The sequence below is a fragment of the Amblyomma americanum genome, chromosome 7 (genome assembly GCF_052857255.1).
Source record: "Amblyomma americanum isolate KBUSLIRL-KWMA chromosome 7, ASM5285725v1, whole genome shotgun sequence".
Taxonomy (NCBI): Eukaryota; Metazoa; Arthropoda; class Arachnida; order Ixodida; family Ixodidae; genus Amblyomma; species Amblyomma americanum.
The window spans coordinates 58,885,403-58,957,331 of NC_135503.1; the positions used below are offsets into that span (position 1 = coordinate 58,885,403).

The 71,929-nt window shown below is 46.1% G+C and overlaps 4 protein-coding genes across 5 annotated transcripts in view; all 4 read left to right on the forward strand.

Annotated features, from left to right (window-relative positions):
* Positions 1-6,260: 6,260 nt before the first annotated feature.
* On the forward strand, positions 6,261-26,002 carry LOC144099192 (uncharacterized). 2 transcript variants are annotated; one of them, XM_077632335.1, is made up of 9 exons: positions 6,261-6,722; positions 8,878-8,973; positions 14,726-15,091; positions 17,062-17,455; positions 17,947-18,196; positions 20,303-20,466; positions 21,321-21,639; positions 23,212-23,426; positions 24,069-26,002. In XM_077632335.1, exons 3-9 carry the CDS (start codon positions 14,991-14,993, stop codon positions 24,546-24,548), a joined length of 1,923 nt encoding a protein of 640 aa, XP_077488461.1. In that variant the 5' UTR covers positions 6,261-6,722; positions 8,878-8,973; positions 14,726-14,990; the 3' UTR covers positions 24,549-26,002. The 2 variants fall into 2 exon arrangements, with proteins under 2 accessions (XP_077488461.1, XP_077488462.1); XM_077632336.1 differs by lacking the exon at positions 17,062-17,455 and having other exon boundaries at positions 6,307-6,722.
* Positions 26,003-33,679: 7,677 nt separating this feature from the next.
* LOC144099194 (uncharacterized) lies at positions 33,680-44,607 on the forward strand. Its single transcript, XM_077632339.1, has 3 exons — positions 33,680-33,816; positions 40,565-40,687; positions 43,404-44,607. The coding sequence occupies exons 1-3, from the start codon at positions 33,811-33,813 to the stop codon at positions 44,319-44,321; spliced, it is 1,047 nt and encodes a 348-aa protein (XP_077488465.1). The 5' UTR covers positions 33,680-33,810; the 3' UTR covers positions 44,322-44,607.
* Positions 44,608-49,437: 4,830 nt separating this feature from the next.
* LOC144099195 (uncharacterized) lies at positions 49,438-53,611 on the forward strand. The gene is made up of 3 exons (XM_077632340.1): positions 49,438-49,567; positions 52,048-52,218; positions 52,768-53,611. The coding sequence occupies exons 1-3, from the start codon at positions 49,562-49,564 to the stop codon at positions 53,266-53,268; spliced, it is 678 nt and encodes a 225-aa protein (XP_077488466.1). The 5' UTR covers positions 49,438-49,561; the 3' UTR covers positions 53,269-53,611.
* A 16,562-nt stretch (positions 53,612-70,173) lies between these two features.
* LOC144099197 (uncharacterized) overlaps positions 70,174-71,929 on the forward strand; it is a 2,279-nt gene continuing 523 nt past the window's right edge. Inside the window, exons 1-3 of the mRNA XM_077632342.1 lie at positions 70,174-70,327; positions 71,175-71,270; positions 71,630-71,929. The exon at positions 71,630-71,929 is cut by the window's right edge and continues 523 nt beyond it. Of these exons, the coding sequence (XP_077488468.1) occupies positions 70,322-70,327; positions 71,175-71,270; positions 71,630-71,929 (402 nt within the window). The 5' untranslated portion in view covers positions 70,174-70,321. The remainder of the gene's footprint in view (positions 70,328-71,174; positions 71,271-71,629) is intronic.

Sequence of the window (71,929 nt, forward strand, 5' to 3'; positions counted from 1 at the left end):
TCGATTTTGATTACAATGAGGACAAAATGCAGAATTGCACTACGTAATTTATAATTACTTAGCAAAGAAAACCGGCAATATGGAGGCGCATTTATTGTCCACGAAATATCAATACACGATGCGGAATCTAAAAAGGTGTACTCGCTCTAATGCTTTAGCAATTTCAAAACCAAAGTTTTTGCGCTCAATAAACCCTTACAATTTATCAGGGTGATGAAGCGAAAGCTTACATGTGAAATGCCAGCACTGTGGATTCCAACTGACAGCTAAACAAGAAATGCTCACGGCAAAAAATATTTCATTTGTGCAACAAACAAAACAGACTGTTTTAACCTTATCATATCTTAAAAGACACTGTGAATATAAAGGAAGCAGTTTGACAGACTAATTATCGAAGCAGGACAGGCAGTACGGAGAAATAATGCATTTAGGAATTTAAGCCTGAAGTACCATGAAACATCTATATAACATGATGGGTCAGAATGTAAAGAAACCATGGCACAGCGAAAGAAAGAACAGTTACATTTTCAAAGAAATGAACACGCAAAAGCCATCTCACAAAAATTTCCGACAAACCACTACACATCCTAAGTACTTGGAGACCATGCAAGCTTGGCATTTTTATTTACGAAGATTGAAGAAAAACAGACTTGAGCTGCTAGTGTGGTAATGAAGCCTTGTATTTACACAAATATCGAAGCAGTGATTAGGGACGCTTGTAGAATGCGAGAAGCTGACAATGAATTAGATCCGGCTAACAGCCAGGGGGATATTTTCCCGCGTACTTACACGCCGTTTAGTGGAAGACATGCTGTAGATTATATTACACGCACCACGAAATAATGTTGGAGCAAACCATGCAATTTAGACCTACAATGTATCCTCAAAAGTTGAAAGGCAGGAGACTGAGTATACGTTAAGGAATATTTAATATGCAAGCGAAAAAAGCTAGAAACACTAATAAAAAACTTCATAAACAACTTCGCACTGAAAAAGTACGCAGGTCCAGAATTTCTGGTAATATGTGCTTGGCGATATCAGCGCATGCGAAAGAAACAAAGAGCGTGTAAATAAATCTAAAGCCCTCCATATTGCGGCGCCTCTCATAGTCCATGTACCGCTTTGGTACATTAGTCCCCACTTACCATACCATACCATACCATACCATACCATACCATACCATACCATACCATACCATACCATACCATACCATACCATACCATCCCATGCCGTTTCTCTCCTGGGATTCAGTAGCGGCACCGCGAGGCGGTTATGCTCTATCCCTGTTAGCCTCATCGTATTGGCCTTCTCTGATTTTTGAACTTGGGTCCAATGATTTGATGTCTGATTCGAAAGTATAACAATTTCTGCTAAACTGTGTCAATTAATTCCAAATGGCGCCTCCGGTTTAGAACATAAAAATTGAGGGTAATCCTAGCTAAGTCACCGAAGGCTTTCATAAATTCTTCACTACAAGGAAATATTTACAGCTGAATGCATCCTTCCTAAACCAAAATCGTGGATGAACATCCACAAAGCAACCACGTCGACAACATCAAGTCACTTAGCTGCGAGGCTATTGAGAAAGTTTCAGAAGCATCACGGGACAAATTGAAGCCAGCGCGCTCGAACACACGCACCTGTGGACACTGTTTATTTCTTGTTGTCGCATACTTAGTAGCACCACTGTATGCAAGGTGTTTTTTTTAAATACCTATACAGATGAGCCGCTCACTGCAACGGTAGTTTGACGTCTATTGCTAATCTAATCAGCCGTCCTTAGTGACGACCAGAACACAAGACGGCAAGTCCCTAGTCACCAGAGCTGACACTGCCAGTCACACTCAACTGCATATACGGAAAGGAGCTTCCTCTAGAAGGACTCTGAAGTTCGGAACTATGGCGTCAGGCTTACGATAAACGCCTGGAATATTGCGTCATGTATCATTTGTAGTACTGACCTGCTATAAGTTTTTTCTAGAGCGAAGGCTCTACTTCATGACCAAAGCTGCAAAAGCCGTTTCATCGCCTAAGCCTGACCTTGAATAAATAAAGAAAATAAAAACTGCTGCGACTGAGTTAGAATCACCGGTGGCGCGAGCAGATCAGCTTCACTGGCCACTGCACGAGAGCAATACGGTAGCGGCGCAGCCCATCACATCCCGTATTAAACTGCAACACTCTCTAGCGTTGTGCATTGCACGTCGTGGTCGTCGTAGATACTTACTACTATCGAAATAACTTTGTCGCCAGACGTGCCGATGACCCAGCAAAACAATACTATGAGCCAATCAGGCTGCTCGGTTTAAGTACGTTACAATCCTACCACTTTTTTTAAACAGACAGTGAAAGGGTGCTTACAGATGATTTCAATGTTAAACGCATTTTTTTATAGACTCAGACTCGGAACTTTACGGACAAATGTTGTATAACACTCTATCTGCCACTTATGTCGCAGGAGGCCCATATTATCGGTCCAAATTTCTTCTACAGCTATAGTGTTTCTCAGTATTACCTAGAGGGACAGTTGGCCCCACAGGTCTTAAATCCTTCTTTTAACTTTCTATCTCCAGCATTTCTTCCCCCTTTATCAACTTATGCCTCACGGCACACTTCTAAAAAAAATCTATGTCAGTTTTTTAAAATGCACTTCATGCACCGCGGGAATGTCAGGAAGACAAAGCTTCTTATTTGGCTTGGCTAGTGCTAGGTAGAAAACGTAGATTCTGCCTCTAAACCAGCAGCTATGCCGCAATGCTCTCGCCTGCGCACACATAAAGTTATTTTACCGGTGCGTTTTTCACTTTTTCAATAAATTGTAGCGCAAGTGCTAGGCTGGTATGGAAACGTTTCTTCACAGCGCCTCTTCGAGGTTTGCCGCGAGAAGAATCGTATTGTTATGGCTAGATCCCAATCCACCGCCGGAGAAGGATGGGTACAAGCTTCCCCCATTTCCCTTGCTTCCCTTGCGGTCACAGCACAGCTAACGCTTAAACATTTGCGTCACATACTTGTAGTCATGCTGTGATTTTTAGTTGCAGGAAATGACAATTTACTGCGTGTGACAGAAGGAAAAGCCGCGTTTGCCTGACGAGGTTTCTGGCCCCGCTGACCGTTAGAGCCCTGAAGCACAGTGCACTTTTTCTTTCATGAAAAAGCTCTTTGCCTTTCTGTTCCTTCTGGCAGATGGTCCACCTACTACGGTGGGCAGCCTCCGAGCTATATATATATATATATATATATATATATATATATATATATATATATATATATATATATATATATATATATATATATATATATATATATATATATATATATATCAGCAAAGAAGGCAAATGAAATGAGGGGCTCGTTTGACAAACATTAAGGAAGCCAACAGTCACCGAGTGTTCATCAGCGCCACCCTCGTCCATAGCGGTGGACGTATGGACGTAGCACGTCCTGTAATACCGCGAGTGTGACGTAGAACGTCCGAGGGCGGAAACTCTGCGAGAGCCCTCTTATGCTACCTATGGCATCAAGATATATATATATATATATATATATATATATATATATATATATATATATATATATATATATATATATATATATATATATATATATATACACCAAAAGCGTTTTCTTGGCAGCTGGTTGATCAATATAAGATTAATCATCACAAATTGCAAAACATAACACGATTAAATTCACGACGTTTCAGCTGGAGGACCAGCCTTTATCAACACTCGAAAAAGGCTGGTCCTCTAGCCTGTAATTTGGACCTGGTTACACCTGCGAGTATGGTTATGACTCAGTTAACAGGAGTTTGCCACCTGCCATGGTAGGCAGGTTGTGAGTATGTCACACGGTCACGTGACCTGAGTGGTCACGTGACCGTGTCCACGCCCGCGCCGACGACGACAACGCCTGACTTTCTGCAGAGCGAGAGCCATGATTGATTTGCATGCATAGAACGACTGTAATAGGCATTTTGTCATGCATCTATTATGCATCATCAATGCCATGCAGACACACGCAACAGACAGAATACCGTTGATATACCACTTTATTCACATAGCAATATCATGAATAACTAACAACCACGATAAACGATGCTAATCAATAACCTCACAGTGCCAGCGCACCTACTTTTCATTTGGCATAATTACTGGAATCGACAGTCATTTTTTTCGGAAGTTGCAGTTGTATTAGAGTGCGCTGCTATATTGGGCATTAGATTTTCAACCCCACAAAAAAAAAAAAAAACCTCTCAGCATGTACCAAGGTTAATTTGATTTCACTTTGTTCTACAATGATCTGTGCAAGGAAATAAAGCTGAGGTTGGCTCTTTGTTGTCTGTACATAAGTCACGTCGATTTCGATGCTGTCTTGCATTAATGGAGTTACACCTATATGCCTTTTTGTTTTGATCACAATCTCTTGAGCTCTTTGCTTAACCAGCATTCCACGTCGTTTTCTAGGCAAACAACACGAAATAACGTTCACGAACGAGCTGCTCTAATGAATGCAGGCGCAAACTGTGTTACAAAATTTTTTAGAACAATGGCCGATCATGTGTGAAAGCAAGGCCGAAACAATGGCCGATCACGTGTGTAACCGATCACGTGTGAAAGCAAACGCTAGATCAAAGAAGTCTTTCTCGCTAAAACAAATCAATCTTAACAGGCATAAAACTCAGGAAATAAAATGAAGGCACCTAAACAAATCTATTGAGCTTTAAAGACGACGTCCGGAACACTTTGCGCCGCCGTTTCAAAGGAAAGGGCGGAGTGTTCGTAAAAAGCTTATTGAGAAAAACATGTGCTACAGAATCTGAAATCTTGAGGGGAGCTATCGGGCACGTCACTTCGCTAGAAACAAGGTAACCGAATAAGCTTGAGACGACAGAACAGTGGTGAAAAGAGCACTTCTTTTCAATCAACAGATGAGCTTTTATTGAATACATTATAAATTGAAGACATTTTATAAATTGAAGACATGTTATGTTTAGCAAAGCATATGTGGAGTAACAACGAATAGCTTAAGCGTGTACTCCCCGAGACGTTGTAATAGAACAAAAAGAAAACAAGACGCCGATCACCATTCTCATTGTCTGTAGACATGGAATCGCGTCCATTGTTCGACTACCACCGTGGAAATAAGATGCACACGTTTTTTTCCAAGTACGCATCCCACCAGTTTTTCATGGTCTTCTTTGTGTACGTCGAAACGGATGTAAGGCGACCTCGACTGCAGTTGATGATGCACGATGCAACTTAGCTTCCCCTCACAATAGTTTATAACTAACTGATGAAATGAATTCTTATGAGTGGCTGCACTTTAAAGGGCCTTGTGACTCCTTGAATGTCATCCGCACGAATAGCCGTCATTAATGTTCACCCTGGCAATAAGTAGTGATGGAGATTATTGTGATTTTCAGTGGAGATAAAATGGCCACGAAAATTCACTCATTTATGTAATGTCGTTCCTGGATTGTGAGCAGTGAAAAAAAAATCCTCAGCAATGCTGAATTTAAGCGAGCTGCGCCGCGGGACAAGTGCCATAGTTCCTCCAGTTCAGTGCTAGTTCACGATGCTTTGACCAATCTATTGCGAGTGCATGAGCTCGTGAGACAGCCGTAACCGGAAGACTTTCGGGTGGTTATATAAGATTGAACTCCCTCCAAAGCACATACTGTTTGTATGCGGCGGTGTTCATTTTAAAAGACTTATTTCTTTACCAGTTCCATCACGCGGTCCAAGAGTAGTATAATAACCACATGATATTTTTTTTTGCAAGCAGCAAGGCTGGAGTCTACTTATCTCTTCGCAAGCAATCCAAACACCGTCAATTCAAGCAATTCCCGCCTTCCTCTCATACACATTCGATAACACGCTCGCAGGCACGCACACGCACGTGCACGCACACACGAGCACGCATGCACCCCCCCCCCCCCCCCACACACACACACAAACGTACTCGATAACAATGTCGCAATGAACTCCCAGAAGTGTTTACCGGCAACCTGTGGGAAAGACCAGATGAAAGCATCGCAGCGGAAGTTTATTCCAAGCGGCGAAGGACTTGAATAGTCGCGTGTCTGCGAAGCGACCGTACGGTGACTAAGCCCGGCCGTTATGTGGCGAACGAAAGGAAAAGTTCTTTCTTCTCTCTCCTCTCAAGAGCGATAGAGAAAAACAGAAGGGGAGAGGCCAATTAAGGAAAGACGTCCCGTAGAGAAATGCAGGCAAGCATACAGCGGCTTGTCTGCCAGCGCTCATCACCGTGTGCGTTGGGGAGAGGGCTGAATTTCGAAGACGAGATTCACTCTTGGGCCGTGTGGCCAGGCGTGTCTTCCTTTTGGCAACCGCGCCAGCATCGTTCGTCCCAGCGATTCACGCACGCAAGCTCGCAGGGCGTGTGCTTTTGGTATTTTATAACGAGCATCTCGCCTAATGAATATCAGCGCCTGTCCGGCCACGCGCGCACAGAGGTTCGGTTATCGATGGCAACAGCAGCTGCCACTCGCCTTTGCGTGATGTCCCGATAATCCCGGCCTTCGCGGGGTGAGCTTTGTGGTGCTACCAACGCGACATTTGAGCGCGTCACTATAAAAAGGTTCGGAGCGAAGGAAACATCCCGTGGGAGAAGTTGCTGCTGATCATCCGAGTGGTTCTCGCGAGTCAAGCCCGGGATCCAAAAGGTGGCGTTTTTGGCTTGAGTGGATAACCATGCAGGCAAGTCGTTTTTTTTTCTTTGCTACTTCCTTTATGCCCACAAAATGGTGCTTTAACTATCGTTGTTTACTGCGAAACAAGCTATCAGCGAAGTAAACCTCAAGGGACAGTGTCTCATTATTAAGACACGTAGTGGTCTTCGTGAAAGTGCATAAGCTGGTACGGTATAGACCGGCCTTCCTTTGATAAGCTTCTCAATCAACCTAAGCAGCGCACGTAACCGGCCCAACATTGGAGATGTATGGGAAAAGGCTGGTCCTACAAAAGATCATAGTGAAAAAATCCATTTCCAATAATGTGCCGATAACCTGCGCTGCTTGGAGATGTTCGATCTTGGTATTATATTGTGCCTCCCCTAGTAATTTTTCCTTCCTTTACAGACGCTTTATGAGTGTAGTGACAAAAAGAATACCACATCCGTTCTCACGTTTATTTATGACAAATGTGCAGAAAAGGGACACCCTAGTTTTGAACCTGATGCTCGGATATTTTACTACATAAAGGAATAAGGGTGTGCTCTCACAAAGTAGAAGACCAGATCATCGAAACAGCTACTGAATTTTCTAAGCACATAGGCTAAGAATGATTGCGAGTGCAGTCGTAAGGCGTTGCGGTGTTCGTACAAAGAAGCACGCGAAAGCGCACTGTCCTCACTTTAACAAAAGGGAAATGGGGCTTAATCAATTATTACCAACTGCTATCGGGCATAAGATTGCTTTCAAATGAGATCGAAGGACACTTTATTTTTTTATTTGCGAGGCCCATTGAGTTCTTTTAAAGGCAGACAATACAGAATTAAAATAACCCGCAAAATTAAGGCGCCTCGTAATCCTCAGTCACCGTCTAAACAGGAGAGCACGTATTTTGAATTTGCGATGAAAGAAGAGGTGTTGAAATAAAAATAAAACCTATTTTCTTTGTAAAGGTGTTGCGTTGCAAGAAAAGGTCGAATTTTTATTGTTTTGTGTAAGACAATTAGGAAGTAAATGATAATTAAGCGCGTTTTTGTAAGCGTTTTTTTTTCTGAGATTTTTGTAAAGTTGTCTTTCAAACATTAAGTGTTAGCACAGTAAAAACACAAGCTGGTGTCGCAAAAAAAAAAATGATAGAAAAAGTATAGAATGATAAAGCCTAATATGATAATATTTGGCTTTTCCAGAAATTTATGGTGACTGTGACTTGTGATATGTAGCTGAAAATGTCGATAAATGCAAAATATTATTTAATAGTACATGAAGTGAATCAGTCTAGCGAGCCTGTCTCCCTCTGCGTAGCCATTTCACGAGCAATAGCGTGCTAAAACATTCTAGGTTACAGGCACGGGAATTTCTTTGGTGTACCCGAGACAACTTTATGCACAGCAACAAGAGCGAATGCGTCTGAGGAAAGGAATTCTTTGTTCGAAAGATGTTGCAGATAAGGCGGTTTTGTTAGGCTTCTTTTCGAAGCTTGACGTACACATTTCATTTTCGAATATTTTCTTTGTTAATAAGTGATCTTTTAAAGTAAACGTTGCTTTATTTACATTTATCTTGATAATTCATACTTTACTGATAAAAGGTACTTCTGAAGAACAAGACTGCTGAGACAATACGCGAAGAAAGTGCCCCTTAAAGTGTACAGCCTGCAACTCGAAATGGAAATACCTTGGTTTCGAATACTAGATTACTAGAGATACAGAGACCAAGAAAGTTGTTTATCAAAATGCAAATATCTACATGTAATTCTGAGTTTTGTGTGCTACCTGCTGCAACTGAGTATCAAGTAGAAGGAGAAATACAAACACTCAAAGTAGACTAGGGAGGCGTAAAGAAAAATATTTAGACAGAAAACGGTTTGGGATCAAAAGGTCAATGCACAGAAGACAGAAACTTACCCCAGAGAAGCGGACAGTCACAACAGAAGCAAATGGCGAAAGAAAGATTAAGTTCAACAGCTCTTTATGCTGCGTAGAAAGCCGGTCATGGCTATGTAAAGTCTACACATGCCCACATAAAGCTGAAGCATAATCACGCAGATGATTCGGGCTTCCGCGGCATTACGGCACTAAGTGCCCTCTTAGAGAATTATCGCTTTTGCGCGTACGTATCCATAAACATTGTGGCATTCGTATTTCCTCGAGCACATGCTGTGAAGGCCTGTATATTGTGTGCAGCTATTACTGGTCCTGTGGGCAGCTGGAGCCGCGACAGCAGCCTTCACGCACGCAGCGCATAGCCCAGGTGGGGCCCAACAGTTCCAGTATCAAGGGGTAAGTTTATTTATTGAATTGATTGATGCCACACATAGAAAGTAAGGCTGCTATTTTTCACGCATTATGGCATAACATATTGTTTTCCAACTTCCTGCTTAAAGCGATTGGTGCTGAATATTGCAGCCAGGACCTAGAAATAATGCATAAGCGCCTTCCTGGTCTTTTTCAGTGGTATATAGTTCTGTTTTTTTTTTTGGGGGGGGGGGGGCGGAGCGCATACACAGGGAAGCATTGTTTGATGTAGGTAAACAGTTTTGCATGGCCATTTGTTTGAAAGGTAGTTGTGACAGTTATGATGTGTGAAGTGGTAGCAAGAAAATAAATCACACGCACCCATAACCAAAACAGGCATGCACTCTTCAGGGCATGGGAATGGTATTGATCTATTCTGATCCGAAAAATACGATAGAAGATACGATACTTGACGAGAACAAAATCTTAATACGTTGGCACCGGCAAAAAAAAAAGAATTGGTAAAACGTTGTCTTGAGCGGAAGCGCTATTTATTTTCCTTCAACAAACTGCTCCGTGCTGCATAAAACATTGCCGCTACAATACTGGATATTTTCTGTTGTGACATCTGTGACGTCGAGAACTTGTGTGTTGCGACACATCATAGAATACCGGTGTCATAAATAATGCCGAGTCCATGAATGGGGTGAATTTATCTTAATATTTAAGGCGACAGATAGCGAAAAAGACGCATGTTGTTAAGTGCCATTGCTAGCAGCTTATTAGTCGCCATAAAACACGTGTTTTCTTCCGCAAGCTTGAGGACTTTATTTACATGGAGTAAATGTAGTTTAAAAGTACTCCTTACACTCACAAGATGCGAGAATGTGCGGAGGAAATGCCGATTTTTATAACGCCTGATTACCACAAAAAATACGCATGTGTTGTGCATACTAAGTAGTTGTCCATGACGTGGAGTGCTAGCCCAGACACCCAGATTATTCACGACTTGGTAACCGTAGAGCTTCAGACAGCTCTGTATGCTTTTGGGGAGGCCTGTACAATGAGGCGTTGTGGCTGACAGCGCATATTCGCGCTCTTGCATGTAAAAAATAAACACGAAATATCGCAATCGTCCAACCAAGAATGTACCTGGAGACTATATCTACCGCTTTCGGCTGAATAAGTGATCTCATGGCGTAATATTTGGCGGGTATCCAAGTATAATAATTTAAGTGGATGTATTTCTGTTATTAAATTAAATCCCACACTCTTCGTTGTCCTGTTATGTCAGACCAACTGTTATGTCAGACCAACTGTTATGTCAGACAAACTCATCTAACAGTTCGTGTTCATAAGCTGCGTTACCACCATTTGTTTCCATGTCTGAAAGGGACTGTTTTCAAACAAGTGCGGCTCTGAAGGCATTCAGCAGTTATTTTCTAATGCCTATGTATAGCTAGATTCTATACTACGCGGTGCGTTACCTCTCCACTTCATAGTGCCACCCCCTTATTTCTTTATCCTGTTTTGCATCCCTCTCCGCCTTTAAAGCTAAAAGAGAGCGCTTTAACAAATGATTGAGAACCTCAGAATTAATGCTCGCCAGTCAAACAGTACTGCTACATAATTATGTACACTCGAGTTAAAGTGCGAAAAATGGCTAATTAATAATGTTACCGACAAATGGCGTCCTGTGAAAACTGAAGAACATCCTGAGAAGTTTTAATCCTAAGTTCGCTTCAAATTACTCAGGCAGTTTTTGGCGGGAACAGAATACAGCAGAAGCTTGCTGATGCAAGCAAGAAAAAAAAAGGACGGAATGCAGGAGCTGGGTAAATGTCACAGCGACAAGGAAACTTGTCTGGTTGCTGCTTTGCGCTGCGATAAGTTTGCAGGCAAAGGGTGGATGCAGCTGGCAAAGGGCAGGGTTAATTGGAGACACATGGTAGAGGTCTTTGCGCTGCAGTGGGTGTAGTAAGGCTGATGATGATGATGAACCATCAGCCTATCAGCGGCGCTTCACTGTGCATGCTCAAAACTTGAGTTAACCTTTTAACACCCAGCGCTGCTCTGTTCAAAAGAAAGAGCTATAATATATAATTTTATTTTCCGTATACGACTACAACTTTTGAGAAAATTAGTCGTCATCTGTTGTAAGACAAAGGTCATTGAACTTCACAGCATAAAAGAAGGGGGGCTGCTCTCACTTCTTTTTGTTAAAAAGAGGCGCTGAATGTTGGCGGTTCACGAGTCGTTGCATGTTAACGGTAAACGTGTGCAACAAGTGATTGTTATACTTTTAGCAGGTCATTGTGCAACCGCAAGTACCTTATTCAGTCAACGTAGAAGAGAACAAAGACGCTCAATACTGCACCGACGTAGCCGTGCAATGGCGGTGAACGGGAGAATAAGGAGAAGAAAGACACTCTCCAGAAGAGAATCCTCACTATGCAGTTCCAAACAAAGCTGATTGCTTTTCTGACACGATATTTATGCTTTCTTTATGTACTCAAAATTATATCGAGATTTTCAGTTGCTTGAACAAGAACGTAAAGCTATGGGCATCAAAGGCTGTTAGTTTCTACTGTAGGCTGTGCAACACCTGCTTCTGATGCTTTTAAAGAGCAAGGCTCTCAGCATACTCGCGCAGAACAAGAACCAAGCCTTAAAACATAAGCACGCTTCTTTCACAGATTGTTTTCTAAAGCAGCACTTAGAATTTGCAGCCTTATAAAGGAAACAGGCGTTTCGACAAAGATACGGCACTATCGCGCACAAAAGAATGTCTGTACCGCAATACCTAACGACATTTTTGACCCCATTTGAAGATGGTTAACGTTTATAGGGGTTTATCGTCCCAAAGCGTCTCAGGCTACGAGAGACGTCGTAGTGGAGGGCTCCGGAAATTTCGGCCACCTGGGATTCTTTAACGTGCTCTGACATCGCACAGTACACGGGCTGTTACGTATTCGACGGCTAGACGCCGAGGGCGGCAGGATGACCGGCCCAAAGAACAGACGACCCACGCAGCGCCAGGAAGACAATGACGTTAATTCATTCGGCGACGCGCTTTTTGAGCGCTAAGCAGCCAATCAGGGAGTGGAAAAAGAAATGGATATATCGTGGCAAGCGGGCAATCTTATCTGTAGATTACAACGGAGAGTGCGACCAGCACCGCGAATGTTACAGGGCCTCTACAATTACGCCTACATCGAAATTCGGCCGCCGCGGCCGGAATCGAGTCAGCAGCTGAGCGCCATATCCATTTAGATATCCATTTATTCATATTAATAGCCATTTAGACGGCATTTTTGGCGAGGGCTAAGCTAACTGCACCTCCAAAGGTTAGCACAGCTTATGAGCACTTACTTTGGGCGGATCCTCTTTAAAACCCCAAGACTGGACTGATTTAATAGCTGTTTTTTACACATCGTACTAAAGGCTATTCTTGGAAGCATTCAAATCGTATCCGCGAGGCTATAGGCGTAATTCTCGGATAATTTCTGTTCGTGAATTGAGCAACAACCGTTTTCCGTCGTGTCTGTAAGGTGTTGTCTGTGTTCGCTTAGTGTGCTTTTATTCATGGTTTTGGTTTCTTTGCGGCTCAGACAACAGCTGCTGGCAAGAACGAAGAATTCTGCACCATCAGAGCTTAGGTGTAGGGCAACTTCCCGCGCGCAGAACTTCTTTGGAGCATAGCCAAGGCACCCAGAGACACACCCTTTGTACTTCGTCGAAGGCTTCATTAGAAGCACGCGTCGAGCTGATCGCATCCCAGAACAACGCAGATTTCTGTTACATGTGATGAAGCAAGCTTCGTCAGATCCTAGAAAGCATCCTGGTTATGAAATTTAATACAGCACAGCTTACTATACAGACAAACTAATAAATGTAACTCTCCGAAAAAAGACATTCTTGGCACCCTTTCTGTGTTGCCTGCACACTGGACACGTTCGTATTCTGAACTATCCTGACGACCTAGAATGGTTTTTAGGACGCAAATTGTGTAATGAACCATTCGCTGGGAATATGAGTGCCCAATAACAGTTTAGTTCCTGCATATATGCACCTTCGACACGAAAAAGTGAATTGTGGGATTATATGTACAGGATCTATACGTAACGCGGCCTATGAGTTGTGGTTAGATTTTTCGCTTCAGAATGAAAAAAAAACGACCACAAAATTCGCCGAATTCAATTTTTGACATTCGGCTTAACCGATAAGGCCGAAATGGTATGCACACTATAGCTGGCTGACTACTAGGCGCGCGTTACATTCAGTACGGAAGCCATGGGCGTGGTGAGAGGGAGGTGTAGATTTGGTGCAGCTGGTGCAGTTGTGAGGCATCGCTCCTCTAGCTTGCCCCGAGGCTCCCCTTCCTCGCAACCTTCTGAAGCGCAGTTCGGTTAATCTGTTCACATTCTCTGGAGGGATTGTGCATAACGCTCACACGCAAAAGAATGCCATATTATTGCTAACGCGGCGGTTCTGAGCACACGCAAGCCACGTGATGCCCCACCATTCGCTCAAGCCAGCGCAACAGCCACACATTGGCAATTCATTCCAGCTTTTAGGTGTAATTTTCCACTTATTTTTTTTTTGTCTTACGGGTCCATTATTGAAATACCCTTACTTTTTTTTAAAGGGCGTTAATAGTTCCCTTTAAGTCAAACAGTTGCATATTTAAGGGGGGGGGGGGGGGGGGGGGGGGAGAGGATGCGTTCTTCCTCGGCAAGTAGTTCTGAGTGGAAAAACACTGAATGTATTGCGCGAATAAGACCTCCACTTCCTCCCCTTCCCCCCCCCCCCCCGCCTTTAGTGTCTTATTAAGCTGTGGCCACTTAGTAAGGTTATTTGTATATTAGTTACTGGCAAATCGACGGCTAGCGCTGGCAAAAAGGCCAGGATGAACTGAATTATTTTTCACCGCACATGAACACCACATATTTCTCCCCCATGCCCCTCCCTGCCCCCCCCCCCCCCCCCCGCAACGACCCCCGCCCCGCAAAAGAAATAGTGATTCATTCGTCGAAAATAACATCAGCCTAAAAAAAAAACGAGAACGGTGTTCTTAAATAAACATTGAAAAAAGTCCGTCCAATTAAAAAAATAAAAAACGAAGGCTCTTATTCCTAGCTCTTACCACTAATCGAGGGCTCCGAAATAATTTAGGCCTCCTGGGTTTCTTTGACGTGCGCTGGTGCCACACAGCACGCGGCCATTTTTGTGTGTAACATTTTAGCTCTTCTCAGAATGCTTAAGTCAAGCTGTATGTGCACTGTGCTATGAGCTGTAACGAAGCGCATTTCTTATTCAACGGACCTCCGCGCAAGAATTATTTCAATAAGCTAAGAAAGGCGGGACTCAGTCCAACTGCCTGTGCTGGAATCTCAAATGCCACCTGCGGTTTTCAGCGAACAAAGCTTTTCATGTAAATGCACTTTTACTGACCAAGGCCAGCGCCAGCGCTTCGGTGCTGCCGCACGCTTCTGTCGACGAAGACTACACGATGGAAAGATATATGCAGTTCAGATGGTTATATTACTTCGCAATTTATCTCAGCACCGCCCCCTTTCCAGCACTATCGGCGTAATATATTCCGCTGGTGGTCCAAGGCTGCTGCTTTACTTTCCATGGTGCCAATCGCTCTCCTTAATTAGGGTTTTCAGAAGCTGCAGTAAAGAATGGATGATCGACATGCTCGTCTACATGTCGAGCATGCTCTAATGCTCAACGGGCTATGCTTTGGGTTCGTGACTATTTGTTTCTTTTACTCATTCCTGTGGTACTGAAGCCCGGCGGCTACACGTTCGGCTACAACCACGCCCACGGCAGTGGCGGCGGTGCTTCGTGGCGCAAGGAGTCTGCAGACGCGGCGGGCAACGTGGTCGGCTCGTACGGCCTCAAGGACGCGGACGGAAGGGTCAGGCTGGTCACGTACACGGCCAACGGAAACGGTTTCCAGGCAAACGTCCAGTCTAACGAACCTGGCCTGCCCCAGTACCCCGGGCTTGGGGCTGGGATTACCCATTGGCCCGTACCTCCTCCAGGACAGGTGCATGGACAACACCCAGGAGGATACGTGGGGATACCAGGATCAGCGCCACATCAGGGACCCTGGAGCGGAGGTTCGCCTCAGGGCACACCGGGGCATGGAGACGTAAGGGTCGCGATGTGGTCGCTTTGTTCCATGACTTGAGTTGGCTGGATGCCAATGCTATGAGGATGTAGAAGAAATGTGATGGCTGTGATATGAAGCGTCATAGCTAAGTGAAACTTAAGAGATGAACTAGATGGGCCAACAGGTCGTGACGCATGACGCATTGGGTGGGCAGAGCAGAAGGCACTGACGCCAGCGCCGATTATCAACTGTAATTATTTTGTTACAGAACTCGCAATATGTACGACAAGATTTCCCTGACAGCAAAAAAAAAAAACCTTAAAGCAAAGCATCAAGGTTATGCTTAACCTGAGCCGTCGAGATTATATCTCTTCTATTGTGAAGACTATACGCATCGGCTTTTCCGAAGCAAGAAGAGCCATATTGGTTTAAGCATGTCTAATACATAGCAGAGGAACGGACTGCGTCCGCATCGCTTCTGTAATCTTGAAAAATAAATGGATTATATATCCAGGTCGCTGAGGATATGAACCAAATCTTGCTGCATGGCTTTTATGGTTTCTATGCTGTGGGTGAAGTCTTGTTTCATATATTGCAAGTGATGTAATAAAATTATTTCATTTGGTAGGCAGCGCTAGTGTCTTCGTAGTTTTGTACACTGTCCCATCTAGGGAGTTGCTAATCTTATGTGATAGTTAAACCTGCTGTCAGACAGACATAGTTCTTTGTTTTATAGTTCCTTACAGAGAAATGGGGTGACATCGCTCAAGTATTCATTTCGAGTTTTGACCTTTTCATATTTTTCTGTTGAGAACCAACTGCTAGGCTTCTGAATAATGCATCGTGCACCTGATGTGTTGATTTTAGGGTTACCACTGCCATACTACAGTGCATCTGGGTTACAGTGCATTGTAGGTTGGATAAAACTATGCTAATCATAGCGGTTAACATGAAACAGGAGAAATAGTTACACGCAATCATTAATATCATATGCCAAAAAATATGAAACATAACTGACAAGAAAAACAAAAGGAAAGCAAGTGATACTGTTTCCCATTTTTTATGCGTGTTGTGAACAACCTTTGAAATATTTACTTTCCTATAATGCGAGGAATCGAAAGCAATAGTATTATCCGCCACCCGACAAATGCCATCATCCCACTCCTGGCTCACCTGAAAAACATAGCCTTACCGGAATAACTAACAATACCCGATATAATTTGGAGAGCAGGAATTGCTCTGCACACCTGACAAGTTTCCAACTCGCCAGCAGGTGTATGAGGGTGTTCTCCTTTACGGCATATTGTCAATTTGGCTGGGATGCTTGGCGATCACTTTAGCCTTGGAGAAAGTTCCCTGAACCCTTTCTGGCACGACTCGCTATTTTTATTGAAAACAAACTTTTAGCCTAAAGTTTATCTCTAAGCCTTATGAAGGCCAGTTTTTTAGGTTTCCAAGGTGAAACAGCAACTTAAATTTATACAGGCATGCACAAAATTTCGTATGAAGTGCTACAGTGGTCCAAATTGTTACACCGAAATGAAAGGATCTGTCAAACAAATACCCCTGGGATCGTGAAATTAGTTATTTTTTCGAATATGATCGTTTCGCTACAAACTGAGCAAAATACAGAATTCATTCTATTTTTGATAGCAAAATCTGTCTGCATTAGAATGGCGGAGGACATGCTAGCGACCTCCCGGATTTCTGAAATGTTGTTACTGCGCTTGCTATACGGCGTAAAGGAATGAAGGCGTGCCATACGACATGAACTCTAAGTTAATTTTAAACAAAAAAATTGCTGCAAGGCTTAGCAAACTCTCAAAAAAAGCTACGAGTTCACTTCTCAGACCATTGCGCACACAGCGGCTAAAATGCTAATAGGTATCGCAGTAAAAATTCGTGGCACAGAAACGGACGTCCCGACATGAACAGATTTTCATTACTAATTGCCGAAGCATTCACAAAAAATTGGTCCCTTCCCGCCAGACTTCCTTGCACTTATGTAGTCGCAGGGTCCCGGCGGCAAGCCGTACAGGTTTTCATATGACGCGAGCGGCACCGGAGGCCCCTTCCAGCAAGAGGCCGGGGATGCACTGGGAAACAAGAGGGGTGTCTACGGTCTGCCCGGTCGAACTGTCAACTACGAGGCCGATGCCCGAGGCTTTCGCGCTAGCGTCCAGTCCAACGAATTGGGAGTCGACGCCTCCCAAAATCCCGCCGATGTGGTTTTCACTGGAAACCCCTCCGCTGGCCCCGCGTCGCATCCCCCCTCCTCCGCCTCCTCCCGGAGGTCCTGATGACGGAAACAATGGACTCGTGCTTCCGCCTCCCTACCCTGGCAGTGCAGGGTCAACTGGCTCCGGTGCTGGAAAAGTCTCAACAGGCTACGGTAGCCAAGATGTGAGTGCTCGTGCATTCGCAACGCGTAACCCGCGCATGCGCGATTCAGGGGGTATTTGCATCAGGCCTTCTTCCTGCAGTGCGCATAACATTTGTGGCTGGCGATAGAAGTTTTGAAGATTATAATTGCTTCTATGGTCATACCAAGGGCGCTGTAAGCTGCTGACATTGAAATATTGTGTACACACTTTTCACAGAGCTTACTTTATGCTGTAGAAGACATTAACCATTATTAAGTTTACCTATTTTATTGATCCATGAGAAGTTCTTCCTTTTAACGATTCCACATGCACTTCATACTTACTGGGATAACCTTGGCCACTGACTCGACACGCTTTCCTGGCGTCCAGTGTTCGTTGCGCAGTTGGCGTTATCGAGCCAAACAAGTAGTGCAGCTACAATTTGCTGCCTGTAGTCCTGTCTTCTTTCCTTTCAGGCGAAGAAATGTTTTGTATATCACAGGACTCATGCTTCTCTCTTGCCGTTCGCAGGGTTCGGGGGCGTACGACTTTGAGTATGGTCAAGACATAGGGCCTTTCCAGAAGGAGTCGGGTGACGCTGCGGGCAATAAAAAAGGCGTGTACGGGCTCAAGGACCCTGATGGCCGGACGCGCACTGTAACGTATGAAGCCGACGACGGAGGCTTCCGAGCTACCGTCCAGTCTAACGAACCAGGCGTGGACGACACACAGGATCCGGAGGACATTGACGTCTCTAAAGCACCAGAGCCAGCTGGAATAGGTACGAATCATTAGTACAATGTATTCAAGGGCAATCGTCGTACAGGAGTAGATTTGTTACGGAGAAATTTATGATTACATTAGGCTTGTAATCTTATACTACAGGGGGTTTAACGCCCCAAAGCGACTCAGGCCATGAGGAACGCTGTAGGGGAGGAATACGGATAATTGTGATTACCACGTGTTCTTTAATGTGCACTGACACCGCCCAGTACACCGGTCTCTATAATTTCGTCTTCTTCGAAATCCTAGCGCCGCGCCCGGTATTGAATCCGCGTCTTTCGGGGGAAGCAGCCAAACACCATAACCAATGCGCTGCCGCGGCGGCCTATTTTTTTAACCTTGCGTTACTCATTATACTATAATATATTATATTATATTACAGCAATTACTCATTTACATATGTGCGCCGCCACGGTGGCTCACTGGTTGTGGCGCTCGGCTGCTGACCCAAAAGACATGAGTTCGATGCCTTCAGCGGCGGTCGAATTTCCATCGAGGCGCGATTCTAGAGACCCGTGTACTATGCGATATCAGTGAACGTTAAAGAACCCCAGGTGGTCGAAATTTCTGGAGCCCTTCACTACGTCGTAACTCATAGCCTGAGTCGCTTTAGGACGTTAAACCCGCATAAACTAAACCAAACCAAAAAAATCATTGCATTTGTAAACTTATGATTGCAGTCACCTGTATGTTAATGAGTAATTGCGCCCCTTAGCGCACACAGAATGGTATTGCTAATAAAAGCATCATGTGACGGGGCGTTCTGAATCTGTATTTGCACAGCCATGTATTTTTGAAAACTGCATTTGGCCGTGCGGTGTGCTTTGAGAAGCCGAAAGTGTCTTATAAATGAGAGAATAGCTCGACCAAAGAGAATGCGCCTGTTAATAAATTTACGACACCCTTTGAAAAAAAATTTTTAAAAATTTGACAAAAAGAACACGAGAGGAGGCATGTAAAAATGAACTCTAGAACACCGTAAACTGTCGCCATCGTTTTAATTATCGCGCTCAATGTACACAATCCCCATTCGAACGTTCCCATCTACAAAGCTGAATAATGTTTACAACAGATGAAAATTTTCTCTGATTAAAGTAATTATAGATAAAAAGTAGACTGCCTATTTATATTTAAAGCAGGGTAAACTATTAATACTCGCCAAATAGAATATGTGCTCAGTATCGCAATGAAGAGCGCCAGACAGCTGAAATAAATCCAAAGCCTTCCACTGAGGCCGTACCATACCATACCATACGATACCGTACCGTACCGTATCATATCATACCGTACCATACCATACCGAACCGCACCATGCCGAACCTTACCGTACCGTACCGTACCATACTATGCAATGCCATGCCATACCGAACAGCACCATACCGTACCTTACCGTACCATACCGTACCATACTATGCCATGCCATGCCATACCATAACCTACCGCACCGTTCCGTACCATACCGTGCTATACCATACTGAACGATACCACACCGCACCGCACCATACCATAAAGTACTGCACCACACCATACCATACCTCACCGTACCCACACCACACCACACCACACCATACCATACCATACCATACCATACCATACCATACCATACCAAACCATACCATACCATATCATACCATATCATACCATATCATACCGTACCATACCATACTTCAATATACCTTGCCACCTATGATGTGACAGCGGCTGTTTCATTTTAGGAGCGATCACGAGAATGGGGACAGGCGGTTGCGGCGGCCTCGGTGTTAACTGTACGTATCGCTTAACTCTTCGAGTATGTACTTTTTAACCGCACTGACGTTTGAGCCATCTCGCTGTGAAGATGGTCAATCAAGAATAGGAAGAACCCTTAATTACGTTAAAGCACTGCACGTACATGCGATGACGACGGCAGCATCCAAGTACATAAATGAAATAAGCTAGGAGCCTGGAGAGTGCACTAAGCAAATTTGAGGTTTTGGTCATTTGGTCAAGAACCTTGCGTGCACGGCGATTTTCTGAACTTCTCGCAATTCCAGTAAAATTTTATTTATGAGACGTATTGGGAAGTTGCGTCCTAGAACAAGACCAGAATGTTGCTTACCCGCAGCTTTGGTGTACACTGGCCTCCCTGGGTCTGCTCCGGCGGGAGCCACACTCGTGACACCACCTGGCTCGGGAGCCCCGGCAATTCCTTTTGCTGGCGACGGTGGAGGTGCTCCGTTGGAACTTGGCGCTACGGGGCCCATTGACACAGGCTTCGGTCAGCAGGACGTAAGTAAACCTAATTAACCTGACGACCGAGCTTAAAGTGGCATATTCGCACTGATGTTGTGGTTCATTATGTCTAAAAGAAGCGAGCCGAAACATGACTACTTTTAGCGAAACTGTAAGTTCCATTGCAGGCTTTTATTTCAACTTATGCGATGAGGCTGCACAAAAATATTTAGGTTTTGTGAGCGCAAAGTTTACTACATGCAATCGGGGTACGCTCCGAAGTTTTAGCGGAAGTTTGCGATTCAGTGTCAATACCTGCTCCTCACTGAAAGGCACGCTGCGATTTCTACAGGACAAACCTTTGTAGTATTTGCAATAATTTTTTTCAACATTCAGAGAGTTCAGGCTTGATAAGATATTTGTAATGGCAGCGTCCTCAACAGTTTTACTTTTTCAATTCTCCCATCTTCTGATGTATTTGGCAAGCGTGAAACAATTCGAAGAATCGTCTAGTACACGCTTTTGTGCCCGTACTACGCCGAGATAGCTATGCGTAAGGTGTGTCATGAAGTTCATCTTTCACAATGGTTTTTTTAAGGCCTATAGAAAGCACAGGAGCTGTCACAAAAGCATCGTGCCAAGTCTTAAAGCCTCAAACCTCAACTCTGATGCCTTGGGCACTACGCGAAGGTCTAGAACTGAAATCGAAAAGAATATGAATGTATGCTTTTGCTCTGAATTGAAGGATCAATGTTTCAATGAGAGAATATTTGTTTTAACATTATTGTTAAAACAAATTGGCTTATGAGAAAGACCAGGTAGGATTCGGCCTAATCAAGTCGATACAGTTATAAGATAAAAAAAAACTAATTGCCGTGACGTCATGCTTCCTTCCTGAACATCCGGTGCAGGGATCTGGTACGTACAACATTGCCTATGGAGGGGACCAGGCAGTAGGACCATGGCAGAAAGAATCCGGAGATTCTGCGGGCAACAAGGAGGGATCTTATGGTTTCAAAGACAGTGATGGCAGATTTCGAACGGTCAACTACGTCGCTGGAAACGAAGGCTTCAGAGCCACTGTAGACACGAACGAACCAGGAATTGATGGCGCCCAGAACCCAGCGGACGTGGTAGTCAACAAGAGTCCGGAGCCAGCCGGGATTGCACCTGTCGTGGGATCTATTGGCCTTCCTGGTGGAGCAGGCATTGTCGTTGGTCAGCCTCAAGGTACACAGCAACGTGACATACTTGCACTTTTGTTTCACCCACAAAATTTGCTGTCACTCAAGAAAACCACGCTTAAGTCGCAGAAGGGCATAACTATGCTTTTAAACTAATGTAGCCCCTCGGTGACCAATCAATCTGGGAGGCACATTATAGTTTTGTAAGAATACTTTATCTAGTTTGTACTGCTGTCGTCTTTCTGTTATAAAAAATTTACCAAAAAGACTGTGACTCTACATTGTAAGTCAGAGCGTACAATGCTTACAATACACTTCGTACGTCACAGCGGCTGTGCCAGGACGAAGAAGTAAGAGACTTTCTTTCCGTTTGGTCAGTAGTTTTTGTTGCTGAATAGAAATTAATAATGCTACCGTACGGCAAGGAGGACACAGAACAACGTAAATGTTTGTTTTCTTCTATTGTGAATTAAAGTATGACGTGATCGGAATTTCCAGCCGCGTTTCGTTGCACGGAAGGTTAAGAGACATCTTTGGAGAGTCAGCACTAATTCTGAAAGAAGTAAAGTGTTGATTTCTTGGTTTAGGAACCACATTGGATAATGCAGGACACATTAAAGCGACGAATCTTATTTAAACATTCTTCCACGCTTTCTTGCAAGCTTGCATGCAGAATTCATTCTTATAGTCAGATATTACCATAGAAGGGCCGGCACACCATCTCTCAAGAACACACTTATACTGCATGCAAGATATGAGATTGAACAAAATCTGTGAGCTGCCATCTCATTCATGTCATATGTCATATAGGACGTAACCCCACCCAATATTTTAACAGTATCACCCGAGTGTCAAACAAACGCCGTGGAGAGCTCTGTTACTAAGCGGAGCGGTAAGGTAAGGTAAGCTGAAAACTGCATGAACTTTGCGTGCATGGGCGTATCCTCCCGTTACAAAGCTTTGCTTCGTCACAGTCCTCTGTACGGCTATTTATTCGACTCCCAGGAGATACTGTCAAAGAACTGACCGGGTGTACACTCGCTTGCGATATTAGCAACTAGTTATTGGCTAATTGATTTGACGGGATAAAATTCGTGAGCGCATTACTCATACAGTCGGATAACACTCAGGAACAAAACGACAGATGATCAATAAAGCAGGCCCTCCAACCAACACCGTCGACCGATTTCCATCATGCTGCAGTTGATCCCATTAACCCGTGGTTAAACACCTTTATACACCCCCCCCCCCCTCTCCTGATGTCACGCTAGTATAGGTTCAAGGGGATAAACTACGGTATTATGAGAATCGGTCGCCGCCATTGGCTGGAGGGTCTCCTTTGAAGGGCATTCGCCGCTTTGTTTTGAGTTGTTTTGAGTTTCGACCACCACCCAGCGCTGCCGTCTTTTTTCAACATGCAGCATGTCAAACAATGTCAAGGACGTAGTTGACACACGTTATCTCACAGCCTCCAGTGACCGCTGACAATGTCACTACTAATCTTATATGGACAATAGTCTTAAAGTATCTGGGCCGTCCCCTCGATTCGCAGTTACGCAAATTTTATGATTTTGTACAAACCATCCTGTCATATGTGCCTTGCATTTACTCTCCGCAGTTCCGGCAACGGGCGATATCCCGGGAGTTCAAGGACAGGTCGTCCTCCCTGCAGCCTCTTTGGGTCCTGCCGTGCCTGGACTACCCGCAGTCTCTCCGTTTCCCGGAACAGTCGGGCTTGGTGGTATCCATGGCCTCCCCGCTGGCTCAGCGAGCCCGGCATTCAGCGGGCCAGCGCATCCTGGCGGCATCGCGTTCACTGTTCCATCGCTAGGTGTAAGTCACCCTCGCTCAGGACGCCAGGTGATGACTGGCTAGTTCTCTGCTAATTAAACGCCCGATTTCTGAGGAGGCATATGGGTATAATAGCAATTTTAGGCTGTGCTTTGGCCCTTGTTTTTAATCCTCTAAAAACACTATTGTTCACATAATACCTGTTACATTTTGATATAAAATGCTGCTTTTTTGGTTTGTAAGCATGGTTGGTCGCTGTAAGTAAAGCTGGTCTATACCTATACTGCCCCGCAAAAACTTTGCTTATTCGTAGCGTATGTCAAGAATTTAAACGCCAATGTGTATGTCGACGTCGTAATGCGAGAGCATGAAGGCAGATACTGCATTAATTCGTGGCTACAGCTGCGCGAGTCAACACATGTGCTAACGTCCCTTCATGTGATGCAATTCATACGTTGTATAGCACGCACGTAAGCTGCAAATGGCACCATTGTTTACAATTTCTCGGCAGGTTACCAACTGCAACTTCGTGAATGCCCATCTACTCTCCCTGTAACCAGCGCTAAAACATCAGAGGCATAGTTAGGAAAGCATCTTGTTGCGGACAGTTCTGCTTCATGCTGAAGTAAAGATGGTAACGAATAATTGTGTAAGTGCTACAGAACGTACAACCTCACTTCGCAGCCTGCAAGTGGTTACAGCTTCGGCCACAGCGGTGGTCCTGGAGGAGCTTTCCATCGCGAAACAGGTGGCCCCTCTGGCGTGAAGAATGGCGAGTACGGATTCAGCGGTGACGGTGGTACCGTGCGCACGGTCAACTACGTTGCCGATGCCGGCGGCTTTCGGGCTAGTGTACAAAGCAACGAGCCCGGCGTCGATATTTCCCAGAGTCCGACAGACGTGTCTTTTAGTGCACCAGGTACCGCCACGTTGCTGCCAGCGCCATCAGTGCCGAGTGGAGCGCATCAACATCAGGCAGGACACGCTAGTGCAGGCTGGCCTCCAACCCAGGCGCTGCCGCCATTAGCGAGTGGCGCGCTGGGACCCTGGAGCTCGGGAAGTTTTGGACCTGGTTTCAGCCACAATCATGGACCCGGCAGCTTTTATTACAAGACCCAAGTGCTCGGACCTCACCAGAGCATCTCTGAAGTTCATCGTTATTAATTTCGCGCAGAGATAACTATACGTGTGCTGTTCGGAGGCTTGCTTTTGTAAAGGTTCTTCCGCTGGTACTTGGCCATATTTGTTAATAGTGCGATACTGATAGTGACTTGGGCTTTGGGAAGCGTGCACTACGTGTGAAGTTCCATTGTTTCTTCAGTATCAAAAGAAATAGAGAGATGATCCCAACGAAAACAGGAGCGATGCTGTCTTCCATGTCTTTCAGATGGACAATTGAAAGACAGGTCTGCAGTTTGAAAGAGTGTCATCGATTTCGTTTGTGTGGTTATGTTCTCGCCCCCAGCTTTTACTACGCTGGATTCGTGAAGAGGCAAAGGCCACATGCCACCAGTGCCCAAGATTTAATTTAAGAATGAAGTAGAGGCAGTTGTCCCAGCAGTTCGCTCCAGTAGCTAAAGTGTCATCACTGGATGTACTTTACCAAAGATAGCTTACAAAAAATACTTATTTGTAAGCACTGAATCCTGACTAACGGCATTCAAGTGACTGTTAAAAGCAAGACTTCCTGTCATTTGAGGCACTCTTAGTTGTAACCTACAGGGAACGAGTTATATATGGGAAGAGGTTTAATATATGGGAACCTCTAGCCTCCGCCAAAATTGAATGAAAAACTGTTATACTATCTCGACAGAAAGAAAAATGGGTAGGTTGGATATTAGCAAATTATTCGAGTTCAAAACTATGTCCCTGTTTCTGATAAAGAAGCCGTTATCTTTTGTTTCCGCTACAGGATTTGCCGAATCTAGGAATGGTGATTTCGTGCTGGGATGATTTCAAGATTATTCGCCTCAGGAGTGGCCAGTGCTTGTGGCAGCGGCGGGTAGCGAGAGGCGATATGAATTAAATCATGAATAGAATTTAATTGAAATAGCGCTGTTATTCCACCCTCTCTTTGTTACGGCTCTGGTGTTCCTATAGGTCCGATCATGAACAGGCCCGTTCTTCAAAAGAGCATTGGCAGCAGCAGCAGTATATGTGAGATCCGTCTGAAAAGCCAGGTTGCGCTCACAATGCTGTGCTTACTTTGGATGAATAGATGAACCCCGTTGTTCGTTGTCCCAAACGTATAAAGATAGCCGTCTGTAAATATGTTGCTTCTCAGGTTACTTTCCAGGTTTAGGTTACGTTTCTGAGTCTGGACATCTATTGCCTTTATATGTTCGAGATGTTGCTGTTTGCTTTTTAAAACAATGACAACGGGAATTTTTTAACTTAATCTTTGCCATCATTTATGAAATGAAGCATTACGATCGGATGATTTCAACAGTGCTCTATCTGACTAGTTTGCGTAGGCATTCCTGCTTAGATTTTTGTGTTTCATGCTATGTTACGTGAGTTTGTTGCGGACCTTATTTTGTTGCTGCTAGTCCAATGTCCAATGTGAACATTTGTCATAAACAAAGGAAATATGCAATAAACAACGTGTCTTACTCAGCAAAGTTCTTGTTTTTACAGCTCATTTTTCAGGCTGTTATTTGTAAAATCTAAAACACTTACGTATGTGCTGCATCTCAGTCGGAGAAAATTGTTGTTCTCAAAATTGCAGCCATTTCAGAAAAACTGCAGTGTACTGCAATTATCGCAGTTAACCTTTTTTGCACCATTCCATGCTGTGGGTTCAGCTTATTTCGCATGCCGCCAAAGCAGTAGAGATTAGTTTTCCTTATCTAATTATTTTCTACAAGAGAACCCGGCGAAGGCTGTAGACATTGCGAACGCTTAACGTACAATATAAATGCGTCGAGATTCCTTACCTCTACCTTCTTTTGCTTACAGCGCTTTTAACGTATGACAAGAAAATTGGAGGGGACATTTAAGCTCGACCTAAGTGTATGATGCGATAGCGTTAATGGGATAATGCCTATATATGCGAAATTAGTCATTCTCTACATTTTTGGCGCCCTGTGAGTCCACATACCGCTCCTGGCGCAATGGTGCAGCGATGTTCAAATAGGTTCAGTGATGCGCCACTGCCCTGCGATGGCAGGTACTGCCACCGGTGGGGCTTGTGCGACCCGGGTTGCTCTTCCCGAGCAATCTTAGGTGGACCACCTAGGTGACATGACCGAGGTGGCCCACCTGCCACATAGGTCATGTAATCTTGTAACGTCATCACAACGTGTCCACCGGATTGTGAGCAAGCTGCTCACCGTGGCAGGCGGTAGTTCGATTAATGATCGGTTGGAAGATGTTCCTCAAGAAGAGCAACCTAGCCGCCTAGGGGTTCACCTTGGTGGAATGTGGACGCCCAGTGCAGGTTGCCCACAACCCGGGGCTCACAGAGGGACCTCTCAGGCGGTTAAGCGGCTGAATAAAAGCTTTAGCGCTAACGCACTAAAATGAAGTCGTTTACCTGATTGCCACTAGAAATAATCAGCACTGGTAGGTTGGGGTAATTTTTGACGAAATAGTGACGCATGACAAATCGAGTTTGATGATGCTTACTTTGAAGTTGATCGGGGATTCATGACTCGTTTTTATAAGAAAAACCGTATTACTGCATTTAGCCGCATTCTTCATTGGCTCCGCATGTCATGAATACAATGTGGTCAAGCGTTGCGCTGCGCCAGCAACTTCGCTTGCGCCACGAGTGAACTACTAACGCCTTTGCTGTAAAAATGAACTCAAACTGATGCACCAAACCTCAGCGCTTTTGAAGGCAGCATTTTATGCTAACTATTCAATGCAGCGTTCGAAGTACCATGTAACAGGCCTTTTCTTGTCTTTATCCCTTTTACACAAGCGCTATGATGCACCTACCGGCCCCGCTGGACACTGTCACTGGTGTTCAGCATTCGTTGTACGCCGATGAGAACGCCCTGTAGGCCACGTGGGGCTCCCTCGGACACATTGAGGCCAACCTGCGGGAGACGGCGAACATAGTGGACCGTTGTGCTCACCGCTGCGGCCTCCTATGCTCCCCCCAAAAGTCTGAATTTTCGCACATAGGCCCCTCACCAAAGTGCACAGCTAAAATTGCAATGTCTCTTGAGACCGGTCCAATCCCTGAACATATTGAAGTCCTGGTACTGGCGCTCTTTCTACATTAACAGAGACGTTAAGAAACGACATTGGCCAAACTCCGTAAGGTGGGGGACCAGGTGGGCCGCATGGTCCGCCGGGTTTCTAACAAGCGTGGGGGGTTGCGATGCAAGGACGCCTTGTGGCTGGCGCATGCATTTGTAACCAGTCGAATTCTATATACGACTCTATATATCCACCTGCGGAAGCAAGAAGAGGATGCATTCGAAGTCATCCTCTGCAAAATTATTAAGCGGGCTCTAGACTTCCCCGCGAACACCTCCAACCAACGCCTTCTGGGGCTGGGCATGATGAACACATTTCGGGAGCGCCGGGAAGCCAATTTCACCAACTAGTTTACACATCTCTCGAAGACATCGTCGGGTCGCCGCCTCCTTGCCCTACTACACATCCAGCACACCACTCTCATGGAAGAGCGCGTGCGTATTCCATCCCAGTTGAGATGCGGCCTCTACGTGCGCAATCTTCCCGCGAACATGAACGGTGAGGACCACAGTGGCCGGCGTCTGGCGCGGGCGGAAGCCCTGGCCCGCCACTATGGATCGAAACCCGGCGTAATCTACGTGGATGCCTCCGACCCCCCCTCCCCCCCCCCCCCCCCCCCCAAATTGGGGATGGTGCACGGCCTCAGCCGTCCACGAATTCAAAACAGTAAACGGGCTTAATTTCCGACCCGTGACATAATACATGCTGAGGAGGTCGCCATTGCGTTGGCTGCATCTCAACCAACTTCCAAGGCAATTATTTCCGACTGGCAAAGGGCCTGTCGGAACGTCGAGCAGAGCTGGATACCGTACCTCGCCTACCTCCTTCTCCAAAACAGCATCTACACCGGGGACCCGCTCACCGGAACATCGGCAGGGCTCCTGCACACATGGACCGGGTATTCCCCTCCGACCCCGACGATCAGGAATTCGAATTCATTCTGGCTTACTTCTTCAAAGACATTGTTTTAGACTATCATCTGGCCACAGCCTGTATCCCCACCGGTGTGAAGGTCTCTCAAAGGTGGAGGAGCGGCTTCTACTCCACCTGTATACTCGTAGTTTGCTGTGCCCGGCAGCTCTCAAACACTTCGAGACTTCTTTCTCGGGCTGCTGTCCGCAATGTGCAGAGAAGTCTTCAGACATCTACCACATGGTGTGGGCCTGCCCCTCCAACCCTGCTGTCCCCCCTCACCCCAACCCCACCCGGAAGGTCTGAGAGGCGATCCTGCACGGCTGCTCTGACCTACAGGCCCAAAAGGCCCTGGTTGAGCGCGCCCGGGCAGCGGCCGATGCCCCTGGGGTCCCGTACTTGGGACCTCCACCTAGTGTTTGCGAGGGCCGGCCCCTTCAAAGGCGGTCCAGTCATGCCTTATTGTGACTTGGTTGTTAGGGAAAGGAAATGACGCAGTATCTGCCACACATCTCGGCGGACACCTGAACCGCACCGTAAGGGAAGGGATAAAGGAGGAGCTGAAAGAAGAAAGGAAGAAAGGTGCCGTAGTGGAGGGCTCCGGAACAATTTCGGCCACCTGGAGATCTTTAACGTGCACTGACAGCACACAGCACACGGGCGCCTTTGCGTTTCACCTCCATCGAAGCGTGGCCACCGTGGTCGGATTCAAACCCGGGAACTCCGGATCAGTAGCCGAGCGCCCTAAGCACTGAGCCACCGCGGCGGGTCCCATCATACCTCCCTGTGCCTTTTTTCGAGGCAATGAAAATCTTTCACCACCGCCAGCTGCAGTCTAGTGATTAACTTACAGGTTCTTCAAGACTGAGAGTGTGACGGGTAACTGTTTCACTTCTCAGCAGACACCTCAACAGCGCCGTGAGGGAAGGCAGGAAAGTGGGATTAGCAGAAGAAAGAGAGAAATTGGTGCCGTATTGGACGGCTCAGAAATAGTTTCGACCACCTGGGGATCAATAGCGAGCGCGTACATCACAGAGCACACGGGCGCGTTTAGCGTTTCGCCGCCATCGAAACGCGGCCGCCGCAGCCGGGTTCAATCGGCGGTGCATTTACACACGAGTTACAGAAAAAAAAACGAAAAATCAAAACAGCTCGCATTTCAGGGAGCGTGGACAACGTGAGAAAATTCCTGAGAGAGTTCTCAAAACGCCCCTCGGACTTAGATAAGCGGGGGTGCAATATGCTAAACAACCTCGTGTTCCACACACGCGCATACAGAGTCACCTGGCTCGCCTGCATGCCACCCGTTTATTGACTCTCGTAAAGGCGACAGGCGGTGGTGATAAAGCCCCGTATTGAGTGCCAGCGATAGCTGCCCTGCGCATACAAATCGAGACCGAGCTGAGAAAAAAAAACTGGGCTCGATACTTTCCCACTGGCCGAGCGAAGCAACGGCTCGCATTAAGACGGGAGTGGCGCTTTCAGAGCCTGCGTTCCTGATGCCGTTTTCTCAATACCAAGGCGGCCGCAGTGATAAAGGGTTACTCTGCATGGGTCACGGTCAGCGAAGAAATGTACGTGTCGTTTGTAAGCATTTCGAGTGAAGTAAACAGCCTGGTCAGCCCGGAGGCTTTTTGGTAAGTGTCAGTTATGAGAAATAAAAAGAGCACAAGAACGGAAATGAGTTGCAGTTAGTTTAGGAGGTACTTTTAAATAATGAAGAACAGGTTGGCGTTGTTCCTGGTAAGAAAAATATTTTGCCTGAGCAACCTCATAGCAAGTAGCTATGGGGGAGGATGTGGACGAGAAGGAGAAAGAGGAACAGGAGAGAAACTTTATCCCCGACCTTGGGTATGAGCCATCGCTTTTGGGGCAGCAATAACAACAACAGCCGGAACTGGGACCTGGTAGAACAGAACGCTTGCTTATCTGGGACCCAAAATTGGCGCTATGCTGAGAAGCTAGGGACGGAACTTCAGACAGCGTAACGAGTGACACAAACGATAATGTCAAGTGCACAACCTTAAAAGACTAAAGGGAACCTGAGTGACGGAGAGAAAAAAAACAGGAGGCGGTAATATTCCGGCTTTAAATAAGATAAACTACGGCAAGACGTGCCAGGTGGCATACTTCTATGACATAGGGATTATTCGAAACAAAGCTTAAAAGAGACGGGAGGGAATCCGACTGAACGATGACGTTACTTTTGGTCTGTTCAAGAGAGAAGGCGGCTGGCTTAACATAGAGGTTTGTTGAGCTCAGTTGCACGAGACTGCGGTTGACGACGACCATATCTTTTTACCTAGGTACGATCACTGAACAAAAACCCCTTTAAGTGAAATTCTTTTCTCATATTCCGTGCCAGTCGCAACGACCCCATCTGTGCAGGCTAAGCTTTGCTTTAATAAGCTTTGGTAGCGTTTGGACAGAATGCCACAGATGGCAAGGGCTCCAGTTAGCAAGTAAAATTCGACGGCATGATCCGTCGTGCCGAAAGGAAAACGTAAACAAGACGACTACGTGAACACTATACTTCATACCGCGGCGGACTTTGCCGCACGCAGTTTTTTCTGAAGAGAGGGCTTACACACTGCAGTCTTCTGCAGCTTTAGCTTGTCAGTAGAGTTCTATACTGCCATCACTTCAATTATTAATGCGAAAGCATTCGATGGCTCATCCACAAGAAAACCCGGTGTCACCCAAGAAGTTGCGGCGTTACAATATTCGCGATTGTGCGAAAAGGTGTCACGTTATTGGAAGCGGAAAGAAGAAAATGTTAATATTTTTAACACCAATAATGATTTTAACAATTATTAGTCAGTAGTAACACATAAAACTAAACAAAATGCAAAGAAATACGATATAATTGGAACAGAATTAGAATGCTTTCACATAACTCACAGGTAAGCTGCGAAAGTTCGCGGGTTAATTTTTGTTCTGCCAACGCCACTCTATTTGAAAATAATTTAAAGTGATCCTGAGCGCCATGCACATGCAGTCATTTTCAAAGTGGAAGGAGAATTTTACCGTTATTTATGGTCAATTCTGCTGCATTATAAACCAGCTTTACCTGCTGTTTTTAGACGTGGCTTACTACAAGCCCTTAATTAGCGTTTTTTACACTAATAATTACTTCTGTTCATACCTAAGCGAATAACGACTATACAAGCAGAAAAAAAAAATTGGAGCGAACACTTAAACACCACCTGAGGGGATGACGCGATTGTGTAGTGGGTTTATTCCCATATATGCAGAAAGTCAATCTCTACTTCAAATTCATAAATCCCTGGGACTCCGCATACTCCTCCAGGAGCAGTGGTGCAGTGGTTGAGCGATGCGCCACTGCCCTGCGATGGCAGGTGCTCCTTATTACCCTATACTATTGTATTGACTAAACGCAAAGACCTCGTTTCGGAGAATAGCTTGATAGCAACGTCAGAAATAGTAATTGCCTGTAAACATTTCATCAAAAAACGAACTAATAGATCCAGTCAATTTAGAGTGACGTTAGTGCGCAGCCCCGAGTTAGTAGCCACTAAAAAAGGACCAACAATATTAAATGAACTCTACTTCTGATTCGACTAGTACTGTGTATTCAATATCGCGGTTCCGTTTTATACGGCAGCCCTTTTAACTTGCTTATCATATAAGCTTCCAAGATACTCGATACTTTTTTGTCCTTAGACTCATTACGACCCTGCCGCTCGGATTTAAAGGCAGATTTATGGAGACGCACCACGCCCCGGCTTTTCTTTCCCACGCTACGGAGCCGGGGAAACTACTGCGTCGCTTTTATGTACGTCTGCACCACAACAGCGCACAGCGGCGGTGCAGCTTTTAAGGCGCCTTCAGCTACAAGGTTTCGCGCTTATTGTCTATGCGGCCAAAGCGTATAATACAGTGACCGAAGCTGGAGCAGCGGCTCGAGCATTCATCCATCCCGGCTGTCGCGATGATCGTCGATAGCGTTTGGTTTCCAGAAGCCGCCGAGCAGCGCGAAGGGAAATATATCGGCGACGATTCCATACAAGATAACAAATAAAACGCTACAATAGAAGAAAGGAACATTAAGGGGCAAAGAGAAATGCAAATAAGAGGACGGTATAGGAGAGCCCGCATTAGAATAACCACAGGCAAGGATTGCGCACGAAACGTAGCCCTTGGATATTAACAGCGCTCACGCTTTCCCGGTTCGGACTCTTCCATGTCGACGGGGAAGAGGTGCCGGTAACCTTGTGGTCCGCTTAACGCGGTAGGTAACCGGCGCCAGTGGTGCACGGGCTTCTGTATCTTCGGTCGTCTCCCCCTTCCTTCTCTATCTTCAAGCGGGATCCGTGTGGGCGAGGATTTCTCGGTAAAGAGAGTAGCCGACAGTTCGTGAACGCCCATCCCCCATCGCCGCGCACAAAGAAAGCGGCACGCGCTCCAGCGGCTAATCAAAAAACAGCGGGCGGTGTTTAACGAAAAGAAAGCGTCGCTTCGGGCGTATTGTAAAAGCCGGAGAAAGAGAGGGGTGTTTCTATGCCTCGCCGATGAACCGTGCTCTTCAACGGAAGTGTCCAGTTCGAACCGCACGGCGTTAATCAAAGATTCAAGACAGCGAAGCTGTAGAGAGAGAGGGGGGGGGGGGGGGGAGTCAACCAGGGGAAACACGTCTCGGCTTCTGTGTAGTAAGCATAAACGAGCTCCTTACGATACCCGAAGTAGCTGTGTAAAACGGGAGAGGGCAGTGTGGACATCAGCAAATGCCCTACCTTGCGCGTACGAATTTGGAGTGTGGCGCCCGTAAAGAAAGGAGAAGGAAGGAAGCAGGGAGGTGTGGGAGTGAAACGAATTTTACCATCCACAGGCTATAAGCAGATGCGGTGGCTGAGGGGAGGGGAACGCAGCCACGTTACTCATACTCTCACGACAAAGCACAGGTACACGCCACCCGGGAGAGAACAAACGTACTTGTGGTGGGAGGGGAAAGAGGTGGTCTATGCTGCACATGTCTTCAGCGCTCGCTCAAACAGACGCACGCACGCACGCACACCTGAGACACTTAGGCAGCAATGGACACGAAATGCGAAGGAGCTAAGACCCCGTCGAGGACAGAAGAATGACGCCGCTCATTGTGCCGGACGGTTGCTGCGCGGAATTTTAACGAGATCGGGAGGGGCCTGGGTGCACGTGTATATAAGCTGGCACGGTCGCGGCGTGGCGGAACGTAAAAGTTTTAAAACTCAGTCGTCCCGCACCTCTCGGAGTACGGCGTGCCTCGGATTTTCGGTTTACTCGTCGAACGTCGGGGAGGCGAGAAGTCATGAAGGTGAGCAGTGCACTGCCCGGCGTTGTTGTGCAGTCTGGGCGCGATGCGGAGACGCTCAGATCGTTGCCAGGAGTGAGGGCAATGAAATTGCTCGTTGAGCGCGCTCCAAGTTCGCGCGGCTCTCCACCGCTTGGACTGGGAACGATGGCGCTTCCGTGGGCGTTGGTCTTCCGATCACTGCTATGCCTAACCACGCGTAAGAACAAAGAAGAGCCTGCGAATGGCCCTTTTGTTGTGGCATCGAATGGACCTCGTATGTCGATTGCTAATGATGCACTGTGTGAACTTTTGAATGTATGGGCTGTACAAGCGCGGGAAATCAAGGTCGTTCGCAGTCTGTCTTTGTGGTTTAATATTAAAGCCACTTAATCTAACTGCTGTTGCATGCTGGTTATTGGACTGAATGGGATGCTTATGTGTAAAGCCTAATTCAGAAACTTAAATTTCCTAATTGTATTGCAAAAAGTAAGTATATGACACGAAGAAACAAACATGCGGATAAGTATCAGCAGCGAACTATTGCGGCGTTTAAAACCTTGAAGGCAAATTTAGATTGAAACGGCGTCATCCATGTTTAATGTTAAAACTGCTCCCTGTGTTGATTCAGAGCAATTTAAAGGTTTTAATTGCCTTATTTCTAATTTTCTTCGTGTAGGTGCATCTAGGGCAGTATAATAATGTTGCTTGCAAAAATTAACAGTGATATCAAAATTCATTTATTCCAATGATATTTATAGTTTTCTGCAATATAAGCTAACACAAAATATTCGCTAGTACTCAGTTTTGCTGCCTTCGTATGATGTCACATTCAAGTTTCAAGTATTTGGAAGACTGCGTGAACTATGCACAATCTGAACTGCACTTTTCTTAGGTATGACCGAAAATAGGATGCACAAAGAAAAAATCGTTTTCGGCGCGAACTGTGTTGAGCAGTTATACAAAAGCTGCTTAATACTTGCCGTTTAAGAACTCTCTTCATAGCTTGCTTTTTGCTCTTAATAACTGTTATTCGGTTTAGCTTAGGCTTACGTTATCACCACATTTTAGACAAGCGTTCTGTAAAATTTCTCTTAAAGCCTCACAGAAAACGTTTCATAACAGCTCTGGTTTAATCCCCAAGAACTTAGTATTTCTTCAAGTGGTTTGCAACACCAAGCGAAAATTAGAATCACTCTTCCAGCGCGAGTATTAAGAGGATGGGCATTAAGCCCTTTGCGAAAGTGTGAATTCATTCGATTACCCCGCGCGTACGTGACTTGCCTATTGTCTCTAGTCACGAAAGGGTTACTTTGTGCTCGTGTTATGAGGCAACTAAGGAAATGCTCGGCAGGAGCTTGGAATTTTACCAAGCATACACATCAAGGATAACTGCAGGCGAAATAAGTGGAAATGCGGCGCTCGGAACAGCTTTAATATCTTGCCGACCACTTGTGGCTATGCATGATGGGAAGTTTGACAGACCGGTGGTAATCATTGAAATTCTAAAACGCTTTCTTTGCGGGGTACAGCTGCAAAAGAACGTTCGTTGCTATTTGTAAATATAGTTGCTACTTTTTTCCTTCGCCCTTTGAGAGCGCTTAGAATAACGTAAAATTGAAGGTTCGCTCTTAGTAACCTTATCTTATCTACCCGAAAGCAGCTACACCTTCTCCGCCAAAAAAGAAAACACGTTTGCTGATATCCCCAAATTCATAGCACTATGCTAGATGAGAACTTGAAGTAATTCTTTAGTTTGCTTTGTGTCATAACCAGTCGAACATCAAAACTAAGGACTAAGCAAAGCAGTGTGTTCATATACACACGAGCTAACGGAAATGCTTCATAGCAATCGGCCACTATGCGCCCTGGTGCACATACATATCAGTAGGCAGAATACATCTTCACTTTTCGCTGTAACCCACAAAGATGAAAAAGAAGCTGTGGTGTCGGATACACTGATAGAGCCCCAGAAACAAAGCAATTGGCAAAACGAGAAACGCAAAATATTTGCGGTACTCACTGTATCTTGCTCCTTTTGTATTTATTTAGCGATATAAATTCAAAGAAAATTAATGATCGAGACGACTAGGGAAAACATATAACAAGGCTTGCCGACTGAAGCTAAGTCTCGCGTTAAGAAGGCAGCGGCACATATGAAGGCTGCGTTCTTTACGCCACTTTCTGGAGTTTTGAAACCGCGTGTAATATTGAAAGGGACGTATATGCCACTAAGCATATGAAAAATTTCGTATTTGCAAAGGAAACGAAATTCAGTTTTTCAAACATAGAATCTGGTTGAAAGCGGTAGCGTGCTCTTCTATACTTTATCGCTAATTTAGACAAAGGATGTATATTCGCTCTTGTCATCCACAGAAAGTTCTTGGAAGCAACATTCTGTTTATGATAGCTTATGAAATTATTTTACCCCCAAGAGGATAGAGTGTAAGCGGTGCTATCGTTTTGTGCAAAATTTGCTATCGTAATGCGGCCTGAAAATTTGACGTTACCCAAGGGATGAGGAACCGGCTGCATGCTTGCTTTTCCCGGACATTTCTTTCGCGCCAAGCCTGTAACCTGTTCTTTGTCCCGTCTTCAGGGCTTTTGTTTGTTACTCTGCAATTTTCTTCACTCGTGACGTCTCAACAGAATCTGCAATAGAGAATGAAAAATTGGTTTGTGCAAAGGAAAGGGCGCATTAGCTATCTCACTTCTCCGTGTACATCCGACCGCGTTGTGAGGGAATAGAGGTAACAGGGATTGAAAGAAGGATGAGAGAGAGAGGCGCCGTAGTGGAGCGCTACGGAATAATTCCAACCCCTTGGCATTCTTAAATGTACACTGATATAATCTCAGCAGGAAAGAATGTCAGCTTTGGGTTTCTTTTCTAAGGCCGATGAGCTTTGCAGGACGCATTTATTTATAGGCTGAAGTGCGACACACCTCAGAAGGTAAATATGCTACGGCATAACGCTCATGGAATTCTGCAAGAAATGAAATGTTGCCGAAGGGACTGTTGCGAAGCGACTTTAAACTTGCTATGATGATGTAGGTACACAGACGTGGATGTTAGAAACTCGCTTTCAATTCCAGATATTATATTTATGCGCAATTTTTGTCCGATTTAGGTGCGAGCATTTTACTCGTAAAATTTATTTCATGCTTTTGATGTCCAATAATTAACGCAAGTCGTCTCCGATTTCTGATGTACTTAAACTGAACCACCTTAATTAGCTGTTGAGGGCTGTAATTCCGTGCAACATGATCTGGGGCGCCCATGTGCTGTATGTTGTCAGCGCAGGTTAAATATCCACAGGTGGTCGAAATTAATCCTCAGACGTCCGCTACGGCGTCGCTCATAGTCTGAGTAGCATCGGTACTTTAAAACCCAGATATCATATAATAACGACGCCATGGATGCATATTGTTTAACCATATTCAAAGTACACTTTGAGCACAAGTCAAGAAAAATTCTGAAAGATATAATTTTATAGTTATCAACAGTACATACTGCAATGCATCGCTGTCATTTGGATCACAACGGGTAAACAAACGTCTGAAAGCCCAAGCACTTTGCCCTTTAGGGGACGACTAAATATTTTTACCAGCCAATGTTAACAGGTTTCACAATGACATTTGCCCTGAGACCGAGAAAGTTATGTAAAAGATTAATAACGCGAGAAAATTGACGGTTATAGCCTAGCATCAGGCTATGTGTGAGAAATACTCAGCGATCGGTTTGAAGCGACACTGATTAGAAAGCAAACTTCGCTCACTGGCATTTAACTTTAGATAGCATGTAAATTTGTTGACAATTGCTCTTAGCACACACGGTCAGTGTGACGCTGTTATCTGTTTAGTCGGGTAAATGTGAATTAGCAAAGTTGTTATAGAAAAGTTGGAATGTCTGATGGTGGCGCTCATAGAAGTACGGAAACATTCTGAATGAAATAACTATTTTTTAGCCGCATTGCAAACAAGTGTGCGTAATAAATACATCTCGGGATGGCACTCGCATACCTTGGGGCATCCGAATCAGCTACCCTTCGGGACCCGATGATCATATAACACAGGTTATACGGTGGTTTTCCGGTCGCCATGAGATTTAGGTAATATTCAAAAGAAGATTACAGCTTACGTCTGATGTTTTGTTTTTCGGCTTATTGCGAGAAGCACAGTAATGCGGGATTTTCTTTCATCACTGTGAAATGCTCATTACTGACATTCTGCGTCAATCGTGCGAGTCTGGTAGGACAATAGCTCCGATATGTTTCCAGTCTCAGCTGAGTCATGATATGGTATGTTGGATTTAGCGCCGAAAAGCTGCACATGGTCTTGAGAGACGCATTCAAGCTCACAAAAAAACTTGAGGTATGGCCACGCATTCAGTTGGAATGCTTAATATGCGGGCAGGCCTTTGGTGCGGTTTTTGTTCTGTAGATCACTCACCCGGGATGGACCGACAACGGCCGATGACACAGACCGGACACCGGATATCCGCGTGAGTGCGAGTCAGTCGCTCTCCATTCGTATGGACGACAATCAACGGAAAGACAGCCGTTCCTGACGTGCTCTTTAACAGAGTAGGCACCGTCTTTGCCAAAATTAAACAGCCTGCATGATTTGCGTTTCAGTTATATAGTGGGGCACTTTTGCCATCCCCTAAACTTTAAATCTCCGAAAGTGATGCCAACCGTTGTCGTCGTCTTTCAAGACCTATAACCTGTCATCAAGGACATCAAATTGAGGTTGCGCTTCTTACATTGTACAAAACCACCCTTAACATTCCGGCACATACGTCCGATGAACGCCCATAGTCTACAGGGAAGTTCTTATTACGGAGAGACCTTATACTACACAATCAAGACCGGCAAACAGCGCGTTATTTTCGCTGCACCAGCTCAGGCGCTTCAGTATCGATGACAGATGCTGGGGCTAGCAAAAATGTTTTCCTTCCTTTTTATTATTATTTTAATAAAAACCACTTACTACTACTTCAAACAGCGCGTCTTTCCAGCACAATACAGGGACATTGCACACCTGAACATGCTGCTTTCAAACCTCTCGACAACCCAATTATTAAACCTTGTTCCCCGCTCCCAGATAACCTCCGAATAGCCTCCATTCCAAAAAAAGTTGCAGCCGATACCAACCCAGGCAGAGGTTCTGTTCGCGTTAGCAATCACGCCAATCCCCTTGTTTCGACGATCGTCTACACAGACACATGACGAACTCACGTCAAAGTGGCTGCTTATTCAGTTGTGAGTGGCAACCAGGCAGTGACACGGACACTTGGTCCGTACACTGATTACCCGCCTGTAGCGACCCTAGAGACCCCCCGGATAATATTCATTATTCAAGACCTCTTCATTGCACCCCCTAACTCCTCAGGATATACCACATACACCGATTCAATAGAGGCTATACGCTCAGTTAACACTGGTAGCATTCGTACACAGCAACTGGATGATATGCAAGAAACTCTAAACAAACTATGTCCCCACACTGTGCCGCTGAGGTGGTTTCCTGGTCATGCTGGAATCGGAGGCAATGAGGTGGTGCGTCGCCTCGCACGCGAACTTCAACACCGGGCGTCTTAGATTCCCTGGCGTTATCCACCCACGTAGAACACCACTCTCCACTACAAACAACAAATAAATCTTCACTAGAGAAATTCTTCGCACACTTCTGTTGGGGACAAATCTCTGACCGCCACACAACTACGCATTCTTCGAGGCATACAACTAAATGCACTCCTTACTCCTGTCCGTTCTTATGTCTACCGTATCCGACACTCCCGCGCATTGCCCAGTTGTCCCGAACCGTAAGCTAAGCTAGAACATTTCTTTTCTGCTGCTCCGCTGCCTTTCAGTTTCCTTATTTTCCATACCCTTCTCCCCCAACGTGGCCCACTTGGCTATTCGCCTATCGTGGGCATGCAGTAAAGTGAAGAAATCTCGCCACCACTTTGTCGAAACCGGCTCTTCGGCGGATAAATTGATTGCGCCTTCAAAGAATTAGGGTTAGATGTGCTTCACATCATTAGCGCCTAAGCAGCAGGCATCATGCTTTTAAGATCTTATGGGTGAATCTGTGTTCAGGCCTCTGCCTATACGATGACCTAATGGCTAACGTTTAGTTCCCGTAAGAAAAAGATGGAAATTTCTTGAGACTTTGTTATAAACGGTACAGTCCCCATCACTAGGCCTAAGCCTAGTGATGGGCAATGTAAGTAGAATATGAGTTCAGTGCCGCGTTCTTGCAAAATTTAACAGCAAATTTGATTATAAATTCCCCACGCCTTCTTATCACAAAGCGTCATTGTTTTCTCAATTTATGTAGATAGTAACGTAAGCAACCTTTAATATAAGTAGCAACCTGATATAAATTTATGTGTAACCGGGGCCTATAGAACAGACCTGGAGACTTAGAAGCGCCATGTGAAACAATGATATGATTGAGCCGATTTCTATGTAACGTAGCCATACCGTGGTAGCACAGAACTGACACTGCTCTCTAAGAAGTTTAAAAAAATGGATATACGCTTACTTACATGCACTATTCTTAATAACCTCTTCCAGTATAAATCTGCTGAATTTAACATGTTTTCAGGAAAGCTGGTTACAGACAGGGCTGGCGCACTGGTATCTGTCTTGGGTGGGTGCCAGCCACTATTGAAGTAAATTTGGATGGAATCATAATCGCTATCTGCTCTCACAGACCAGTGTTTTTTCTTGGTGATAAAAACGTGGTTCCTATGACACTGGCTCAGGCGCTACTACTCTGCCTCTTCCTGTTCCTGAGGGACGCCAGCTGCGGTATCGTGGAGACTCCAGGCTACGGCGCTGCATTGGTCGCCGAGACGGGAACATCGACGCAGCACCGATCTCAAGACGTAAGCGGGCATCAGTACACAGCCAGTTTACTAGCGCGTAACACTTCCCTGCACTCTTAATATGCTGCGGGTCCCATCAGAATACTTCCCTGCACTATGCTTACGTGGGGCTAATATATTTATTCAGAATTTAGGCTGTGTTAGGTGAATCATTCAAATTGATCATGCATTTTATAGCATAACCATGCTTGTCTAATTGAAACAGCTTGAATTTAAAAAGCGGCAAATTCAAAGAGAAATGAATTGTTGTTGCAGAATGGCGCGAAGGATGTATATCAAGAGGATATTTGCTGCAACCTTTCAGCTGTAATGTATGCAGCTTCATCTTAAGCCTAAACTAGAGATCTTGGCATTTCTAGGTACAGTGATATACTACCTTTCCCTTCGCGGTAAAATGCCCGGACATGACGCCATGAGAGGTGCCTAATAATATGGATGTTAAGCACATGAGTGTTACATACTCGCTTTGGATGCGAAATAAATTGAAAATATATCTTCATCATAACATTAAAACTACAACTTCAAGAAAGGGGTGCAGAGATCTCGCACAGTGTTTTCCAAGCTTGAGAAATCTGGAAGCTTGACACTCTTTAATAAGTCGCCGCGGCAATTTTAAGGGGTTTTTTAGGTTATCTGCGCTAGGCCAGATCAGCTTGTCGGCAGAAACTGACATAACCTCTCTCTGACTTCACCAAAGAATGTAAACATTTTCAACAAATTTCGTCCTGGGGCGCCTGCTTTGAATGAACGTCTTTAAAAAAACGCATTCAATATCATTAGCATGAGTAATGATCTGCTCCGAACTGACGCGAGTAAAAGAACGAAAACTTACTAAGCTAATCACTTTGATCAAGCGGTGTTCAGATTACATTTGGTATTATTTCTTGTACCAACTCATGCACAGCAAAGACAACGCAAGCAAATGGCTTACGTGAAGCTTTCGGGAGCGGATACACCATTTATGACGAATTGGCAGAGCTTCAATAAGGTGTTAAGCTTACCTAATAGGCGCATACTTGGATAATCAGCAAGTCTTACGTTTCTTTCACCGAAGGCGCCTGAGCACTCGAGTACCAGCGTAAGGTTCGGAGCAGACCAGACAAGAGAACAATGAAGCTTCTCTGAAACCAAATTGCTGCCTCAGTGATCGCGATAAAAGCAGTTCTCATTGTTGAGAGCGCACACAGCGTGGCGTTATGGAAAACATCGTGGCTGACCGGGACGCGTCCTTGGATCAAAGTGGCAATGCAGGTGTTCCTAAATCCGGATGTGCGTGAGTTCCCATGCACAGGCGCAGCTCTTCGCTGTGGAACAATGAGGCGCACATTTAGCGCCTGTAATTGCAGCCTGACCCATGAGCGCGTCTTGAGCTTCGAAGCGAGGCACAGTGAGTTAGAAGAGGCAGCTACGCCTATTTCGTATTCTGGTCAGGCTCCATTATGGCGGGCTTTATGTTTTAAATTTCATGAGATAACGGTAACAGAGGGAAAACGGCGCCTGCCTTTTCAGCTATTTTTTTTTTGTAACGGAACATTATCTGAAGTTTGGCACGCTTAAATGCAGCGCTCTTAAGCTTTTATGATCGTATGTAAGATCAGGAGAGATATAGTCATCCTTTTGTCCAGCCGCATTCTAAGTTTGTTTTCGCATTTACGAAAATAAGCAACCACACGTAGAGAAGGACATTGTCTTCAGGCGTCCTTTTAACGCTGAGGCTTATGGTTTACATGGACAAAATTGGCACTCACCTGCTATGAATGGCTATGGCTATGAATGAAGTAGACAAACGATGCCACGAAACATGTTTTCAGAATCACACACTTTGAGCCCCTGTTTACGGGCTATCTTCAACGTCGTATATATTTCTTGCTCCTTACCGCCTGAAGGAACACAGAACACGAGCTGCGCAGAACGAAGCAAAATTGTTTTCCGGCCACGTGTCATGCATGCGTGCAGTCATCTGATATTGCAAGACTAGTTACATAACGAAGGTCACTCTCATGTCCCCGTCCGCACTGTCAGCAGATTCATAGGCGTTCGAATGAATTATGAGCTCGCACTGCAACCTGCCGTGAGCTAAAATGTCATTGCAGTCTTTCCATAAAGTTAGGAAGAGCAGCGTTTTGGGTCAAACGTAATTAAACGCTTTTCGGTGTTTGAACACCTTATGGCTATCTTCTCGCAAGATTTCACGATTACAATGTCAAGCCAATTTTTAGCAACCACTGTAATGCAAGCCTTAGATCAGAACAGTCCTATGAATGCGTTATTCGCACCTCACTTCTCCCCTGTGCGAGATTATTAGCAACCCCCGATAATAGGCCACACGTGTGCACAGTATTTTCTCAGCGCAGGCAGAACCTTGCTACCCGACAATATGCACGGTGCTGAAAGCACTTCGAAGGTTTCCTTTCCAGCTGCAACATTGCATTCCTGTGCTTAACTTCACAGAACTGGCATAAATGACATTGCAGCTACTAACGGCGTGCTGATGGCAGAGGGAGCTGTTCGATTCTTTTATTGCTGTCACAGAATACCGCCTGCGAGGCCAGGAATGTCTTTCTGCGAAGCTGTTTCCAATCTCTTCAGCCGGACCCCTTTCCTTTGTGAAATAAGACGTTCATATTTACTTAATAATAATAAAAATAATAATTGGTTTTGGGGGAAAGGAAATGGCGCAGTATCTGTCACATATATCGTTGGTTTCCGGATGCAGATCCACGGCAACTATGACTTCGGTTACGAAGAGAAGCACACCTCGGGCGGCTCCTTCCGCCAAGAAACCGGCGACGCCTACGGAAACAAGGTCGGCTCCTACGGCCTGACCGACGCCGACGGCCGTGTGCGCATCGTCAAGTACGTGGCCGACGCCAACGGCTTCCGCGTCATCGTCAACACCAACGAGCCGGGCACCGCGCCGTCCACGCCAGCCGCCGCCTCCATCAACGTCCCTCAGGAACCTGTCGTTCCGGCACCCGCTCCGGTCGCTCACGTCGTCAGCGCTCCCGTCGCACCAGTGGCGACCGCTCCCGTTGCCGCCGTAGCTGTCGCTCCGGCTCCCGTCGTCAAGACCGTCGTCTCAGCTGCTCCCGTTGTACAGGCCGCAGCACCAGTTGTGGCGGCTCCAGCACCGGCCGTTGTCGCGGCGCCAGCCGTGACGACATTCAGGAGATTCGTGCCAGCCTCACTGTTTGCTGGCGCCACCGTCGCTGCGCCCGTAGTGCCAGCCGCTCCTGTTTTCGGCTACCGCCGGGCCGTAGCCGCTGCTCCGGTCGTGGCTGCCCCGGCCACGTATTCGGCCGGCTTCGTTCCATCGTTGCCGTACGCCGCCTCCGCCATCGCACCGCCACCCCGTAGAGTGCTTGTCCGGAAGGTCGTTCCCGCTGGCTACGCTGGCTATGGTGGCTACGCTGGTTACGGCGGAGGATACGGTCTCCGTGGCGCTGCGACTTCGTACGCGGCACCAGCCGTCCTGGCGGCGCCAGCCGTGTTTGGGGCGAAGCTGACTGCCGCCGTTCCGGCTTATACGTACGGCCCCAGAGCTGTAGGGCCAACGTTTGCGTCCAAACCACTGGACTACTACGAGCACCTGGCCAACAAGCTCGGAGCGACATACCTGCGTCGCCGTCGCTGAGCAATCGTTTAATGGCGGGAGTCCAGCTTTTGCGGTCTCAGTATTTTGCCCACAGTCTGCTTTTATCTTCTTTCACCCTTGTGTTCAGTACCAGCGTCCAGGCTGCCGTCTTATGTCCCCGAGGGCTTCACAGAGAGCGTTTGTGATTGCACTTATATTCTTTTTGTCTTTCAGTGTGTCTCCCTAAAGTGTGTTATGGCGCACCTCCATTTCAGCTCAGGCACTCTTCTGGTCTCACTCGTCGTGCTTTGTGTGTAAAAAATAAAGATGCTTTATTTATGATGTACTTAAGTCATGCCGCTTCATTTTTCGGGCGTCAAACTTTTTTGCTTCACTTTTTGCACTTGAAGACTCTATTTCGGCGTTATAAGCGGTGGCATTACAGGAGTAGCATGACTATGACTGATGAATCTATTTAAGGAAAGATTTATTTAATATTATTTATTTATTATTATCAAACTTCTAGGGAGCGTAGAGGCACCGATAATTAGAGTAAGACGTGAGAAAGAATACTTCATCCCTCTGCACTAGAAGGGAAAAATAAAGCGAAATAAGCTACCATGAGTGCGTTGGAAATAAACTTGTATTGAATGACGGGTGCAATGTAACATGCGTGCCGATGATTCGGCGTAAGGTGGTTGGAAAAGTGGGCTCTAATAAAGCTTATAAAGGACATAAATAGAAGCAATGCGTCGTGTTATGTCGTAGTAGTATTTAAACTATGCGCGCGAGCACAAAATGAAGCCGGAATAAAGCAGTTCTACTTGGAGGTAACAGCTCCGCGCGGAGAACAGGGAACATGCTCTCCTCAGTGTAGAGAGGAGGTACGCTCACACATGTCATGGGATGGCTGTGTGGACTTTTTTCCTTCCGCACACACGACTCCGATGATGACGATGATGATTATGAAACGCATTTTATTCATTACAGAACGTTACGCCCCCCCCCCCCTCCCCGTCCCAATTGATGTGGCATACACAGGAATAATGAATACATCTCGAGGCGCGATACTAAAATTATTTAATCTTCTGATGAGATATGCTTGATGCGGGCTCTAAATACTGGACGAATTTTTTAACCTTCACGTGATAGTGATTGTTTTCACTTTGAGGGAAACGCTAGCATGCGAAGTTTATCGGCAGGTTAGATATCATAGAAGGGAAAATTTGGCTGGGCGGAGACGTGGTTGCGCTTAGATTTTGCATGATAAAAAAACTTTGGTTTATATCTATTTGGATGAAGTGACATTATCCAATCGTCATACTGTGCCTACACATGACTAAGGTCATATTCAGGCTGTATTGGATCCCATGTCTTATAAGACTTAGGAAGATCCAGAACAGACATTTTTGGATCATGGAGCAGTTGCTGAAATATTTCTTAAACTGATTGTTACTATTTACCAAAGATACCTTTTGGAGGCAATTCTAAGGGTTTCTTTACCCATAGAATGAAAAACATTACGAATATACATATATTTTGAGAGGACAGAACTAGCTAAAGAAATTTAAGCAGTGGCTTGCGACGACCGACCTCAATGTTGGACAAAACTGTTATTATAATCTGACTTACGTTAACCATGGCATTGCGATATCTACGCCTTAAAGGAGGGTGGCAAAAAAAATTATTTAAATTGTTAATTGAGAGGTTTAGCGTCCCAAGTGCTACATGGGCTACAATGGGGGCCAAAGTGAAAGGCTCCGGGCTAAATTAGACCACCAGTAGTTGATTAACGAGCGCTGACATCGCACAGCAGACACGGCTGTTTTTGCTTTTATCCTCCATCCTAATGCGGCCTCCGTGGCAGGAATCTAACCCACGACGTCGGGTCCAGCATTCGAACGCCAAAAGCTTTGAACTACCGCGGCGGGTGAACAGATATTGTTGACGAGCCGCTGTTCGAAGTGATGCGACAAATCTGCATTAGCAGTACTGATTTTTGCAGTTCGTTTTTATAATTATAGTCTTCCCATTCCGTTTTTGAATTCAACGAGCTTCTTTGTTCCGCTTCTGCGTGGGTTTCTTGAGGGAGGTGTTGGGTGGAGGCCTTCTGGGGGGTGATAGTGGGTGGGCGAGCGATGGGTGCAGATTCTAGCGGCTGATGGTTGGTGGCGACTGGAGGTCGGTGGAATGTAAAGGTGGTGAGTTTTGGAGGCTTCGGACAAAAAGACCACGACGATTTCGCCGGATAAGGGCTATACAACTAACGCAACAAAAATCACCGAGGCACGGGAAACGATCGCATGGAATTTGCCGTTGTTGAGGTGAAAGAAAAAGAAGGTATGTCCGTCATAAGAAATGCATTTTAGTAATACAAAACTAAATCGTAAAATATACGTTCACAACCCTCATTTTTGAAGTCTACAGGATGCCGCTTCGGGGGCTCAGTGCCACGCAGCTTTCTAGTGTTAAGCACAACTTTGCGGATTCGAATTCAGGCTGCGTCAGGCGCCTTCCGATGTAGGCAAGACACTGAAGTGCCTACGGCCCCTGACATACCAGTGCCCGTTAATAGCCCTAGGTCGCCTAGATTCTTTGAAACCCGTTACGTCGGAGTGTCCATAACATAAGAGCACGTTTTCACTTCAGACTACTCATCGAACGTCGTGCTCAATTCTTTCGGCATTGTAAGCCTAATTATCTTACTGCCGCAAAAGCTGTAACTACAAGTTTTCCGGCGCTTTAGAACGCAGTGGTAAGTTTGCCTTTACCCGCCGCCGTTCGCATTCATGAGCTTTCCGGGCACTTTTGTTTGTCTCACTCGAGGTGGTACGGAGAAAAAGTCCTTCGTGCACTTGCATGGGCGCTGGCCACCCATAGTTCTCGCTTTTTAAGGCAAAGACCGTTCATGCCTGTCTTGCTTGCCAGATGTCAACTCTAGTTGACAGGATGAATAGGGATGAATGAAGGCATCTGAAAATCACTCTTTGGGTTAAAAAAGCAACAGCTCGATGAGAAATTACAGAATCCTGTTGAGTTACATCCCTCAACCCAACTAATGACATCACACGAAGCAATAATGCAAATAAATGTGGCCAGGTTCCCACCATTTGCAAATGTCACTGCCACTGTGAATTTGCTTTATTTATTTTTGAACCTTACAGGCCCTGAAGGGCATTGCGTACTGGGAGTTTCAATGTCAAAGTGAATGTCATTTAGCAAGGGGTAAAGCAGTGGGCCGTGCATGATTTCAAAATCTTAAGAGGATTCCTCAGGATTAACAAAACTATACACGGTCACAACGCTATAGGATACACGCGGATAGGTTCAAAATATAAGAGAATATATTTAAAAAAGAAGTTAAGCAAGGTAACAAAACTACTACAGACGGATTATTTTAGCAGTACTACCTGAACACGTACTCACAGAATGAAGCAGGGTTAGTTAGAGATCGGTAGAGGATACCCCCCCCCCCCCATTATTCGCATCTAATTTCAAATCAAATCTAAAATTTTATTTTCAATTTAACTGAAAAAATGTTATCAACACTATAAAAACTCACTTGGACCGGTGGTCTAAATGAACTGTGCACATAATATAGTCCACGACTCAGGCCCCGCAGCACTGCGTCGATGACATCTTGGAATGCCCACTCAAAGGGTTTTCTCGCACGATTGAGGCACGACCGCACGCATTGACAGCGCAGTTTCGTGCCAGACATACGATCAAATCTGAGTGAGAAACTCGGGCGCATACCGACCTTTAAGTGCAACTACACGAAAGCCAAGCCGGCAGAGAAACATTCGCAGTATTTCCCAAGGCGATGGAACGAGGCGCACAGCTACTCAACTGGGTGATAGCCCGCCCCCTTTTGTGTTTTGTGCAGGAGGTGCGCCCGCCGCAGATCGGCCACACCTTTTGTCTCCCGCCTCGGCACGTGCCAGGACCAGGGCCGGAATGATTGTTCTAGCCGCGGTGACCGTAGAACAAAAGGCCAGTGCTACATTCCATGGACGCCATTGGCACGAGATCCGTGCTCGGGGGCAGAGGGGGAAACAAAACAGAAATAACCTTTGGAAGGACCGCATGATCTAACAGCCCCCTCCCCCCCCCCCTTCCCACACACACTGAAGCCTGGACAACCGCCTGAAGGATGAAGGCACACGGGCGCTTCCAAACCTCATTAACCCTAACTGGAGAAGGCAATAGGGAAGGTCGAGAATCACTGCATTTTTGGTGCTTTTCGTTTACGTACCTCATAGAGCATTGGTATCGAAGCTCAATCTGGCACCAAAACAGCTCTCGAGCACACCAGAGGTTATCAGATGGGAGTGGACAACTGTGGCGCCGGCTCCTGAACACAGGTTAGGCTTGAGGGCCTGCGGCACGACAGGAGAGCCGGAATTGCATAAATAGAGCAGCGGAAGGCCACCAAAACTGGGGAAAATAAAATAAAAATAGACGGAACGACGACAGGAGAGTCGATCAGCGCCGCGAGACACATGCCCAATTAATCCTCGCCGGCGGCCACACCAGCACGCCTGCGAGGGAGAACGCGCGTAGCCGATCGACGGCAAGTGTCAAAATTACGCACGCACATATACGCGCGCGCGCCCCGTTATATTCGCCGTGACAACACCCTGCCGGCCGCCGCCGTGACCCTGCGTGCTTTTAGCGGGCGTTTTCTTTTATTGAAGTAACAACGGGTTCCGCTGTTTGTTTCTCGGCTCCTTCTCCACCTCCTGCCCGCCTTCCATCAACCTGCGGAATCGCGCGCACCGCATAGCTCGGACACATCGCAGCGCTAGCAGCACTAAGAGCCCCGTGGAAACCACCGGACGTTGGTCGCGCGCGGGGCAACTCCCTTCAAATTGGCCACCCTTGCCCTTCTCGGTGCTTTTGCTGGCCGACATGGCAGGGCCGTATACTCTCCGCTTCTGCCTCCTCTTTCCACACACATCTGGTCGTTTTCTGTTTTGTCTTATGGGGCCTCTTGGGGGGCGACCGCTTTGCCAATTTTCGCCCGGCCGGCAACGACTCATTGAAACGTCCGCGAGAAGGTTGCTGCGATCAGCGAGAGCGGCGGTAACAATGCGTCGCGCCGAAGAGACGATTATATGCGCGAGTCACGTGGTCTCCTCACCCACCTTCTTCCCCTCCACTCCCACTGGCAAGCATGCTTCCCTTCTCCCTGGCTGGAAAACAATTGGAGCACAGGGCGAGGTGTATATAAATGCGCCAGGGTGCCCTGCCCGGTCATCACGGATCAGCTGCAGACCATTGCGGATACCGGACACACAATGAAGGTGAGCCACCAGCACCCGTCCGAGAGCTCCAGACAGTGGAGGTCCGTTCGACCAGGGATACGGTTTGCCTCGTAACCCGAACAGCAGAGAACCATCCGGCAAAGGCTGCCCTTACCTGCTTTCAGAACTCTAGTGTTCAAAGAGAGAACGTCCCGTTGAGTGCAGCATATAAAAAGTGCAGTGAAATGTCCTTTCAGCCATTGGGAAACAGATTAGCCCTAGGCATGTCTGTGCCATTAGAAGTGACCTAAGTTGTACTAAAATGGCTCAAAGAGTAATGAAAAAAACATTTGAGTAATACCCTGCAAGCTCTTTCTCTTTAGCTTGCGAGGATTGTTTCCAGTACTCCCAAGGAGTAAAGGTGGACAGCAATGGTAGAAATGGTGAGATATAAAAGGGGTGTCGTCATGAACCCAAAGAGTCATTCAGGAAAAAGAGCAAAGCGGAGCTCTCTGACAGCGCTTTCAAGAGTTCACTAGTTGCAAAGTCCGATGTTTCTATCTGAAGGCCATGCTGAAGGGAGGGGGCGCTCCCACTGCTACAGGAGACTGTATGAGCTTGTATAGTTGAATATGAATGGGTCCCACTCCACCTAGTGCGGCCAACCCTCCCATGGGACCCATGTGGTAGCCATTTACCGAGAGATCACAGAAACTACAGTCTTTCATTGCAACGCCGAAGCACTCCAATTCGCAATGGAGAACCGTAATGTAGATGCTCGTATTGTTAACTACCCTGCATTTCCTCCTCTTTCTCCTCTCTCTCTTGGTGGAGGTAGCTGACGGTGGGTGCGACAGAAGTGTGTTACGTAACCTTTACAATGACAGACGCGCTTATCTTTTCACTATCATCCGTCGGGGTGCATTGTCTCCATTGGACAGTTTTTACATCCGAGGCCAGAAATGTTGGCGGCGGAAGACAAGAACAGACGGAAATTCATGTGATAATAATGAAATACAGCTAACGCAAAGTACGTCTCCTCCATGAAAGTCAAGAAATAAATGTGAAAGCGCCTGTTGTTCATCACTGCCGGGGAGAAAATATTCACAAATTAACAAGTGGACTCAACCCCCCAGGTATGGGGTGGGGTGGGTAAGTGGGGCGGTCAAGTGAAGCGGGATAGAGTGCACGTGTGTTTTCTGAGGCACCTAGAGCTTCTTCACGGTAGAATCGTGTTAGACTGATGAACGAAAGCGAAGTTTTCAGAGGTCAACAAGCCAGCACCAAAGCCAGTTAAATTATTATTTCTTGATAAACAAGTATATATAACCCAGACTGATTGAAACGAAAAACGACTCAGATCAATTAGTTTGGTTTATGGGAGCGTAACGTCTCAAAACGACTCAGGCTATGAGAGACGCCGTAGGGAAGGGCTCCGGAAATTTCGACCACCTGGGGTTCTTTAAGGTGCACTGACATCGCACAGCACACGGGCCTCTAGAATTTCGCCTCCACCGAAATTGAACCGCCGCGGCCGGGATCGAACCCGCGTCTTTCGGGCCAGCAGCCGAGCGCCATAACCCCTCAGTTGCCGCGGCGGCTGACTCAGATCACTTAGTTGGTTAGTATTAACAATTTTTTTGCCATTTCATGTTACAGCCTGTAGAATCCAAAGGTGCACACATCGTTGGTTCTTTTATATTTGAGCTGGGCGGCCACTGCTCGCATAGCCATATTCATCACTTGAATATGAATATCTTGATTATGAAATAGCGGCAAGGCATTTTGACACTATTTCTACAATATCCTTCAAAAAATCAGTTTGTACATGTAGGTAAACTGTGGCATCACTGCTTTTTGGAGAGGCGAACATTAGAAGAATAATCTTGGTAAGCGGCTTCTTTTCAGCACCGAACTATGGATATGGTTTCAATTATTCAAATCTGTTGAAGCAGCACCTTCAACTGATAATGAAATGTTATAATCAAGAGGGGCTGCTTAAAGTCTCATTCACCTGTGGAGTCATCATAGTTTTCATTATTCTTGCAATAAAGTGCACACAAAAAATTCTCTGCCAGTGCAAACAGAGCTTAAACACCGAAGCCGACATTAAAAGATCGCTGGCAACCTCTCATGCCTCCGAAAAATGGTGCACGAAGCAGCAGTTGAGTAAAAAGAACAGACGGGGGCCTATAGTTATGATGTAACGAAGCCTCACTGCACTTGTGCCTACGCCGCCGCGATTACAGTGTAGCCACACGCCCGAAATTCAATTTGTATCGGATGTATGCATGTATTAAAGGACCTTCACTTGACTTTTGTCGAAATATACTATTGAAAAATGTGTTCTTGAATAATAGCGCGGGACCAAATTTCAGTTTGCATTCCTCGTATCAAACTTAATTTCTCGATGCCTTACGTCCCTGTTATTCTCAGCAATAAAATACCGCAATGCTTCGATGGAATAGACAACTAAAGAAGCGGCCACAAAAGCTTTGAGCGTGCTACTAATATTGCCTTCTACCGACTATTCGCGACAGGTCATCATCCTCCTCGCCGCCCTCGCGGTCGCCAACGCCGGATTTGTTGGCCACGCCGGATACGGACATGGCTACGGCGGCTACGGACATGGCTACGGACATGGCTACGGCCATGCTGTCGTCGCCAAGGTCGCTGAGGCTGGCCACTCCAACCAGCACAGGTCTCAGGATGTGAGTACATTGTTTTGGCTCTGCTCTTGAATGTGCTGTCACAAAACTTTAGCACGCAGGAACATTGCGTGATCAGTATTAGTAATTGCAGCTAACACCGTGTCAACTCGTTCACAAAACAAAAAAGTGAGGCAACTACAAAACGGAGCAGAATAGCATAATTATTTTCAAGATTGTCACCTTACTGATAAATAAGATTCATTGTTTCGTAGTTGCTTTGTTTATTCTTCGAGAAAAGATAAATCAGCTGATAACTGTACAACCCGGGTTTAAAGCTAAGCACATGACATTACGACACGAATAAGCGTACGCAGTGTGATCACATGTGACAGTGTACTCTTTCAGTTTGCTAGAATTCGTGAATGATCATGTGAAATAAAAATAAGTCGGAATAAAACAAAAAACCAGTAACCAACGTTACCAGTAGCAGAGTGCAGTCGAGAATAAGAATAAGCCATTAACAATTCTCGAAAATGCTTTCCGGTGTTCAGTACGTTACCTCAATTATTAGGCATACAATAAGCCCGACTCTCCATTTTTGCATTACAGCTTGCCGGCAACTACAAGTTCGGCTACAAAGAGGCCCACACCAGCGGCAGCTCCTTCCGCCAGGAAGCCGGCGACGCCTGGGGCAACAAGGTTGGTTCCTACGGTCTCACCGACGCTGACGGCCGCGTCCGTGTCGTGAAGTACGTCGCCGACGGCCACGGCTTCCGCGCCCACATCTCGACCAACGAGCCCGGCACCGCCGCCTCCCACCCCGCTGCCGCCGCCTACAACGCCGGCCACGCCGTGCCCGCCGTCGGCTACGGAGTCGCCGCTCCCGTCGCCAAGGTCGCCGTCGCTGCCGCCGTCCCTGTCGCTGCCTACGCTCACGCCCCCTACGGATACGGAGGCTACGGACACGGAGGCTACGGACACGGAGGTTACGGACATGGAGGTTACGGACATGGAGGTTACGGACATGGAGGTTACGGCTACGGCCACGGCGTCTTCCACGGAGGCTACGGAGGCCATGGAGGTTATGGCCACTTCGGTTACCACGGTTAAGCAATGTCTCGCCTGTGTATTAGGTGTTGTTTCCCAAGAACTTTCCTAAACTGAGACCTCGCGCGCCTCTTCCTTGTCGCACCTTCCTCGTGCATTGTCCCGTGTTCCTCTCTGTGTCTCGTCTAGCCGTTTCAACATTCCTGCACTATGTCCTCGTCGGCGCTGGTTGTGTCGTTGCTCCATTGTATGTGAACTGCTTCCCGCTGTCTCTGTCCTCAGCTGTGCTCTTAATTTATTTCCTTTCCTAGACGTCCTTCGAGCCGTCTGCCTCTGCCGGTGTCCCAGTACAAAGCAGCTCGCACGCTTTTTTGTGCAAATAAATGTTGACTTTCGTTGACCGAGACATTCGTTTCGCTCACCTTTATTTCTTCCAAACATTGAGTCTGGTGGAAAGCACCAGCAGCTGCCTGCCCTGTGCATCTATGCACCGCATGGCAGGTGGTCTACACGCAAGAACTTGTCGAGACATAGGTTGTCCAGAGTGGAGTGGGCAGGTGGCAGTATGTCACAAGGAAGGGTTCAGACATCGTTTGTTTTGATAGAATGCGGGCAGTAGTGATTTTTCACTAAAACATATCGCATAAGTGCAGTGAAATGTCAGCTCATGGTGGGCGTTAGGGCAACTTAGTGTTACATTATCAAAATAGCCCTAGGACACGTACGAGCAAGAATAACACATACACTGCCCAATCTGGGTGGTTCGGTCTTTGCTCTTACGATCACCTCGACTTCCGCCAGGGGCAAAATTCCGCAGCAATCATTTTTTCCGGGTGGTTCTGTCGCCTTCTTATCGTTGGTACGTGTCGCCAACGAGGCCAAGGCTTAGAGCTAATGCACCGCTATGTCACTCATCGGCTCTGGAATCAAAGGCGCGGCTGTCTAATGAGAAACGCAAAAGGAGCGAGACTGAGGGTTGTCGCGGCGAAAACGTCTATAGAAAGGAAGGAAAAAGCAGTTATGAAGAACTTAGTTAAACACGACAAAACGTTTACGATATGTGGGCATTCAGTCTTAGGAGAGGGAGAGATCATTGCAAGAGTCTTGAGGCAGTAAAGAGCTCAAGACTAGAAATAATACATGCTGAATATATTACATCCTGTTCGTGCGATCTTAGAACTCCGTTGGCTTCAGTGACTGTAGGCGCCTCTGGCTGGGTTCACAAAACATAGGGGCCCATCATCATTGATTTCCAAGACATGCAGACCACCTTCCTGTTAAAAGAATATTACGAATTTGTCAGCACAAACTTCCTGCCAGTTCGCAACGAGGATAATTTCGTCTAAAGACCACTTGTTTTGCTCTATGTGATATTAGTTCGCATAAAGTCTCACTTCATGGCTATCCCGCAAGCTTCTAGGCTATTCTGAGGCAAAAAAGAGGCACGCCTTGGAAACACCAGTATAGTTGGGTACTAAGTTTTACTCGGAAATAAACACTGATCGACTAAGAAAAATTTATTGAGTAGGAAAATGGTTTTGTTTAATTTCTTTCTAATCTTCGTTTCAATAGTCACACAGGAAAGGCACACAACACGCAGAAGCCGCGGCACCTACGGACGCAGGAATTGATCTATTCGAGTGCGTATATTTTATGCAGCTCTGCGTTTGAAGGTGACAGGCTGTATGGAGTGTTTCAAATCGGACTTCTTGTCGGCATTTTTGAGTGTGGCCACGTAAATTTACTTGCAAGACTGCCAAGAGTGTAAGCTCTGCTGTGTAAATCTATGAACTCAGCGAAAGCTATCACAGTGCTTCCTGCTCTCGTCAGGCAGCTGGTTACCATGGCAACCACTGTCCCTGTGTCCACGTCAGGTGTCCATGAGTGACATGAGACTCCTCCAGGTTCGGCTGCTGGTAACAGCTTTTACTGTACACAGTTCTCTTCAACTATTGCCCGACCTGGGCCTTAAAATGAATAATGAATTATGCTGGCCCCAAAGCGCAGTCGTGATTTATCGAAATGGGAAAAACACAATAATAGGGCTGAGGCTATTTTTGGAGGTAAGTAACACGCTTAGCATCTAGCGTATTGACCCCATTTATGCACCCATAACAGTTCAGTGAAGGCAAAGCCTTGTTTGCAGAACTTCTTTGCAAAACTTCATGTTACACAGTTGACAACACAAAACAAAGAGAATAAATATCGGAGAAGAGCCTCGGTCCGGTAGCCAACGTTTCGACGAGAGCACTGTCTTGTTTTGAGCAAGTGCGGTTTTCATTGGCAGAGGCTATATAGTACAGGACCGGTTAAATGGTGTGCCCAGGAAACACCCCGGTTTACTGAATATTAGAATCACTGAATGATACAGCCCTTCTGCCAGCAGATAGCACACTGTTTGCACTTTTTTTCCCCGCTTTGTACGGAAGCATTCCCATAAGCAAATGCCCTGCCGCCCTCTCTAACGTGTGAACTCGAATATTAACCTCGTGTGAAGATGAAATTTATATCATATTACTTTATAGTTCTCAACTTAACTATCTTGAGTTCAAATGTTCTCATCAACTTCAGGTATTTGAATATGCTATTGGCCCGCCGACCACATCGACTTAGGCAAACATATTTATGAGGTTACTCGAATTTAAACCACTAAATTCTTTCTCAGAAAAGCCACCCACATACCTGGGTTACGTGCACATTATCATGATATAGGAGCACGAATTTGACGAATTTCACACACACACACACACACACACACACACACACACACACACACACACACACACACACACACACACACACACACACACACACACACACACACACACACACACACACACACACACACACACACACACACACACACACACACACACACACACACACACACACACACACACACACACACACACACACACACACACACACACACACACACACACACACACACACACACACACACACACACACACACACACACACACACACACACACACACACACACACACACACACACACACACACACACATATATATATATATATATATATATATATATATATATATATATATATATATATATATATATATATATATGTGTATATATATATATATATATATATATATATATATATATATATATATATATATATATATATATATATATATATATATATATTAGGTTGGGGCAACCTAAAAAGACTGAAAGATAATAAGCCCCTGCCTGCACCACTGACGTATAACAGGCTTGATTTAATTTGAAGATAATTGAAAAGTACTGAGGGCAATGGTATAATTTTACCCCCGGAGGTGAGAAAAATGGGGAAAAATATGAGTAGCCTGGCTGCTGTAACCCCCGCGCGGACCTGGTTCCTAACTAGCCAGAAACAGGTGCGTCGGTCGCCAGACGCGCACGCCTTCGCGCACAGGGGGGGAGTTCATGGCATGTATTTAAAAACCTTTTCACTTTTGACATGCCTTTCCGACCGGATTTCTTGTGTAGAGCCTGGTGTATTTCCAGGCCTGCCTCCACTCAGGCATCGTACCACACGAGAACCCGCACAGTCGCTTGGGAGTCGTTGCCATTCCCATGGGGTTTTGCATCCGCAGAGGATGGGCCCCTGCCAACCCATCCTTACCTTTGGCGTTGCAGGGGAACAAAGCCTGGTAGCCAAAACTACATCGGCCCGTATCAGGAGGCGAGGTGAATTTGAGGCAATAAAATCATTCCTGTGCCACCTTAATTTCTTTCGTTCTACCATTAAGCTTACCTGCGATTGCTAGTGAACGCAAGCAAATTTTCGCCACTCTACGTTTAATTTAAGAAATCGCCAGCTGAAAAGAGTACTCTGCACGAAACCTATAGAGAAACAGTAAAACTTAGATTTCACTAGCCATCATCCGAGACACTATAACAATCATCCGGGATATCCGAGACAAAACTGTACTCTACAGGAAACCTATATACCAACAGCAACAATTAGATTTCACTAGCCATTATCCGAGACACTATAACAATCATCCGAGATATCCGAGACACAACTGTATTCTGCTAGAAACCTATAGGCCAACAACCACGCTTAGATTTCACTAGCCATGATCCGAGACACTATAACAATCATCCCAGTTATCCGAGACGAAACTGTACTCTGCAGAAAACCTATAGACCAACAGCAAAACTTAGATTTCACTAGCCATGATCCGAGGCACTATAACAATCATCCGAGATATCCGAGACACAACTGTACTCTGCAGAAAACCTATAGACCAATAGCAACACTTGGATTTCACTAGCCATGATCCGAGACACTATAACAATCATCCTAGTTATCTGAGACGAAACTGTACCCTGCAGAAAACCTATAGACCAACAGCAATGCTTAGATTTCACTAGCAATGATCCGAGACACTATAACAATCATCCGAGATATCCGAGACACAACTGTAATCTGCAGAAACCCTGTAGACCAACAGCAATACTTAGATTTAACTAGCCATGATTCGAGACACTATAACAATCATCCGAGATATCCGAGACACAACTGTACTCTGCAGGAAACCTGTAGACCAACAGCAATGCTTAGATTTCAATAGCCACGATCCGAGACACTATAACAATAATCGGAGTTATCCGAGACGAAACTGTAGGACAGCTAACGCGACATAGATGAATATGTAGTGACGACGAAGACTATTTGAAATATCTAGACCCATTGAAAAACACTCTGGTTGATAGCAACTATGACCCGAACTCTTTCAATACGGTTATGCAACAAGCAACTAGTATGAAACGAGGCCGCGTATTTGAAATACGATCAAGAGTTGACATTGAGCGGCCGCGTGATTTGAAACGAGGCACTCTAATGCCGGTTTTAATATAAACAGTAACCTCCGGAAAAACGACCCCATTATAACCGGCAACGATCTTCCAAATTAATTCCCGAGGAAAAAAGATGACATTTAGACGCGACGCGAACTTAATAGATACCGCAGTACGCACTTGGCTCGATGAGACACCCGCGCTGAGGATATTCTCATGCAATCGACAAAGATATAAGACCCTCAAGCATTTATAAAATGATACTCGGGTTAGAAGCACGGCAAGCGAATTCATCCTAAGCATAAAGACTAGCTTCAACAGTGCTTCGTCTAATGGTATCCGCATTGTAGAATTCTCCTCCTATCAGAAACAGTATATCGGAGAGAGAGGTACAATCAATAAGCACGAGACAGAATGGGCACCGTGGTAACACAGGACAGAACCTCCCAAAGGCAGTTTGGGAAGATATTAATCAACTTCGTCATAACCTCAGGCGTCAAATCTGCAAGAGAGCGAGAATACAGATAGGTGTGTCTAATCCACAAATATAGAGCATTACAACCAGTATAGGCAACATCTAAAAAAGAAACTTCGAATTCATTAGCTACAATCCGTTGTTGACGTAACTCTTTAATAGGGAGGAACCGCAGATTAGTACAGGCTATCAGAGTAACTGACAAAGGCTATCCACATACACAAACAAAATAATGTAAATTTTGTAGCCTAACCTGCCGAAGCGACATACGCCGTAGTGGCTGTCTCCGGATTAATTTAGACTGCCTGCAGTTTTTAACTCGCTCCCACATCGCACACCACACTGAAGAAACACGCGCTCTCAGGCGACCTCCACAGGGTGTAATGTTAATCTGAGATACCTGTCAAATTATTTGTTCTTTGCGGAGGTAGGAAATTCCTAAACAGGCATACCTTAGACGGCGCTTACTGCATAACTCCAGCAGCAACGCGCAAGGAGACGTTGGTTGCATCTCAGGTCATCACGATTAGAGTGTCGTCATGTTTTATCCCATGATACCACGTTACCTGGACGCGAGACATTTCGCTTTACATTTAGCACATACAAATAAATTGCTCAACTGACAGGCTGCTCAGCAAACGTGCTCGCTTGTCTGCCAAAAGTACTACCTTCTATTGAGCGCGTACATAAGGTAATGTGAATCGCTCACAATGGCTTTGAAATATGGAACACAGCGAGTAGAAATGCAGAGAATAATGATAAGCATCGGTCTCTCTTCGACCATTTAGTGCTACGTAATTGTGTGGTGGAAACCTTCAGTGGTGCGCTGGAGCCTGCAACTTTGAATGGTACATACTACACGACAGATGGATAAAACGAAGCGGAAAGACGCACGAAACTGGAATAAGTGAATTCTCCGCTTCAGTGCGCCATTGTGTGCTGGGCCTGAAAAGTGGCGCCTGGGCCGATGACAGTTGTCGGCTCGGACTAACAACAGTTCTCAGTTTCCAAAGAATACATGAAGCTGTGGGAACACCACAAACCCTTAGTGACAGCGGAGGTTCTTGAATAAAGGGTGGCGGAAGGAATGTACCAAACGGTGTTGACATCTGAATAGGGGTCACGTTTTGCGGTCGGTCGATACTATGGGACCGGGACCAAACTATGGTATGTGTCAACTGCTGCTTGTTTGTCCCCGGAAGTGGGGACGCCGTTTCACAACCAATGCTTCCGTTTTTGCATAAAACATTCATGTACACTTCGCGAGAGAGACAACCCGTGTTCGGTTTTCCTGAACGGCTCCAGTTTTTATCGCAATGGCCTCCGTATTGAAGCAACAGAAAAAAAGTTCGCAAAATATTCACCATAATCAGGGATGAAGTGGCGGAAAATGTTGCAAAGGAAAGTAAATAGACGGATTTAGTTTCACGTACGTAGAAGTTTCACGTACGTAGAGCTCTTACGGGTGACCAGTGCGCTTGCGTAGAGCGCGAAGGGTCTGCATGAGTCTCACGGACGTACGTGAGATTAAGATTTTTACGTTGCGATCGTTGCGTTGCTTGCGAACGTAACGTTGACATGGCGGTGCCCGTCCGCTTCACAATAATAACCGCTTTCTCGCGAATCCCTCGACCCGATATCGTGTCCTAAACTGTTTTATTCGCCATCAATTTGGCCATTATTACCCTCACATAAAGTTTCAAGTGACAAATAGCTTTTTTTTTTCAGATAGAAGGGCGATTTTTGAGCTGTTAAGACCGACGAAGTAGCGTTTGCCACTGTCACAGCAACGCTCCTACGCAGTTCGACTGGCTTGGTTTTGAGTCGTTTTGTATTAATGTGGCTACACCACTGTCATCTGTTAGCAGGTGGCGCTACGAACTACGAGTGGCTAGTGTTCCTGTATATGCTCCCGCAGGGAGCAGAGTTGCGCGAAGGTCCGCCATTTTGTTCCAAGCTCTGCGGGAAAGCTGCTTCTCATGTGGCAGGAGCCTCACGAGACAGCCGTTTAGAAGCGCCCCTCCTCATCTCTGTGGGGGCTTCACAATACCCCCACAGTCGGATAACAAAGCACACTGTGCTCAAGAGGGGAACCTCCGGCCCCATTCTCCCCCCAGTGGGGGCTTCACAATACGCCCTCAGACGGATAACAAAGGAGACTGCTCAAGATTGGAGCGGCTGTCCCCCTCCCACTTATGAGTTGGGCATGAGCAGACACGTTTTGGAACAAAATACGTCAGCATGATCATGTGATCGCCTCTCCGCGAATAGAGTTATGAGCGGCGCGGGGAAAACAGTCGCGCAACTCTGCTCCCTGCAGGAGCATATATAGGAACACTACGAGTGGCGTGCGTCGAGTACGTGCAACTATGACGGTTTCAGAAGACATGCGCGTACGCTACGTGGACTCCTTATGTTTGCGTACATGAACGCTGTACGTACGTGAAACTAAAACTGCCTAAAAGTGCGTTATTAATGAGTTTCGCGTCTTCGTCGTCATTTAGCAAGCCACACTGGTATTCTGTCTATTGTCCGCGACATTTTTGTTCCTTTTAGAACGAATTTTGTTCAATACCACTGTTCATTCGTTCAGTGCTTTCATTCATTAGTTTGCTGCCACTGTAGTTATCCAGACCTGCTTCGGCAACATCGGGTAAACTTCGATTGGTTATAAACAATCTACCTTCAAACTTGGGCCCACTTACTACGTTCTCCGTAAATATAAAAAGACAAAAAATGCAAGCTTATGGCTAGCAGCAGCATGTACGCTAAGGATCCCGTCAAAACGGTCAGTAATTGTAAACGCATGGCTTTGACGAGCCAGTTTTTAGTGCAGTGCAGCAGTGTAATGTGGTGGAGCAGCACAAAACGGTGCAGGAGGGTAGTGCGGTGCAGCACCAAGCGAGCGTGCTTGCACTCTCGCGCTATGCCGACGCTAATTACCATCGAATTTTAACACGCTCTAAATTTCACAGCTGTATCAGTTTAAACACGTTAAGCCAGTTTATGCTGGATGTGCCGTAGTTGACCGCGTCCGCGAATGTGCCCACGTGACCACAAATGTGCTGCACACCGCAAGCGCAAAGACACGAAGATGAAAGTGTATGAAGAAAGGTGGGCGGGAAGGTGTTCCAAAAGAAGCCAACAAGAACACCAACGACGATGGCATGTAGCTCTTAGGGGCTTTTTGATGGATGACCTGTCTAAACTCAACTCTAATGAAGAACTTCGAGAACGTCGTCGCTAACGCTTCCTTGAGAGACTGCGTTCACGGCGGGAACGCCGAGAGGGTACTTGCCTATGTGGCAAATAGCAAGCGGCGTAGACAATAGTATACTAAAATACAATCCCCTGAGGCTGCAAAGAAGAAGGGCTAGCGACCACACCCTGACAAATCTAGTACTGGCTGAAAAATTGATTTTCCACGAAAGTCACTTTCAAGATTTTATACAGACCTTAACACTGCAGGGCAAAAAATAACGACCGCGACAAGAGCAGCGTACCCTGCTTACATTTAGCAACAGATCGAATCGGTGACTCTATGTCAGGTTTCATGAAATCAAATTTTTTGTGCGCTACCGTGGTCTATTTACGTTTTCTGGACTTAACACGTGCCTGCGCAAACAGAAGGGAAACAAATCCCTAGGGAACGACTCGGGTGTGCCAGCGACAATTAAACAATCAGAATGTTGATTAACCGCTTTGATTTTAAAACACTCCTTAGTTTTACAGTCCTCCAGAAAAAAGAGTGAGGAAATTCTAACCAGGAAAGACGTCAGACAGAGAAGCATGCTCTCTCCACTACTGCTGACCCCGTATTAGCAAGATGTATTCAGAAGGCTTGACTGGAGACAGTTGGGAATAACATTTCACACTGAATACATTAGTCAGCTACAGTTTCCTGATGATGTTGCACTGCGAAATAAATCAAGAGACGAACTGCTAAGTATTCGAGACATATATTGACACTGACAACGGTCGGTCTGAAAAATTGCACTACGCCTAACCTACCCTTAGGAGTAGAAACCGATGGCCATAGAGATCCCTCCTGCGCAAGTACTACTCTTTCATATAAATTCATAGAGCGCAGGAAATCATCATGCCACTACTGGCGCAGGGGTGCAGTGGTTAAGAGATGCGCCACTGTCCTGGCAGGTGGCTAGTTTTTTGCTTGTTTTTTAAATGGATGGAGGGACGCCGGCTTTTGTAATGCCGTCGCATTAACATTAAACCGCGGTAACGTTCAAGACTCGGTATAGAACAGTTTACTATAGGCAGAGAAGCGACAGAAATAAAAGAGGAATGCATGTTCCTATGACAGGTATTGACAGCCGATCCAGACCTGGAGATTAAAATAACTAGGACTATAAGAATGAGCCAAGATTCAACATGAATCCGTTCACGCACATACTAAAAGAATCTACAAGATATCACGCATTCCCGTCACAGTGACAGCGCTACTTCCGAATGACTCCAAATCACATTCGGTATCTCCCAGGCTCTTTATATAAGCCACGCTACTTCAAGCACAAAGACCTTCATGCCCCATGCTTCAGGCTTTACAAGTTGTTAGGCTAACACTGCATAAGCTTACATTGCAAGCCAAGTGGACGCAGTCACTGCTTGCAATGCCCTGCAGTGCTTATATTCTTGAAAATTATCCGCCATTCCCCCCTAGCCCTTAAACCCGCGTATTTGCCAAAGGTGTAAATAACCAGACTAAATAACCAAGTCTTCGAGAAGAGTGTTTTTTTATGAGGCAAACCTTGTCGGCTGCACACGTTAAAGTTTCTTGATAGCGTCTCGTCTGCAAAACACTTTCTGTCCTGTCTCCTCATTTACCTGTGGCTGGCTTGATGAATTATTTTGTTTGAAAACATGTGATCATTTGTAGAGCGAAGGACCCAAATCCTAACGGCACCTCTCTTCGAATCCCACGTCTCAGACTACAACAGTTATGCCTAGGCATGTGCATGGCCAGGGATCTCCGCCTTTGAGCGAGAAATGTTGCTTTCTTGCCCGAGATTTTTACCGCGGGAATGCCGGCGAGACAGCAAGCGAACACACCGCGTGTCACGTAACGGGCGTACGCGGCAACGGCTTACACACATGATGCATCGGAAAACTGCGGCGAGGCTGGCGATAACACGGGATTCCTGCATATACAAGCAAGAAACCAGAAAGCGAAATTCAGCGGGAAAGAAGTGGTCGCCCAAGCCGCCTGGCGGGCCACGTCCAGGAGTCAACGAGGGGGCCGCCGAAGCACAACAGCGACGAGGAACAATCCAGGAAGCAAACGCAGCTCCGGCACGCGTGCGCGGGCAGAAGAAATTGACCCACTGGCAACCATTATGCTTGGCGCTCATCAATCAACCTTCACGGTCACGCCAACCCCCCCGTTCGGCGGCTGCGGATCCGCTCTCTCCTTTCCGGCCTGGCGGCCCGAGCCAAGGGGCCGCGTGTACTGTGCCACTTATCGGCGCTTGCGCTTGCGTCTTCGGACGTGACCGAGGTGAGAAGAGCGCGGCGTTGCCTGTGCCGTGTTTGCCGCAGCTGTGTGAACAACGCGACGCGATGGTGTTGGTGGAATACGCGCTTATTACCCGAACGCTGCGGTGTATAGGCGGGACGGTTGGGGTAGTCTGGGCACGTGTGGGCGTGGACCGGAGATGCGCCGCCGTGTCCGTTCGGGTGTGCGTAATACTAAAATGGCCGAAGCTCAGCGCATTCTTCGCTTCTTGTGAATCTTTCGGAATCAGATCATGGTAGGGTAACTACGAGCGTGTTTGAGAACAAATCTTGTTGAAACCAGCCACGCCTGACACTGGCGACAAAATAACTGTATACGTGGCTCATATGTTGTTTGTTACTGAGCCGGCATTAGCCATCTTGCTCACACATAGCTTTGTTTAGTTACGTATTCAGGCCGATGCCGAGACTTGCTCTGCGAGCTCTTCGTGGCATATCTTTTAGGGCACTCTTTGCCGTCCCGCACGTGCTATACGTGCTTCATTCCAACGCATGGGACTTTCAATGTTGCTTCTTGCTCCTACCGAAAGTGGGATCTTATTATGCGGCTGTGGGCTCTGACGAGCGTTTTGACGGACCGCTCTTTATTTGCCGTGAATTAGGAAGACAGTTTTGCTTGCATAATAATTTCGTTCCCATAAATTAAGGCAAAACCAGTCAACTTTACAATTTCCATGCTTGATGTTTTGTAAATGAATCGTGCTTGCAAATAAAAATCATGCTTGCAAATAAATAAGAATTTTACATTGGTTTTCCGCATAAGGCGAAAAACCGGCATGTACAAAATTCATATCTCTGAAAATAAGGGCGCCAAATTTGCCAGTAGCAGTCACTGGAAGTATAGGGTCATGACCATTGACCTTCTGGTCACTTGCATGACAATGAGGTCACACGGGTCCCTGAACTGCATTCAGGATATATTGTGAGACATAAAACAGACACAGTGAACACCTAATGCCCAGCGCTCTCTAAGTCTAGAAACGCGTGCATGAAGACACATCTGTTTCGTTTCTAGGCCAATAAAGACGGTTGCAGCAGCAGCAACAACGCATCTTTATACGGAAACGCGCGGAGGGTCCATGTACCTAGAGGTAATTTAAACATTTATGTCGTTGGACTGAAACTGGGGCTTCGGTGTTCGCACTGCATGCCATAACGTGAAAACTTGAAAATGAGTGTCATTTACGCGACATAATTCACACCTTTACAATACAAGGTGATGGTGGATGGAGATTCATAGGCTTGAGGGAAACATTCACCAGAGGATGCCAGAAATGTGGGGGCTACGGCAGGCAGCCAGGCAGCCAGGCAGCCAGGCAGGCAGGCAGACTAAAGGCAGGCTAAAAGCATGCTAAAGGCAGGCTAAAGGCAAAAGGCAAAATGCAAACGAAAAACGCAAAAGGCGGAAGGTAAAAAGCAAAAGGCTAAAGGCTAAAGGCTAAAAGCAGGCAAAAGACAGCAGTTTTAGCCGGAGAGAATTTTACTGATAACGGAGTAAGTCACTGCACGTTAAAGAATCCCAGGTGATCGAAATTTCTGGAGTACTTCCTCCATAAGCCATAAATGAAATCATAAGCATTTTGCTCAGAAGCCGTCTATGGTTTCGTTGCATTCAGTATTAAAGCCACAGCATTGGCACCCTGCATGCGGTATCAGTTGCAGGAAATCGAATGTCACCGCTTGGAATTTTACTTGCGCCCCTTATCAAGTTGTATCCAGCGTCCAAGCGGTCTCCACGGCATCATCACTTTGCCTGAATAAATTAACGCTGTAAAGCCCTGGCAATAAAAAGGCCGCTAAAAGTAGAAACAATTCAAGGAATTCACTACTAATGGTTCCTTCATAATGTAAAAAAAAACTGGGAGTCTCATTCAAATAAAGATAATTGCTGCACAGTTAAAGTTTGCTATGCGATGATGTATAAATGTGTAAGGACGATAAAATGCCACGCACATACACAGCTGAATAGAGTACGATAATTCCTGGTATGCAACATGTACCTGGTTCATAGTCCACAATATTGAGTTTTGGCAGGAAAACATTTTTTAGTAGATTTGCCGCACATGCAATAATTTCAGCACCTGGCAAACAAAATCTTTATGGGAATTGCATGCTATATTGGGCGATATTGAAAAAGGAAATGCTGAGTAGTCCACATCTATAGATAGTAACCAGAAACCTATTTTTTAACTTTAAAATATGTAGAGTCCGCGGGCTGCTAAATTTTACGGTAAATCTCCGTCACGGTAAAAGCTCCCTCACGTGCCAGTACGACATTACAGTCGCAGAAACTGTAGGCTGTTTTGCCGTCAAGATTAACTGTTGCATGAATTTATCTTTCAGGCGGCCTCCTGCATATCTGGTAGTCGACATGCTAATATTCTATCGTTGATAAAATTGTCACAAAAGACTGCTTCTTCAAGAATGTTAGCCCTTCAAGAACTTCTTCGAATATAAATGAAATTTATTTACATTTTGGTACTCTGTATTACACGTTATACGCCAGGCTCTACAGGGTTAAGTGATATTCATGAGACGTTGCAAGTTCCGGCAGTACAACATTGATAACTGAATAATGCTGTGTTCATTACCGCTTGCCCTTGAACCCATGGTGACACAGAGTAATTTCTAATACGGCATGCTTCAACTAAATCTCTATTACATGACTAGAATGATCAGGTAGAAAATAAGTGCCTGGTCACCACTTACAGCAACGCGAACACGCAGCGAGCAGTACCGTGGAAGTTAGTGGTCGCGTCCAGGAGAAGCCACAACACCAGCGTCGTATTTCTCACTCTCATTAAGAAATGTTCATTATTCAGTTTTTACATGCTCAAGTAACACCACTGGCTTTGAGGCAGGTCAAAAATTCGTGATTGTGTTTAATTATGCTCACTGAGAGATCTTTGATGCTAATATTACTTAGCCACCACGGTGCGTATTCAGATATGCTCCGCTATAACGTGTATATTGTACAGTGCGGAGAAAGGAGGTGCTAGGTTGCTCCGCGTCAAAAATAGACGTTAGTTCTTTGTATAGCTTATGCATCCAACCAGAAGCTTCTACACCTTCGTAGTACACATGTTTGCAGTAGTGTATTTGACTGATATTTGAATTGCCATAGTACACTCGAAGTGCCGCATGTCAGTGGTTCGCAAGAATGAACTCTCTGCGTTCGACGCGGCAGTGAAAAGAATCCGTTCTTAATAGTCGTCAAAGCACATGCAGCAAGAGCTCGGACGTTCAGGAAAAGCCACCGCACCTGTCTGAAGCCAAAGATTTAGAATTCCAGACCCAAGGTGAAGAGCGGAAGAGTATGATGGAGCACCTCGCCGACTCCTAGCGCTGTGGCCCGTTGTAGCCGACACCTCCACCTGTCTCAGCGAACTGCACCAGGAGCAATTTTCAGCGGAGGTAGGAGATGCATTGAATAAGATTGTTGTATAGACGTTGAGGCGTGATGTTATTTGGAGCACGAGACGAGATCTCGAGGTATGGATTAAGACAGCGGAAGAAGAGGGGTAAAATGCTGCCAGCGTTCGTGGCCCTGAGAACGTAACCGTTCTCGTGCTTCGCTTTCAGCGATTCATCAGTGCTTTCTTCGTGAGGTGCTTGTCGACCTTTAAGGCTTTTGTCTTTTTTTTCTTTGCGCAATGAGGCTGGTATGTGAGCTTACTTGTGCTAGGGATGTCAAGACATCCGCTGAGAGGGCGCACCGAAGGGTGTCGTTGGGTGCGGGCGTAGCGAGCGGCTTTTTATGTGCACGTTCGCACATTGAGCTGGCAGGCAGCCGGGGGCAGCGAAATATTGACCTCGGAGAGTAATGGCCATCAAGGGCGCTAGGTGGAGCGACCTTTGTACGTCTTTCGTGGAGGTGAATGAGATAGAGGGCGTCTTTGATATCCTGTTTGGGCTGTCTTTTAACGTCACTGGAATCCGTAACGAAGGTTGCCCGTTCTCTTTTCCGGCAAAGCAGATTCAATCTTTCTACTAGAAAAAGACTTATATAATAGAACGGTAAGTAACAGGAGTAAAATGTCATAACTCGACAAAGAAAACAATTTTTAAACCATTTGATGAGCTTATTAGCCAGAGCGTGGCCAGAACAACAAATGTTAGGAGATGGAAAGCCGTACATAATATCAGAAACTACATAAGTATTAGTTTTTCTGCCCCGATATCTGACTCGTCAAGGGGTTGTTATTTCTAATTCCATCGTATGTAGCCGAGGCGTTGCAAAAATTAATACCAGGTTAAACAAACATCTTTACATGTGTTTACTACGAAATGAATCAAATTGTTCATAGGGTCCTTGAAGCGCGCCTTATTTGGTTCTTAATTCATTATTGAAGTATATATATACAAGTGCCTGGCTATAGACGGCAAAAAGAAAGAAAGAATGTGCGGGGAAATTAAGGCCCCAAAGATATGTTGTTAACAGCGCTTATCAAATAGAAGAAATGAGGTGGAAAATCTGGAGAAGTGCCAAATCTTTTTCCTGTAGTAAACTGGCATTCTGAACACAGCAGTGCAATCACAAGGCGCCATGTTGACTTTGTTACTTTACTAGTGTATAAGTCATTACCAGCACCGGGATATTCCACGTGTACGCCCGTGCTAAACTTGGTTTCTCCAGACAGCAAACAGATTTTTAGGCCAGCCGGGTAGTTTTGTGATTTTAACATCTCTTTTTCTCTGGCTGTACTAAAGTTCCTTAATAGAAGCGTCTTTACATGGAACTTATAAAAGTGTACAACTGTGTAATGTGAGCTGAAGGTTCCAAGTATAAATTGTATTCCTTTTTTTTTCGAAACTACCCATACCAATTTTTAGCTTTGTGATGTGATACCCTTAGAGTTTTTTTTTAAGGCTCTACGCAGCCGACGTAATACCCTCAGTATCAGTTTTACACGTGGGAAATTAAATTCTGATTATATTTACATGGTCAGTGATTTTCTATTAGTCAAAATGAAAGTTATTCAACTTAATGCGGCGAGCCTGTGACGGCGAGCGAAAATGTTTGCGACCAGGATCCTCAGACTTCATATACAGGCGAGGGTCGTGACGCAACACTGAACTTCACGCTTAGGCGCGGCGTCACGAAACTGCCTAGCTGTGGGAACGGGCAACACGGCGAGAAAAAGAAAAATTGAACTACCTGTGAAACCTGACCCGGGCATTCTCTTTCGCGAGGTGGCCAAACAGAGCACGCAAACTTTCCCGCCTCCAGCAGTTGACACAAATGGGTCCCACGGTCCCAACTCTGCCGAGGTTCTGCTCTTTCACGTCCAGTTTTTAGCGCGCCTCTGACACAGGGTTGCACCGACAACGGCAGAAAAAGGAGACAAGAGCTCAATGGCCGAAGAAAAAATAAAGTCGACAAAGGTGCCCGGCATAATTCAGCGGCTCTGGGACGAAATCACTCGAGCAAAAGTCACGGACACTGTGAACCAGGGTGAGAAGCTAACAAAGTACAGAAGAAAAAGCATTTCCAACAAGCAACGACGACAGAGGTGCACAGAAGGAACGGAAGCGGCGGAAGGTGAGAAAGTGCGGTGGTGACGGCGGCGCCAGGCAGCCGGCAGCGCCGGACGCTTTCTTAGCCAAGGCAGCGCCCGGCCGGAGCTGTAGAAAACTCGTTATTAGTTTAACCTGGACACCGATCAAGGAGCCGCTGAGGAGCGGAAGGCGACCCGCGAACAACGGCGCCCGACGGCTTCCGATGACTTCTGGAGCAGCGGGCAGCCCGCGTTGTCCTTGAGGGCGGTCTCTCCTCTCGAACACAAAGGAGGCCCGAGGGGCGCATTCCGCTGCCGCCTCTGTCATCAGCCGAGCAGCCAGACAGACGAGGGTCCTATTCTTCGTCATCTGCTCTTGGCCCCGCGCGAACTGGATCGCATGCAGCGCGGGCTCGTGGCAGCGGAATGGCTCCTTTCCGCCGGCTCCTCGGACTGGACGCACGTACAAAGAAAGTGAACCGGTGTGTCAGCGTTGCTTGCTCGGGGTGGTTGGTGAAGTTAGAAGGGGTGGGATGGAGGGGAGAGCTAGCATGCATGCATGCCCGGGCACTGCTGATAACGGTCACGTGGTCCGCCGCTCTGGCGGGGCCCTCATCGCAGGTCTTGACAGCCGGTTGGGCCTCCTTGTGAGGCAGTCCGCGTTCGCCACGAGAACCAGCCAGTATATAAGGGTGGCCGCCGCCCGGACAGAGACATCAGAGCTCACTGAGTCATCTCGGAGTTGAGTCGAAGTCCTGTGGAGTACGTGCACACACACACCACCGACCAGCAGCCATGAAGGTGAGAACGGCGTCCCGGCGGCCCAGGCAGGCCGTCGGCGGGTCCTGGTTTACGGCGGCGAGGCGAGCTCTAGCTCACATACCTTGTGTCGGGCTCGCTGTTCCTTCGAGTTTCGAATCTGCGACATAGTGCAGTGCGATGCATTGCACAGCTAAGACGCTAAGAAATATTAGCTACATATGCGCAGAAGGTCCCCTTGTTGAGTGGGTAACCATAATTAAGGAGATGTATTTAAGTTGCATTTCATATTAGATGCATAAGCTTTCTAATAACTATACTGGTAGGGACGTTAAGCACTTCGTAACCGATGTCGCCGAAGCCATTATTTTTGCGTTGTAGACAACTACTATTAATCATAAAATCACTCGCATCGTAATGAAAATTAATTCCTGCTAATTTTGTGAAATGGTGTTCAGTGGATCACAGGCTTCAATCCATTCGAGTATAAACAAATCTCGTGGAAGAAGGCAGTTATGAGCGAGAAAAGACGGTCACTGTTGCCAACTATTTACCTTCTTTTGTTTTGAATGGCGTCGCGAATCAATCTTTAAGTTTACTCAAGTGATGAAAGGAGGAACATTATGGCATCTAGCTTCAAGAGCGTGCTAATGAATACCATGTGGCGCTCTCGCTGTTCTTGACCTAAAGTTGAGACCAAACAATGGTAGCTAGTCGCCACTGTTTTCAACGAAGAAAAGTTCTTGTCTTGTTCCTAATTTAAAATGATCAGGTAGCAGAAGCTCTCGCATTCTTCAGCACTTCCACGTCAAAAACATTAGACTCAAGTCGCCCTAATAGGATCAAAAGGAGAGCGATGCAATCCTTTTCTCTTGATTACTTTCTTCAGGTCTTCATTGTTCTCGCTGTCGTCTGCGCCGCCGCCCATGCCGGCTTCATCGGTGGCGGTCACGGAGGAACTTCGACTCAACACCGCTCCCAGGATGTAAGCGTCTTATTTAGTACACACGTAGTTAAGCCTCCAAAATGCCTTGATTCCCTATGGTTTCCTCCAGTAATTACAGATGAATAGTGAGCTCCATTTAGCACCTCTTTACTGCTAACGTACAAGGGCCAAATATTACATGCAATAGAAAATAACAAACTTGCCGAAAACAAACTTGTACGTTCGAGATTCTTAATGAGGAATAAAAATAGCGTAGGTGGAGTGTTGTAGACATTGTTAAGGCACCATGGGGCCCTTAAATCTATCTCAATCATAAACACTTCTTTGTGCTTTTAAAGCTCACTAACCACTCAGGCCCTTTCTATCTCCGTCTCTCCAACCCATCCGGCGTTGAACAGATCTCCGGCGCCTACAGCTTCGGTTACAACGAGAACCACGCTACCGGTGGCACCTCCCGTTGGGAATCCGGTGATGGCGTGGGCAACAAGAAGGGCTCTTACAGCCTGCGGGGCGCCGACGGCCGCTGGCGTACTGTCAAGTACGTCGCTGATGGCGCCGGTTTCCGCGCTGCTGTGTCCACCAACGAGCCCGGTACCGCCCCCTCTTCTCCCGCCTCCGCCGGCATCAACGCCCCGATCCTCGCCGTTCCCGCTGGACCCTACCACGGCGGCGCCTACGGAGGTGGCTACGGAGGATAC

What these genes read in the sequence shown, in the direction of transcription:
- LOC144099192 (XM_077632335.1), top strand. Translation starts at nt 14,991, where the DNA reads ATGGACAACACCCAGGAGGATACGTGGGGATACCAGGATCAGCGCCAC. An exon ending in GCACACCGGGGCATGGAGAC is followed by an intron (nt 15,092 to 17,061) that starts GTAAGGGTCGCG and finishes GCACTTATGTAG; the next exon opens with TCGCAGGGTCCCGGCGGCAA. An exon ending in CAGGCTTCGGTCAGCAGGAC is followed by an intron (nt 20,467 to 21,320) that starts GTAAGTAAACCT and finishes CATCCGGTGCAG; the next exon opens with GGATCTGGTACGTACAACAT.
- LOC144099194 (XM_077632339.1), top strand. An exon ending in CGCAGCACCGATCTCAAGAC is followed by an intron (nt 40,688 to 43,403) that starts GTAAGCGGGCAT and finishes TTCCGGATGCAG; the next exon opens with ATCCACGGCAACTATGACTT.
- LOC144099195 (XM_077632340.1), top strand. An exon ending in ACCAGCACAGGTCTCAGGAT is followed by an intron (nt 52,219 to 52,767) that starts GTGAGTACATTG and finishes TTTGCATTACAG; the next exon opens with CTTGCCGGCAACTACAAGTT.